Here is a 67,107-nt window from a genome sequence, read left to right as displayed (position 1 = left end):
AGTGGGGTGACAGACCAAATGAACTGACTGCTCTACAAACTAAGGATAATCGAACGTGGAGAGTGGGTTGAAAAGAATCAAAGGGATTGATTCCTCACAATCCAAACCCACAAATAAAAAAATGCAATAAAAAGCCTGTGGGTGTTAGGGAGCAGCAGAGAGTTTGTAACCTCAAGAGCAGCTGAGTGCAGAGTTCAGCAGCGCTTTGCCTAGCTCTGATGTGGAGCAGAGGAGACATCGGAGTAAGTGTCCTCTTCTCCAAGATGTCTCTCTTTGGAGTTAAGGTCTTATCTTTCAGAGGGTTAAGAACAAAAACACCCCTGCAGTTGCAGTAATCCTTATCTGCAACCTACTAGATAAAGGTTATAAACAGCTTGCTTCTATTTCAGTTAGGCACTCTTACGCCGCAGACCCCTTTGGGTATGCTTTGAAAGGGGCGTGGAGTATGTTGGTTATTTATTGCATGGATCTTTTTACATCAAAACTCAACCCAGATTCTGATAACAAGTTAGCTGTAAGGTCACAGCAGTACACGCTTGCTAACACCCTACTAAGATGAAAGGGCAGAAGGTGGGCAGGCAGGGTGAGGTCAGAGCTTGCTGTCAGTAGGAGTGCTGCAGGTGACGTGGGCTGGGACAAGACACAGCACTGACTGACAACAGGGATTATTTCCATGATCACATAGTGGGGGACGGGGTACTCTGCCCTAAACCCAACTGAGAATTTCCCTTGCCCTTTAATACTAGAGAGCGGGAGTTTGAGACACATGCAGCTTTGGCCTAACTGCTCCACTGAAGCCAGTGCCTCCCACTAGCATCACCTGGAGCAGTCAGGGTCTCTGCACATGGAAGTTTCCCAGAATAGCTACATCTGTTTAAGACCCTGTAGACATTCTGTTCCTAGAATAACAGTGCCTTGTTCTCATTTCTATATTTAATCCACTTCGATGTGGATTAATCTTTAAACTAAATTAGAAAAGGGTTCTCTTACTCAGCAGTAAATGTCCACACAGGAGTTAATCCGTGAACAGCTATTTCAATAACTTTCCCACTGTAGACAAGCCTGAAGGCCAACACCAAGCTCTTGGGTGATCCCAGAGGTAAGTCCAGGCAATGCTGTTTCAATTCCTGCCCGGTGCTGACGGGCACGCTCAGTGTCTGAGGTCTGTGCACCTTCCTGCCGCTACAAGTCTTTGAGGCAATGCATCAGAACAGTTAGCCTAAAAGCAGTCCCATGACAGCTGCCTCTGAGGAGAACATGCTGCCCTAACAGACACTGCAGAATGCATTCTTTAGAGGTGTTATAGACTGTGCCAATCTGGAGCGTGGAGGTTAGAGACATGCTGCCACTACATACAATTGTTAGGAGCCGTTATTCTGCATGCACTGGGATTTTCACAGACTAGTTTTAATGGCCAAATTAAAGCTGTATAGTTTGCTTTGCTGCTAAGAAGTTGACTATTTAACTCTGCCCTCAAGAGAAATACTTTCAAGTTGCAAAGACATAAAAAAAAACAACTACCCAACAAGTTTTATAACAGAGCTGATGCTAATAGAGGGAAGTTGCTACTGACCTGTTATCACAAGTTTTCAGACATTTCTCTCATCGGGTTTGCAAGTGGGACCTACTAAACCACAATGCCAGGTGTGGAACACTGAAATCCCTACCAAGAGAGTATCTCATGGATGCAGCAATGGGTGCAGGAAGAGCTCACTAACTAGAGCACATTTTTATTTCTTGTCAGAATGGCAGGGTGGCAAAAAGGGATTTGGCTACACTTGCCTTCTGAACAAACACACTTCACTCCCTCAAAGGGCCAGCCTTATATGTGTTTCCATGGTGACAAATGGATGTCAAGCGCAGTATTATTTTTCCTGTGCAGGATCAAGTAGTGATGCTAGGCGAAGAGTGAGGAGGGGCCTTTGCTCTTTACTCAGAATATCAAATCTCTTTTGTGCAGTGGAGGGGAACAGGACAAGGCAGATTTGACTAGAATGTGATGAGCCAGATCCTATGTCTGGCTGACACGCCGATGCTGGAGCCAGCCGAGGACGGAAATATCTTCTAGCGTAATTAATGCAGCCTAAGGACTACTTGAAACTATGCTGACTACAGCAGTTCTCCTGAGACTGCTCTTTGGGCCAAGAATGGTTGGAGTGTACCATGCTTTAGGGTGGCCCACTCCTGCACTTGTTTGCCCCAGGAGAAGGGGGCAGGTAGCATGAAACCCGTTATGCCAGCTTGACATCAGGGAAATCCCTGGCTGCCCTCTGTCCCCTTTGCTCTGCTGGACAGACACAGATGGGACAGAGCTATGGACCAGGATCTGGCTGGATATTCTCATGCTTTAATGTCATCCAGCTCACCTGACACCAGGTGCTGGACTGGGGGGACAGTCCAGCATGCATAATACTCCTGACACCCCAGCCCAGTCCTTATCAAAATTAACATTCCCTCACCTTCCCCATGAAGCACACGGACACCTACACACACTCCTGCTCAGAACTAAGCACCACTGAGTATAAAAGTCATTTGCAAGCCCCCACTGCACAAGAGAGTCTGAGCGAGACTAGCGAGGGGCGCCAGGCCAGAGGTGCTCAAGCAGCAGCATGCACTGGGCACCATGTATGAGGTGCGGTGTTAGGGCCCAGTGCAACTGTTTTATTGATAAGGCACCATTTCAAGAGACTCAGACTAAACTCCCTCTGTGTTGGCTAAGCACTTGCCACCCTAACCTCACTGAATCCCCCATCCCAGCTCCCTTACAGATGGACTTTTAGGCCTAATCAAAACAGCAATGAGAATTTTTTGTTTAAAAGGCTTTTTGCTTCGACTCCCCCATACACCATCTACAGTCTGAATGGCAGCTCCTTTTCACATCTAGGTGGATGGGCACAACAGGCAGCCTTAGAGCTGCGGCTGATCTGACCCTGGGACACCCGAGGACTAGTACACATTCAAGGTCTCTAGAGGGAAACTTAGAGGGACCCAAACATTCAGATGCCTAACTCCTCATCAGGGAGAGCCGTACCACTTTGAGAGCTTACCCCCAGTGTGAGGGGGCCCACATGGACCAATGGCCTGACCTGGCACTGCAATCCCTATGAGAGAAACGCACCATCAGTACCATGCAGGTAAACAGCCACAACACATTTTAATGCAAAGACATGCAGGAGTCCAGCAATGATTAATGCAAACACCCTACAGGAGGTAACTTGTAGAGCATTCGATTCAGACCGCTTGAACTCTGCTAGCTCCTTGGCACCAGCGCATGGAGTTAGTTTTTGAGAGTCTCTGGTATCAAGGGTTAACAGCATTCTGTCCAATTACCTTGGTCGGGATGATTTCAGGACAGCAGCCAGATATGTGAAGGACAGTTCTGCAGGAAGGTTAGGCTGCGAGTGCTTAGCCAACACAGAGGGAGTTTATCTGAGTCTCTTAACCAGCACCTCACATTTCTAAAGGAAACAGATAAGCATTCAATAGCAGCTTCTTCTTCTCTGGTCTTCAGTTACCAGCTCCTGCAATTAGATTACAAAGCAAGACATTGTAGATAATCAATAGCAGCAGCTCTAACATCATCCCCAGTTGTAAGCATCAGACAAGCTGCTTCGACTCAATGTAGGTGCACAAGCTACCACCACTCCCATCCCCCCCCGCCAAGTCAATCACTGTGTTGAAACTTTGAGACACTTGGACTGTTCTTCCACACTCGTGCTCAGACCCAGGCAGTTTGCGGTCTCACCAGGGCAACGAAGCAGCACTCCTCGTGCTGCCACCACAAGAGCACAAGCAACACCTGTACTAGCACAGAGGAGCTAGTGTTTTGCCCTTGGTCAGCATACTAGGGAGCAGGGGATGGGGCTGGAGGCCTGGGGCTCTTTTATATACACAGAGAAGGAGGGAATTTATTCTCCACTTTAGACAAACTGTTCTGTTTACAAGCAACATGCAGGAAAAGCTTCCTTAACTGGGGGAAGCAGACGTCTCACTGCTCTATACAAAGTCCCAATGTATGGTGGTGCTGCTGTTATTCCCGCCCCTCTGGCTGTGCTCATGCAAGGGCAGGACTAGTGCCCAACCTGAGTGAGCTCAGCATTAGTTCCTTCCCCAAAATAGACCCAGCCTGTCTGGCTGGAGCTCCAACACCTTCAGTGGAATCAAAACCAAGCAACCGTCCTTACTGCTGTGACTTTACCCAGCAGAACAAGGCTGATCCCATGCATCAGCCCGTAGTGCAATGATTCATTACGAAAGATCAAATATGAAGCACAGGTACATTCTATAGGTCTCTGGGAAGCCCTGCTAGACTGGATCCTCACCACACCTTGGCTAGAAAGCTGGCTAAAGCTTTCTATGACCAGCTGCTCTATTTGGGCATGTTAAGGGTGGTTACCGCACACTTGGAATAAGTCCTTCTGCTTTAACTCACCCTCAACCAATCCAATGTACACAGACACCTCTGAATTCATCTCCAGTGTGTGTTTATCAATGCTGTGACCTTCAGGGATTGAGCTAAGCCATTCCCTTCCTCTCAAGTATCCTTCTCAGAAAACCTCATCTCACAAGATTAATGTACTAGAAAATCTAATCAGATACAGGTGCACACACTCCCATGGTGGCCTGCCCATACAGTGACAAGACCAATTGCAGGTTTTGTCTGTGAAATGTTCCAGTACCTGTCCAATGATTCCAGGTGGAGAGTCCACATGTAGCAGGATACCTACTTTCCAGCATCTGGAAATGGTCTATTATTCCATAAAACAGCCAGCCAGCCCATAATGATGACTGTAGCAAAAGCTGATGAGCCATTGTTTTTCCAAGTACCAATTTCCCATCCATGCACCTCTGCATTAAAAAAAAAGTAGAGGACTGCCAACAATGCATCCTCTACTCCCTAGACACATGCACCAAACAGGTTTTATTGTGAAATTGGTACAATATCCTGGGCTGGCTGGCTGGCTTTTTAAATGTGGGAGGTGATTAAGCATCTGGTTATACCCTACAGGTTTGGTTAAAAAGGAGTCCAAAAGAGGAGTGTTTTGAAGGCAAAACGCAAACTTCACAGCTGCTCTAAGTACATCCACTTAATGGGGCATTTTTAAAGTATAGTACTGGCTTGAAAAATCGAGGATATTAGACAGTTCCCTTTACTCTGACCTGCTACTTAGGTGCATTTGTTTGTTATCTTTCTGCTTACTTTACTGACCAAACTACTTCTGTTAGCGCTGCAAAGCCAGCACAGCTGAGAGTGAGAGCTGGCTTGTGTACAGCCAGATTAGTCAAACTGAGTTCCAGGTGCAGAATTTCTAATTCTTGGCAATGCACAAGCCAGCGTGACTTTCAGATTCTTACTTGGATTCTAAGCTCTTTGGGGAAGGGACTGTCTTTTTGTTCTGTTTGTACAGCCCTTAGCACCATGAGATCCTGGTTGTAACAACAATATAAATAATATCACCATGAATTTGCAGGCCTAACAGCTGGGGAAACCACATTTCTTGGAAATTAATCACATCTCTCTCAGCTCCCCTCCCCCATAGCATAGTGTATTATGATTTTCAGATTTTTCTTAAATGAGAGTATTACAACCAGACTGTTAGATATTATGCTTTTGAAACGTATTCATCACTCAACACTTCAGAGTTACAGTTTGACCTGCTAGCTCAAAATACAGTGATAAAAATAAAGGGTGCGAAAACTACAGAAATAAGCTTCACACCAAGCCCCATTTATGTGGAGTGTATTTTGCACTGCAAATAACTGCGCCCACGATACTGCATCCTCAGTTCATTCATGCTTTTGCCTGGCAATTTAAAGCTGGAATCAAGTAACGGTGTACTTCAATGGGGATCTCCTGCAAAGTGGAGGCCTGCTTTTTTAAAACTGGCAAATTCCTACTCAAAGCGCTTTAAACCCTAATAATGCTATTTTGTGCTTCTCCATCACCTTTCATCTGAGGATGCTTCATAAGTTACATGTTGATCTTCTGAGATAGCTAGTAATACTTAGCTTGCAGGGTGAGTATTACTGTCCCTCCAGTCTATAGATGGGGAAACTGAGGCACAGAGAGCTTAAGTAACTTGCCCAAGATCAAGGAGACAGTCTCTGTAGCTGGTGGGGCTCACACTGGGAACAGATGCCCACATCACAGAAACTCTGTCAGATACTCAGAAGTAAAAGACCACAACCCCCCCCCCCCCAACGTTTAAACTAATGGCCACTTGAAAGAGAGCAAGATATTGCAAGAGAATTCCTTTGAAGCCTCAGGCATCCCCAGAACAGGACAGCTTTATGGCCAGGATGTCACAGCTACAGTTTGACAAGGGGACCAAGACAAACGCTCAGTGGGTCACACTTCCTTCCAGTTAGTGCTTGCTGCTGTCTAAGGGGTAAAAAGATTTTCAAGTAAGTACGGTGCGAGTACATGAAACTCCCTCCATAAGATCCAAATGGCATGGAATACAATGAGGCGGTTTAATAATAGTTACCCTGAACTCCATGCTTTGGGGATCGGGCTATTAGGACACTGGGCAACTGAATCAGTTTTTAAAAGAACAAAACCTTGAGAAGAGTCATATGTGGCAGAGTTCATAAGAACATAAGAGCTGCCATATTAGGTCAGATCACGTTCCATCTCGCCCAGCATCCTGTCTCCATTGGTGGCCCCTACCAGAGCTTCAAGGGGAATAAACAGAGCAGAGCAATTATGGAGTGATCCACACCTCTCTTCCACGCCCAGCTTCTAGCAGTCACGGGTTTAGAGTCACCTAAAGCAAGGGGGTAACATCTTGGCTAATAGCTATTGATGGATCTATCCTCCATGAACGTATCCAATTCTTGCTTAAACCCAGTTACACTTTTGGTCACCACAACACCGCAAGTCAATGAGTTCCACAGGTTAGTTGTGCACTGTGTGACAAAGTACCTCCTGTTTGTATGAAACCTGCTGCCTATTAGTTTTATCAGGTGACCCCCTGGTTTTTGTATAATGTGAAACGGGAAATAATGCTTCTCTATTCACTTTTTCTACAACAGTCATGATTTTATAGGCCTCTATCGTTAACACCTTAGTCTTCTTTTTAGTCTATCCTTGTATGGAAGCCATTCCTGAACCTTGATCATTTTTTCTTCTCTTTTCTGAACCTTTCCAGTTCCCACAACCTGACATCAGTTTCAGAGACCCCCATCCCCTCCACTGGCATGATGTGTAGCTGACAGGAAAGCAGGACAGCCATGCAGCAAAGGGCTGAGCTGGGGCATTCACAGTAGGGCATGGAGCTGAAGCCCAGGGTCAGACTCTGGGAGGGGTAACAGCCATTTCAGCACATCAGGATGGACTCAGATGACTGAGAAAATGCCAAGTCTTGAGCCCACACTCCCAGCAATGACAAGAGACTCATCCATAGACACTGCTGTGCACAGACCCAGGCTTGTATATAGGGGAAATTTTCCAACATTTACTCCAGGAGGAATTTTAAGCCACAACACAATGCAAAAATTCATTTCCTCCCCCTCACACCCCGCCCCCCCGGCCAGCAGAATTAGCCAGCAGCTCTGCAGCACCGTCAGTAGCAGATGTGGGACCAACCGGAGCCTGGCTCTCCAACTTGCAAATACATGACACTGCCAGGGGGACGGGGAGCTGGACTGTTCCACACAGGTGCAGTTCCCAGCATGTCCTGAAGGAAGGAAATGGCATGCAGGAAACTCTGTACAAGCCTGGGACCCAGCATCAGGCTGCTTCTCCCTCTCAGTGGCAAAGCCAGGTTCTAACATCAGGGGGAGCTAACACATTAAAAAAGGCACCACCCAACATATCAAATTACTAATTACATACTTTTAAATTCGTCAGACATATTTATTTTGTACTTAAAATAAAAACACAAGAATGATCCAGGCAACAGAAGTGTTTGCACAGATTATACTTAGATATACTTTAGATTCTAGAAAGTAAATGACAATACAGTAGTTTATAATTGGCCGGTATTTTTTTAAACCTGTGATATTTTTTCCAGTTACTAATTTCATTTTAAAAATCAATGAAATGCACTTTATTTATAATAGATTGTAATACTAAAGTCACCAAAAAGGCATGACAAATACAAGAATGAGAATTGGTGAGCAAAGATCTCATAGCTCTTCGGGGTTTACAAAGCAGTAATTTCCCCTAAAGCAGCTTCACTCATGGGGGGGGGGGAGGTTAAACAAAAGACATCTTTACGACACAGGTTGGCAGTCTAACATTTTTGAAACACCGAGTACTGAAAGTTAGGGTTTTTAACCAATTTAAGCTGTGTGTACACACACACACACACAAAACAAAAAAAACCTTCTTCCTGCTTTCCTATCACCCAGTTCTGTTACTACAGGAATGAAATCTAGACATCCCATAAAATAGCTAGTTCCACATTGTTCTTCAAACCTCAGATCAGTGAAATGCAGCTTTGCATTTGAGATACTATATGACTTGAGTACATTTTGCACTGCCTGCAGCTACACTGACATCAGGAGAGAAGAGGACATGACTGTCCCTAGCATATATGATTTTAAAAAAAAAAAGGTGAGACACACCCACTATCAATGCAACAAGAAGGGAGATCAGTAGCTAGGGCCAAGAGATAAGATGCAATGAAACCCTCCTGTACCCACAACCCATATCTGAAAAGCATCAGTCGCTCTGCAGATCAAAGAAAGAAAGAACGAGCAGCCAGTATTTAGCCAGACAGGATCCTTATTGACCTATATAGGAGAAGTGCACTCAAGTAAACTGTAGCAGTTTCCCAACAGAGTTTTCTTATAGACTTATTTTTAAGCAAAAATTAAGATTAGGAGTCTGATTTAAATTATGTAAATTTTCAGTTTGAGTTAACCGTGGAACTATTGCAGCTACTTTTATTTTACTCCTGCCTTCATAAAAAGCTACAGAGTTATAAAAGATAATTACAAAGACTAAAGTACATGCTTTAATATAATTAGGACCGGGCCACCCAAGATGAAAACTATACCATGGAAGAGTCCTACAACCAGGTATTTGAGGCCAATCCTCTTATCAATGGAATCCTCAACCAAACTGTGAGGAAGGAGATGTGTACACCCTCTAACTTTTGACAATAATTCAAGGTCAGCCAGCCACCAAGAAGAGCACCATTCATATTCTGGTTTTGGATAAAACACCTGATCTTGCCTACATCATAGAAACCTTCCTCCCTCCAAGCCTATAGCAATAAAGTAACCATTAAACAAGTTCTGAGTCAATCGTCTTTCTTCCCAATTTAGTTTTAACAAAAAAAGCTGCAATGTAAGTAGCTATGGGAGATAACAGTGCAACTACTAGGTATCGGTGGGGGAAGTGTGCTAGTTATGTCCTGGATACACTGGTCTGTTAAGTGTTATTGCTTTTAATATGCTAATGCAAACACTGTAATAGAGTATTAGTGTCCCAATGTACTGTAGCTTGTTTTAACTTACCGTAATACTAGAAGAGGTGCATGTGAAGCTCTCTAAAAGTTGACACTACAGCAGTGATAGTCCCAAGCCAGCATGCATAGGGCTAGGGGTGGGGAAGGGGAGTGCATCTAGGTATAAGTAACATCTCACACCAAACAGGAACTTCTCCACAGTTCATTGCAATTTGGAAGTGTGATTATTATACCTTGTCTTACAAACACCAAACACCATTACATATGCACAAGGTCAATAATTCCCCCCTCTCTCCCCATATACAGAGTTGTGCTTCTGGATATAGTATCTGTCTGAGATTAATATTGAGCTCCCAGCTCTTCAGGAAGCAATGAAGAGTCAGCAGCCAAGCCACAGGCTGAAACCTATTGCAAACAGTATGAGTGACGCATGAGGCATTCTGAAGCAAGAGGAGATTACTGGAAAACTTTAAATAAGACACAGAAATAATACAGTTTTCCTAGGTTTTGTTTGTTGGATTTATTGTATGATGTATAGTAAGTGTTTAATATAAAAATCAGGTAGTAGGGTTTAGAATGTTACAACAAGAGATTATGCTATTACCATTATCCAGTCAACTTGCACACTACTATTTTGAATTGGTGATAATTTACAGAGAGAGAGAAAGAAGAAAGAGGGGAGGGGGTTAAGCACGGGAAGGGGGGCAATAACCCAATGTCTTTCCTTTGCCTCCTGGTCCTGCCATTCCTCAGCCCTCCGCGGGGGAGAGCCCGACATCATCCTCGCCTCCCTGCTCCGCTGGACCAACTTCAGCGCACAGAGACAGCAGTGGCCGGCGTCCCCGTGCACCCCCTGGAGCAGAGCGGCGTCTCGACTGCAGCAGAGTCATTCCCCGGGCTGCCGCTGCTTGCAGAGAAAAGATGCCACTGAAGACAGACCACGAGAAACACCCCCGCCCGCCTTTTTCTTTCCTTCTCCACCTCCTCCGTTGGCACCAGCTGGGCTTCAGAGCTACCTTACCCACCGTGTGGCCGCCTCGCTCTGCATGGGGCTGCCAGGGGCCAACGGGGCTGCTGCTTCTCAGCCCCCTCCCACCGTGCTGCCGCCCCTTCCCCTCCCAGCAGAGCTCACCCCTGCCTGGGCGGCATGCGCCAAGCGGGGCTCAGCTTAGCGAGCCGGGCAGCTGCGAGTGGGCAGGCAGGAGCCTCCTCCTCCTCATCCCTGGGGAGCCAGGCAACCAGCCGCTGCCGCCGGCAGCCTCGGCTGGGGATGCAGGAAGGCAGTGCAGAGCTGAGAGCCAGCCGGCGGCCGCACGCACAACCCGGCTCCAGAGTCCAGTGCTGGCTGGAAAGGCGCCACTTTGGAAAATGTACTGGGGAGCGGCCGCTCCTGCTCCCCCAGCCATGCTCTGGCTGGTAGGGGTGCAGGTGTCTGGGCTAGGGGTGTCCCACAGCTGGATGCTGGGGTGTGGGTGTCAGACTGGAAGAGCAGAGATTTCTCCCAAGATGTGTCCAGCTGACATGTGTGACACACTCAGACAGGTGCCCAACAAAAGCGTAACAGAGAAATAGGAACTGGGCTGTTGGAGGAGGAGTTTCTTTGACTCTCTACTCCTGGGGGAATATTTTTGCTGGCTGACAGGTATTTTGAATTAAATTACCAGAATAACTGAAACTGGTGTGATTATATTGTGTTATTTCGATAAATAAAATATGCAGATTTTAAAAATATCGTGGGCAGAATGTTAAATTTTTTAGCGCAGAATTTCCTCAGGAGTACACATTACTACACCACTATGTGGGTGGTTTCCTATGTGAACACTTATTTCAAATAACAAAGGCCTTTTCAGTTTAGGTTACATCCCCTTGGAAGTAATACTGGTAGGTCTCCTTGGATAGACACACCCTAGCTATGAGATTTCAATCAGGTTTTGCAAAAACCAAACCAAACGCTACAGCTGCTACACACATGTACAGCTTCCACTGACTCCCGTAGCAGCTACACCTGAAGAACAACAACTGTGTTGCGCTCCACTGTGCCAAACTCAGACCTGTTTGTAAGCCTCGACTTTTGTTCAACCAATAGCAGTGAATAATAATCTGACATTTGGATGTCAGATGCCATAGTAATGGGGGCAGTACATGGAGCCAGACCACCTTTGCCACAATGCCGCCTACAGTGAAATAAAACCTGACACAGAGGATACTCCACCCACCACAGAAACGCACCTGCTTCTAGAGAGGACTGTGTTACAGAGCTCTCCATCTCCACTTGCTGATGGTGGGAATAAAAGCATTTCAGTTTATGTAGGAGAATGCTGACACACGGAATACAAATACAGAGAAAAGTTATCCCGTTCCACTTTGAGCTAACATGTAGGCCCCAGCTTAAAGAACGGGAAGACCACCTGCCTTTGCACTTACTGCTTTTCCAGGATAGGCTATATGGCAAGGACCTGGGTGCTCTCATGCCTGGCATTAGGTTATTCTTTGGTTCCATCACTATGCTGGACCCAGGGCTGAAAGAGATCAAATAAGAATTATCCTACACGTGTACTTCTTCTAGCAAAGTATCTTACTATAAATATTTGAGTTTTTTCTAACATTGAAGAAGACAGAGTATGTTACTTTAAACAAACCTTCATGCAATCATAGAATCATAGAATTCAAGATCAGAAGGGACCATTATGATCATCTAGTCTGACCTCCTGCAAGATGCAGGCCACATAAGCCGATCCACCCACTCCTTTAGCAAGCGACCCCTGCCCCATGCTTCGGAGGAAGGCGAAAAACCTCCAGGGCCACTGCCAATCTTCCCTGGAGGAAAATTCCTTCCCGACCCCAAATATGGCGGTCAGCTGAACCTCGAGCATGCGGACAAGACTCTCCAGAACAGTTACTTCTCCTCGCAAAGGCTAGACAAAAGTGTAGAATACGTTGATGCCATTTACTTTTTGACTAAAATCCCCAATTAATCAGTTATCCAAACAAGAAATAAATAAACCAAAGACAGCAAGAAAAATCAGAGTTAAAGATCGATTATAAATATTGCACTGCCCTCAACTGTAAATGGCATCTCAGCACACATGCCCTAGTTGTCTCTATATACGCAGACTTCATGCAGATGTCCAACAGTGAATGCCAGTGAAAATGAGGTAGGATCTGAGGCTAAAACAGGGGAAAAAAAAGTTTAAAATGACTTAGACAAGTTGAATGTCTTCAAGTCGGGACGGCCTGATGAAATACATCCTAAAATACACAAGGTGCTGACTGAGGAGATATCTGAGCCATACGCAATTATCTTTGAAAAGTCATGGAAGACAGGAGAGATTCCTGAGGACTGGAAAAGGGGCAAATATAGTGCCAATCTAGAAAAAAGGGAATAAGGACAATCTGGGGAATTACAGACCAGTCATCTTAACATCAGTACCTGGAAAGATAATGGAGAAAACAATTACAATCCAATTGCAGAATCCTAGAAAATAAGGCAATAAGTAACAGTCAGCATGGATTTGCCAAGAACAAATCATGTCGAACCAACCTAATAGCTTTCTTTGACAGGATAACAAGCCTTGTGGATGGGGGAGGGGAGTGGTAGATGTGGTGCATCTTAAATTTAATAAGGCTTTTGATCCTGACTTGCAGGGAAATACAACCTAGATTGAGCTACTATAAGGTAGGTGAATAACTGGTTGGAAAACCGTTCACACAGAGTAGGTGGTTCACAGTCAAGCTGGAAGGGCATATTGAGTGGGGTCCCACAGGCATCAGTTCTGGGTCCAGTTCTGTTCAATATCTTCATCAGTGATTTAGATAATGGCATAGAGCACATTTATAAAGTTTGCAGATGATACCAAGCTGCAAGGGGTTGAAAGTGCCTTGGAGGATAGGATTAAAATTCAAAGTTACCTGGACAAACTGGAGAAATGGTCTGAAGTAAATAGGATGTGCGACACTACACTCCATATTCATCATAGTAATATTATTAGGATATGATCATGGCATAATTATGAAGCATTTTGTACAAGATGGGTCATGTAAGGAGTCAGTGGGAAAATTATGATTTGCTGAATACAAGTATCCTATTTGTAGGCATGTATCGTTTTTGTATCTGAAGTTATGAATATTGACTAGGTATCTATATTTCAGATGGGCTTACTCTAGAAAACACCCACAGCCAGCCTTTCAGATACAACAATGAAAAAGCCAAAGGCGGCTACTGGCTCATCAACAAAGACAACGGGTTGTGGAATAGCTTAGCCTTCCTGGAAGGCCAGTCTGTAAGTTATGGCTGCTACGATTCTGCAAGGGCATGTGACCAGATCACATGTCTCTGGACTCCATTTTGGGCACCTGAATTTTTTCACAAACTGGTCTGGAAACCAAGTTTGAAACAGAGTTCCTGCCATATGAAAAAGCTATACAAGGCAGAGAGCGACATCATCAGTTGTTCTTCACTCCCCTACAACTCAAGAACAGACAGAAGCTCTGAAAGAAAAAGTCTTGGAACGGGGTACTAGATCCCAAGCTGCAAAACAAATGCAGCTTGTCCCTTAAGAATCTGCAAGCCTGCTTATATTGTCAGCCAGGGTGAGAATTTGCTAATTCATATCCAATCTTTCTAGAATTTTAGGCTTAGTTTGCGATTCTGTTTATTTACTAGGTAATCCGCTTTGGTCTGTGTTCTATCACTTATAATCACAAAGCAAAAAATGAGTTTATTAACTACAGAAGATAGATTTTATCTAAACCGGTGTGCCTGCTTAACACAAGTATGCATGGTCCTCTCCACATTGAGGGAGTGGCAAACTGGGTAATAAATTCATACTGGTCGATGTTTTGATCAGAGCAGGATGGTACAACTCTGGGGTCCCAGGCCGGGGGTTATTTTGGCTGTAGCCTCTCTATTGTTGGTTCATGCAGTGGCTGTCCAAAGCCTGCATGAACCTGCAGCTGGGTGTGTCCCTGCCTGTGTGAATGCTGGTGGGAGCGGTCTATAGCCTGTCACAGCAGCACAGTGCTAAGAGGGAGCCCAGGCTGGTGAGTCACAGGGCTCAGTGAAACCCCAGTTCCAGGTGGCACCCCAGGGGGAACCAATCACAGGATGAAATTCAATAAGGACAAATCCAGAGTACAGGTCTGTTGCATCTTACGTGCATTTAACATGCGCGAATTCAACTTTACGCGGCTGGCAAAAAAAAAAAAAAGAGAAAAATAATTTAAATACTGTTCCTGTAGTGCAGGCGATTCCGCCTGCCATTCAACTCAATGTAATTTTGACTATACGTGGTTTTCACTTTACGCGCTGACCGCGGAACGTAACCCCAGCGTAAGATGACACAGACCTGTACTCCACTATCAGTTGCACACATACAAAGTGGGAAATGACTGCCCAGGATGGAGCACTGAAGAACAAGATCTGGGGGTCATAGTGGATCACAAGCTAAATATGACTCAACATCATTTTGAGATACATTAGCAGGAGTGTTGTAAGCAAGATCCGAGAAGTAATTCTTCAGTTGACATTTAATCAGCATGGAGTAGAGCAGGGGTATTGTGCCCAATTCTGGGGGCCACATTTCAGGAAAGATGTGGAAAAATTGAAAAAAGTCCAGAGAAGAGCAACAAACATGATTCAAGGTCTAGAAAACATGACCTATGAGGGAAGATTGAAAAAAAATGGGCTTGTTTAGTCTGGAGAAGAGAAGACTGAGAAGGGATGTGATAACAGTTTTCAAGTAGATAAAAGGTTGTTACGAGGAAAAAGGAGAAGAATTCTTCTCTTTAACCTCTGAGAATAGGACAAGAAACAATGGGCTTAAATTTCAGCATGGTTTAGGCTGGACATCAGGAAAAACTGCCTGTCAGGGTGGTTAAGCACTGGAATAAATTGCCTAGGAAGGTTGTGGAATCTCCATCACTGGAGATTTTTAAGAGTGTGTTAGACAGCTGTGAGGGATGGTCTGGATCAGTGATTTTCAAACTTTTTTTCTGGTGACCTAGTTGATCCAAGAGAGCTGGGGATAAGGGGTCTGGGAGGGGCTCAGGCTGGGGCAGAGTGTTGGGATTTGGGGGTAAGGGCTGTGGGGTAGGGCCAGGAATGAGGGATTCAGGTGTGGGAGGGGCTCTGGGCTGGGGCAAGGGGTTGGGGTGCAGAAGGGGGTCAAGGCTCTGGGCTGGGGCCAGGATATGGGGTTTGGGGTGCAAGAGGAGCTCTGGGTTTGGGGGGGCTCAGGGCTGGGGCAGGGGCATGGGGTTACCTCAGACAGCTCCCGGTCAGTGGCGCAGCAGGGGTGAAGAAGGCGGCTTCCTGCCTGTCCTGGCACCACGGACCACACTGCGCCCCGGAAGCAGCCAGCAGCAGGTCCAGCTCCTAGGCAGAGGCGTGCAAGCGACTCCGTGCGGCTGTCGCCCACAGGCACTGCCCCCCACCAGCTCCCAGTGCAGAGCCGGTGCTCGGGGCAGGGGCAGCACATGGAGCCCCGTGGCTCCCCCCCAACCCTGCCACCTAGGAGACGGACCTGCTGCTGGCCGCTTCGAGGGCGCAGCATGGTGTTGGAACAGGTAGGGATTAGCCTGCTTTAGCTGGGCAGCACCACCGACAGGACTTTTAACAGCCCAGTCAGCAGTGCTGACCAGAGCCACCGCAACCCAGTGCCTTCTGTTCCGTGACCCACTTCTGGGCCACAACCCACGGTTTGAAAAGCACTTGTCTAGATAATACTTAGTCCTGCCCCGGGTGCAGGGGCCTGGACTAGATGACCTCTCGAGGTTCCTTTCAGTCCTTCAATTCTGTGTCACTGTTACAGGCTGTAGAAGGCTGTACACTGATGACCTTTGATTAGACAGGTAAGGCATAGTACAATGATTTGGCTGTTCAGGGGTGAGACAGATAATGACCAGACACGTTATGCTTTATTTTCCAAACCTGCACTGTGATTACACTTCAAAAATAAAATTATTTCTGACTCAGGGCTCTAACTGCCTGCAAAATCTCCTGGCTGTTAAAAGTTACTTGTAACAGGTCATGAGAGATTAGATAAGTGTCAGAAGTTTAAGCCTAAATTGCCTAAGAGCTGACATCAGTCTGCATTTCTATCATGCCCAGCATAACAGTTTAGTGTTTAATAACCCCCCAATAAATATATAACCAGTGGGGATTGAATCCAGGACCATCAGCACTAATAGTACTACAGTAGAACTAGAGGAGTAACCATTATCTGGTAGCAATAGTATGTTCTTATACTCTCCTATGGATCTGCAACTAAAAGGAGACAGGAAACACTGACCAAGAGGCATAGGAATGTTGATTCATGCCAGTGGGAACTCCCACACCATCACCCCAAAAATAGGATTCATAAAGTAAATTGCATCTGCCCATCAACACAGCAGCATGAGTTAAAAGTAGTTTGAAAGCACATCTTCTATGAAAAGCACTGTCACAAGAAATACACCTTTGTTACCTGTTGTTTATGCCACTATTGAACGTGCCCCAAACGAACACAGAATCTGATTGCTCCTGTAGCTCTGCCAAAGGAAACAGACATCATTGTGGCTCAGTACTGAGTAACTTCTGCAAGCGTCATAGCAACACAAAATGAGAAATATGGCAGAGACGCTGCTAGGTTTACAAAATGGAATGAGAACTGAGCTAAGACTTGGCATAAGTGACAGCAAAGCAGGCATTTAATTGAGAAATATAAAGCGTAAAGATCATCATCAATTTCCATTTTCATCGAAGCACAGATGGTGCAACAGACTACATGGAAAACAACAGATGTTTTGTAGAGAATAGCAGGCATGTGGTAGATCCTGTGAAGCAGAAGAACTTAATTTGTTCAGGGACAGTATAACTGGGTGTCCCAACACATGATCTGTGCAGAAGGATCTATGGGACCTCTCTCTTAGCCCATGTAACTTCTTTGGGGGCAAGAAGAAGGGAATAGCAGGGGCTGACAGCCACCTTGTGTCGTCAACCGCCTCACCTTTATCCCAGTCTTCGTCACATGGAGACGGCTGCCACATGCTGACAGTGTTCATCTCTCTGTGGCAGTTATTCGACTGACTCACTTAAAGCAAAGAAAATTCTGAGTGAGAAAATCTTTTTGGATAAAATACAATCTTATTTTAGGGACATTAATCGTTTTTTGACCTAGCTGCAGAACAGCTCTAGGCTTTGGAGAGGAGCAGCATACGCTGGAAGCTGATCAGTACTCCCCTAGTCTTAGCAGCAAAAAACTCTTTAGGCCAGGGATGGGCACCCTGAAGGTAGCAAAGGGACACAAAATCCATGAGACCCCTTTGGTGGGCCATACCTTAAGAGGCTATACATTGCCCAACTCTGAAAGTTTGCTACAACACAGAATGTTTGGCAGGCCAAATCAAATGATCTGGCAGGGTGCTTGCAGCCCCCCATTTGCCAATCCCTGTTTTAAGCCTCTTCTAAAGCTAAACAATTCTGCACACATTTTTCAGCAATGGTGCAGCTGCTCCAACATACGCATTGGGAGAGGGTTCAGGTGTGTCTATTGTCATGTCACAAAAATCTGCTCAAGGTTTTTTCACTACTATCATGCTCCAAGCCCTGTCTACATGAACATGCACATCATTGCTAGCTTCAGTACAACTCTACTTTTGCCAGAGAACAGGTACGTTTTCCAGTGTAGTGACAACCACATAGACATCAGTGGGGGGAGACATTGGAACACGACCCACATAACCAAGTGATTTAGGTGCTGGGGTGACAGACCTGGACAGTGAACTCCTCATCAGAGCCGACAGCATGGGCAGTGGTAGGAAAGCTTCCCATAGTCCTCCCCAACTTGCTCCACTCTGAACTGGAAAACCCACCTTCAATTGGGAAAGTTATTCAGCCTTCCTGGCCCAGTCACAGAAGTGAGGATTGTTATGATCTGGACACTTGTCCATTAAGAACTGGACTGAGACCAATTTATTTCACACATGCCACTAGACAGGCTATGAAGATTTTTGGTCACTATCAGGTCAGATCTGCAATGTAGACCCACCTCTCTCATGACCACTATCTTTCCCGCCTAAGCGGTCCAGATTACCAGCTAGATCTCATTTCAGCACACACAGTTTAGGCACAATGTACAGTTCCCATTTTAACGCTAAAATCTCTGGCAGATAATGTAATGCAAGCCAGTTGCCTCTCAGATGCTTAGGAGAATTTGCATGGACACAGAATGAATGAAACTCAAGTCTCCCAGGGCTCCTGCTGCTTCTGTATCACATAGCACTACAGGTAAAGGGTTGCTTATGGAATAATAGAGTATTAAAACAATCTTTAACAGCAAAAATTAAGTTAGAACGCTGTTAGCCCAAGAGTTCCAGAAGTGACTTTACAGAGCCAAAGGAGTCTAATATTTTCTCACCAATGTCTTGCTCAATGCAGCTTTTGTCATCACAGCTTGATATATGATGTCTGATCTCAGCTCTGGGAACCTGATGGCGGGCATTAAAGGGGCATGTGGCTAGCTGCTGTGCAATATCAGGTGGTTCTAGAGAAACAGAAAAAGTACGTGCTATCTCACTGAATTCATCCTAGCCCTTGTATTTTCTAGTCACTAGTGAAGGGTTTGTGCAATCTGCATCCTGAAATAGGTTGAAAACATTTAAACAAGGAAAGCCAAAACTTAGCTCAGGTCCTGAGCACAAATGCAGTGTAGAAACAGTGAAGCATATGCATCCTTTATGATACATGCTATGTTTGTTCATTTTTATATGTAAACACCACCCTGATTTTCTCTTATTGAAGATCAGCCCCAGAACAAACACAGTGAAACCGTTGCAGTGTCATCACTGGCATGGTTCGATGCACAGATGAAATTGCCCTAAAAAGCCTACACGGGGAGTAAGTGCCTTGAAACCCTAAATAATTCAGCCACTTTATTTTTAAATTAAGTAAGCAACAAACTAGAGAACAAGTTCCTGCCTGCACTAGAGCTTAAATCTTTGCAGTAAATTTAACTCTCCTGAAACAGGAGGGAAGTTACTCAATGTTCCAGCTGAGGCCACATCTATATTGGGGGCATTCTGACAGTAGAGGTAAACTAGTGTGGACACAGAAGAGAACTACTATCCCCCACTGAATGAAGAGCCTCTACCCTTAGAAAAGAGCAAGGCAACAAAGAGGAAGAACACACACTGCTCAGGCCTGCTCTGCACAGTTTTTATATTACTATAGCTATGCTGGCTAAGGGTGTAATTCCTAACCAATACAGTTATACAGTACATCATCTTAACATGTGGATGCAGTTATACCTGTATAAGTGTGCTCCTATCAGTACAACTAATATACACTAGCACTGGAGAGGTTAAAACAAGCTACTGACTGAGAGGACAAAAGAAAGGAGCAGCTTCTCCTGTTAAATATATAGCATTCTAGCCCAGAATAGAAGACTGAAAAGAGATAAAAAGTTTCAGACCGGTGTACATTGAATAGAATAATTAGCAATATAAAAAAAAAGATGGTTTACTTTGCAATCAGAGCAGTGCAGCTGCTAAAGAATTAGCTGCAACATCAGATCATTTTTGCTTTGGCCAGCCAGAAGGCATCCATATAACACTGGCTGCATCTGCTCCATCCCCTGAAGTGGGAAGCAAATACCTGGGTCCCATGAGTGAACTGCTGGAAGAGAATACGATCCCCATCACTAACCTAGGTATTCTGAAGAACCTATATGACCTTTCTTCAGGGCAAATGCACTGATCTGAAGTGCATTACTAAATATGAACTGGATGCTTTTACTAAGTGGTAAATGGATAACAGAGATATAAATATGAAATAAAGATGGCTTCTTCCAGTCTAATAGCAAGTGAATGCATCCTTCTAGCAAAAGGCAACAAAGCATACTGAGCTCACCATGCATTAACATTTACAAAAATATGATTTCCCAAGTGCATTAGAGACCTTACACCCTGTCCTACCTTCCTGCACTTTATAAGATGATAGGGAAACCGACAGGCTCGGATTTGATGATAGCGATCATATGGACATTGTATTAACTTCTCTGGATCCAAAGCATCAACTGGAAGAGAAGGAATAAAAAGACAAGAAAACATTCTGCCAAACAAGATCTAAGAACATCATCAACACAATTAACAAGTGTGGAAACATACTAGGCACTGGAGCTTTCCTCTAATGGGGTTAAGCCATGAATTTTTAATAGCCTAGACAAAAATTTAAAATTGCTACGTTGGAACTCATTGTGTACACCCAACCAAATGGACTTTTGGTGAATGGAATATTAAATTAAAAATGAGGAAAGTGTAGTCAGTAGTGCAGAGTGGCCAGTACATATCAATGAGTACACTTATGCAGAACAGTGAGCTGGAAATACACACATTACTATAAAACCCCTTGAAGCTACCAAATTAGCTAGCTGTATAGCAGTGACATGCTAAGGGTCAGCAGAAGCATGGCATTCTGAAGTAAATCCTTTTGCATTTATCTTCAATGCTCAAAGGCCATCTCTGCTGGAGTAAGAAAAAAAAATCAAACTAAAACAAACATGGCTGGAGTTAAGGCTGCAATTTGCACTACAGAGCACTTGGCCCTATAAAGTGCAGAGGTTGGCAGGTGCTTAAGAGCCCAACACCCACTGAATATAGCGAGGGCCTAAGTCACAGGCACTTTTTGAAAATGTTCCCTCCTAGTCCACACTAGGACTCAGAGAGGCAGAGTCACCTTAATCACTTAAAAGTTACATAGAAGGGACAAGGTAGGTGAGGACCAACTTCCAATAGTGAGAGACAAGCTTTCAAGCATACACAGATCTTCAGGATTCAGTTTGTGTTCGTGCAGCAGCTTTCCTGCCACTACAAATGTGTCTCCCCTCACACCTTCCATGCTATTTACCCACATTTGTATCAGTGTACAGAGGGCATGCACACAAAGGAACAAGGGACAACAGACTGTGGGATGTTCTCTAGAGAGCTGGAAGTAAGGGGAAGGGCCAGATTGATTACATAAATCAGTGTTTTTAAATTTTTTTGATACCAGGGACCAGCTTGCAGCCTTTCTAAACAGTGTCAGAGAGACCAGAGGGACAGGCCACTGAGAAAGACTGACACAGGTCACTAGGACAAATGGCTACTTCTGACAAAGTGTGAATTGTCAATGTTTGTATGAATACTGTGTGCACCTCAGTTTCCCCTATGTGTTGCACAAGTATCTAGGCGGTGGGATAAAGGTGTGAGAGCTTTGCAGATACCCCAAGAGGGAAGGTACAAGTGCCATCTAGCTACCTGGGCTCAGCCAATGGTTGGACATTCTGTATCCTGAGGCCCATTCTCTGCAAGAGCCAGTCGGAGGAATTAGAGAACAAAGAGGTGGAGGCCAGGTGACCAGTTTGCCTGGGCAACAGCATACAGGATGGAGGAGGGGCAACTGGGTGTGACTGAGAGTGAGCTGCTGAAAGCTGGTCAGTCTCCTGGTTTGGGACTGAGTGGGAGAACCCAGGGCTCTGGGTCTCCTTAAGATGGACTTTGCTTTAACTTCCTGCTTTCTGTGCTAACAAGATTCTGCTCTATGTTGTTTCAGACGACTAATAAACCCTTCTGTTTTACACCGTTGGGAGTGCCTGGCCCCTTAGGGGGGCATGCAAGGTTTCCCCAGGTGTTCTATTCAGGTGGACTCGCTGCAGGCAGCTTATGGTGTGAAACAGGGATGCTGAACGCTCAGAGGTCAGACCCAGGAGGAGCTGAAGCCCAGGCGGTTTGTCTTAGTGAGTGTGCGCCCCGAGGGGTGGTCACACTACAAGAGGGTCCTGTCCGAGGGCTAGTCTACACTACTGCGCTGCTCTAGTGAGTCTGGTGAAAACGCACTATGCTGACTGGAGAGCCCTCTCCCATCAGCATAATTACTCCACCTCAGCAAGAGACGGAAGCTATGACAGCAGGAGAGTGTCCCCCACTGACTTAGGGCTGGTGTGGACAGCTCAGGTGATGCGTTGATCAGGGGGGTGGCTTTTTCACATCTGTGACTGACATAAATTATATCGACTTAAGAGGTAGTGTAGACAAGCCCTGAACTTCATCCAATGGTTCCAGAGCACCAAGCCTGTGTACCCATGAATTACTCTGTGTGTGTGTGTGGGGGGGGAGGGCGAGGAGAGTCATCCCCAATGCATCAAACCAGCACCATATGCCAGGCTAGGCCTCTGAAGAGGGCAGCTCCCTTACCCGACCATGATACTAACTAGGACTGTATATTAATCACAATTAACTCATGTGATTAAATAAAATCACAATTAAAAAATTAATCACGATTACTCACAGTTTTAATCATTGCACTGTTACACAACAGTATGCCAACTGAAGTATAAAATATTTTTGGATGTTTTCTACATTTTCAAATATATTGATTTCAATTATGACACAGAATACAAAAGATACAGTGCTGACTCTTGTTTTTATTACAAATATTTGCACTGTAAAAATGATAAATAGTATTTTTCAATTCACCTCATACAAGTAGTGTGGTACAATCTCTTTATTTGTGAAAATGCAACTTACAAATGTAGATGTGTTACATAACTGCACTCAAAAACAAAACAAAACTTTAGAGCCCACAAGTCCACTGAGTCCTACTTCTTGTTCAGCCAATCGCTAAGAAAAACAAGTTTGTTTACATTTATGGGAGATACTGCTGCTCATTTCTCATTTACAATGTCACCTGAAACTCAGAACAGGAGTTTGTATGGCACATTTGTAGCCAGCACCGCAAGGTATTTACATGCCAGATATGCTAAACATTCATATGCCCCTTCATGCTTCAGCCACATTTCAGAGGTCATGCTTCCATGCTGACGACACTTGTTAAAAAAACAACACATTAAATAATTTGAGACTGAATTCTTTGGGGGAGAATTGTAGGTTTCCTTCTCTGTTTTACCCACATTTTGCCATATATTTCACGTTCTAGCAGTCTCAGATGATGACCCAACACATGTTGTTCATTTTAAGGACAATTTTTAACTGCAGATTTGACAAAATGCAAAGAATGTACAAATGTGAGATTTCTAAAGATAGCTACAGCACTCAACCCAAGATTTAAGAATCTGAAGTGCCTTTGAAAATCTGAGAGGGATGAGGTGTGGAGCATGTTTTCAGAAGTCTTAAAAGAACAATACTCCAATGTGTAAACTACAGAACCCAAACCACCAAAAAAGAAATTCAACCTTCTGCTGGTGGCATCTGACTCAGATTATGAAAGTAACATGCGTTGGGCCACACTGCTTTAGATCGTTATTGAGCAGAACTTGTCGTCAGCATGGACACATGTCCTCTGGAATGGTGCTTGAAGGGACATATGAATCTTTAGCGCAGGGGTCAGAACCTTTCAGAAGTGGTGTGCCGAGTCTTCATTTATTCACTCTAATTTAAGGTTTTGCATGCCAGTAATACATTTTAATGTTTTTAGAAGGTCTCTTTCTATAAGTCTATAATATAGAACTAAACTATTGTTGTATGTAAAGTAAATGATGTTTTTAAAATGTTTAAGAAGCTTCATTTAAAATTAAATTAAAATGCAGAGCCTCCCAGACCAGTGGCCAAGACCCAGGCCGTGTGAGTGCCACTGAAAATCAGCTCACGTGCCACCTTCGGCACACGTACCATAGGTTGCCTATCCCTGCTTTAGCGCATCTGGCACTTAAGTATCTTGCGACGCTGGCTACAACAGTGCCATGTGAACGCCTGTTCTCATTCCAGGTGAGATTGTAAACAAGAAGTGGGCAGCATTATCTCCTGCAAATGTAAACAAACTTGTTTATCTTAGCAATTGGCTGAACAAGTAGTAAGACTGACTGTACGTGTAGGCTCTAAAGTTTTACATTGTTTTAGGAGGCAATTTTTTTGGTCCATAATTCTACATTTGTAAGTTCAACTTTCATGATAAAGAGATTGCATTATATTATTTATATTACATGAACTGAAAAATACTATTTTTTTACAGTACAAACACTTGTAATAAAAAATAAATATAAGTGAGCACTGTACACTTTGTATTCTTTGTTGTAATTGAAATCAATGTATTTGAAAATGTAGAAAACATCCACATATATTTAAATAAATAGTATTCTCTTACTGTTTAATCGTGTGATTAACCTGTTTAATTGTTTGACAGCCCTAGAACTAACAGGATATTAACCTTGGTAAGGCAACTGGTAATAAAGTAAATTATGAAATGTGGCATGGATAGGGCCTTAATAAGAAGTCACTTTACTGGGATGATCCCCAGGAAACTGATTTAGGCCCTGTCTGCACCAGACATGACTGTAGTTTTGTAACCAGTTTGTACCCAACACAGCAAATCTGCTAGTTGGATCGCCCATTTCTCCAGACCGCTGACATGCTGCAGCTGGGGGACATAGTCCACTAGGGTCAGTGTGGGAACCTACACACACAGTGGAGGACTGTAAAATGACAACTTCCTGGAGGCCTTCATGCCTTGAACATTACTGATAAGAACGCTGTGGCTTAGCCAGATTGCATATGCTAAATAAATAAAGTGAACCCCACACAGCTGAGTTACACCCCCACTCCAGCCTTCCCAGCTCACAAAGGTTGGGGCATGGTGTTGCATGTCTGCACCCAATATGCTGCCTAGAAGAGTTTGTCTCAGTACACCCAGTCACCCACCCAGGAACTACATATCACCCAAGCAGTCTCACACCCACCTTGCAAAACCTAGGTATGGTTTCTTGCTGTGATATTGACCCACATCATTGTTTATTGCCTCTAAAGTTTGTGTGGTTTTGAACTGCAAGAAGACCACAAATTCTTTCATTCTGGGACCCAAAATCAGGTGCAGTGAACCACTGCTCTAATACACAGATGCATATATCCACCAAACTTAATGCCTAGAGGGGAAAGTTACTTCCCTAGAAGCCACTCCCTCCTTTTAATCAAGTTTAAGATACTTTAATACTTTCAAAGATCTAAGCTGTCTCTCACTGTATCTTTGCAGGAACCATGAATAGAATCAGAATTGTAGGACTGGAAGGGACCTCCAGAGGTCATCTAGTCCAGACCCCTGCATGAATGTTACAAGCCAGCAAAGAAATACTTACCATAGTTGTCTTCTAAATCCATTTTAATGATGCTGAAAGAACGCTGACTTAAGTTTCGCTGGAGGACCCTTTGAGCCAGTCTCTGAGTGTCACTCTCCTCCTTAAAATATTTACCCTATAGACCAAAAATGAAGAGATTCACAGATTGCTAAGGCCAGAAGAGACAATTATGATCATCTAAGAGGTTTCAACCTGTGATCCACAGACCCATGGGGTCCACAGACTATATCTAGGATTTCCAAAGGGGTCCTGCACCTCCATTCGAAATTTTTTAAGAGTCCACAAATGAAAAAAAGTTGAAAACTACTGATTTAGGCTGACCTGCATAACACAAGGCATAGGACTGCCCTGACTTAATTCCCATTTGACCTAGTGCAGATCCTTTAGAAAGACATCCAATCTTGATTTCAAAAGTTTGATGGAGAGTCTACCACAACAGCTGGTAATTTTTCCAATGGTTAATTACCCTCATTGTTAAAAATAAGCCTTATTTCCACTCTAAATTTTTCTAGCTTCAACTTGCAAGCACTGGAAATAACTTGAAAGTTATTTCAATTTATTCATCACAGCTACTAAGGGTCAATGATCAACTGCATGACAGCAGCCAGTAGACTTTATATCTATGCTATGTATGCTTAGGACACAAGCTTATAAGGTGGCCCACGTATAACGTAGGGCACCTGGAACCTCATATTCTTCTGCCACACACAGAAAGGTTTCCTCCAAGATGCTAAAATCCAAAGATTTATCTGAAACATCCTTCTTGCCCAATAAATTTAAAAGGGTTAAAAGAACCAGTTCCCAAGAAAAGTTAAGCCATGTATTTTGAGAGCTCAATTATCTCTTATACACAATTTAGTGCTCCATCCTGAGCCACTCCACCTGCCTGACAGGTCAACACTTTTACACCTAGGCTTTGGCTACACTTACACTTCAAAGCGCTGCCACGGCTGAACTAGAAATGAGCTCCGTTTCACATGTGTGGGTGGTGATCAGGGACAGTCTCAATTTTTGGGTCTTTTTCTTATATAGGCTCCTATTACCCCTCACCCCCGTCCCGATTTTTCACACTTGCTGTCTGGTCACTCTAGGGTGTGCACATGTGTGGGTCCCAGCTGCTCCCTGCCCCCCCCCTCATTAAAGCAGGTGTGCAGGGTTACTGCCCTGGGAACTGCAGGGCACCAGTGGATGTGGGGCTGGCTGCAGATAGGGGCGTGGGGCAGGGCTAGCTGGAGGCAGGGAGTGACACGGGCTGGCTGTGGGCAGGTGATGCAGACGGGCGGGCTGCGGGCGGCTGTGGGCAGGGGGCGGCTGCGGGCGGCTGTGGGCAGGGGGTGGCTGCGGGCGGCTGTGGGCAGGGGGTGGCTGCGGGCGGCTGTGGGCAGGGGGTGGCTGCGGGCGGCTGTGGGCAGAGGGTGGCTGTGGGCAGAGGATGGCTGCGGGTGGCAGGGGGCAGGGGCTGGCTGGGGCAGGGGGCTGGCTGGGGGCAGGGGCTGGCTGGGGGCAGGGGTGGCTGGGGGCAGGGGTGGGGCAGAGAAGGGGAGGGGCTGGCTGTGGGCAGGGGCTGGCTGGGGCGGCTGGGGGCAGGGGTGGCTGGGGGCAGCTGGGGCAGGGAAGGCGGGGAGGGGCGGGGGCTGGCTGGGGGGGGGGCAGGGGCTGGCTGGGGGCAGGGAAGGCGGGGGAGGGGGGCAGACACTCACACGGGGGGAGGGGCTGGGAGCAGCAGGAGGCAGCCGGGGACTCACCAGGCAGCAGCAGGAGCCCCAGGGCCAGAGCTCCAAAGAGCAGGAGCAGCAACAGGGCCAGGAGGCAGCTCACATGGCTCTCGCAGCACAGCGCAGCGCCCCCCGGCGGCCGGGTGGAGGAATTACAGGCTCCCCAGGCAGAGCCCATCAAAGCTTCCCTCGCAGGGAAGCTAGTTAACAAGCGGTTCTAAAACTGCTTCTAAATTTAACAACGGGTTCGCGCGAACCGGTGCGAACCGGCTCCAGCTCACCCCTGCTGATGACCCATTCCAGCTGGGGATGTTCTCCAGAGACTTGATTTGAACCTGCAGTTTATTCCATCACTGCTACAATCCTGAACTAAGAACTTTGCCATTACTGTATCTAATTGATTCCATTTAACCAATTCTAGCTCTCATCTCTACCTTTTTCCCTTTATGAATAAACCTTTAGATTTTAGGTTCTAAAGGATTGGCAACAGCGTGATTTGTGGGTAAGATCTGATGTGTACATTGACCTGGGTCTGGGGCTTGATTCTTTGGAATCAAGAGAACCTTTTTCTTTTATTGGGGCGTTGGTTTTCATAACCATTCATCCCCAGGACGAGTGGCACTGGTGGGGATACTGGGAGACTGGAGTGTCTAAGGAAATTGCTTGTGTGACTTGTGATTAGCCAGTGGGGTGAAACCGAAGTCCTTTTTGTCTGGCTGGTTTGATTTGCCTTAGAGGTGGAAAAACCCCAGCCTTGGGCTGTGACTGCCCTGTTTGAGCAATTGGTCCTGAATTGGCTCTCTCAGTTGGGTCCCGCCAGAACTGCATCGTCACAGATCCTTCTATGGAACGAAGCCTCAAAATCGCACGTAGTATTACAGATGATTTGAGACCGTACTAAGAAATGTTTGAGGAGCTCAAGAGACAAGAGCTACACTTGCCAATCACCATGTTTTTAAAGAAAAAATAACCAGCAGCAGCAGAGCCTACACAATCAACTTCTCGAGCTGAACCAGAGCCAACCACTTAGTCTACGGCTCGCTCTCCATCACTCAAGCCTGGTCCATCGTCTCCTGAATCGACATCAAGCCCTGATGACTCAATTATAGTGTTGTCAGGGGAAGAGGAAGACTAATCATTGGAGTTTGTACAGTACAAGACTAGCAAGACTATCCAGGATGACTGGTGACTGTTCAGGTTTACAGTACTGTACTGTTTTCATTTTTTATTCTTCTGTTATGTTATTAAAAATATAGTAAAATTGTGCATTTGTAGTCTCTTTTATACTGTACATTGGTGTATACAATACATAGTACTGTACAGGGTTGTATACACAAAACTGTACTTTATGGGTGATTTAAGGGATTTTCAAGGGTCATTTTGACTATAGGAGATTTTCGCTTTACATGCTGACTGCGGAACGTAACCCCAGCGTAAGATGCGACAGACCAGTACAGTCTTCATTGCAGCTCATATGGTAGCGTTTCCATGAGCCCCACCTCCTTTGGTGCACAGGATGGATGGGGCTGATAGAAAGGGCAGCTAGTCAGTGTTCCCTTTTATCTGCATTGGTCAGTGGGTGGCGCTTGTTGTATTCATTTAGATGGAAGATCAGGCCCAGAGAGTCAGAGGTGTTAACGAGACCCTGCAGCTGTCCAACGTTAAACACTCGGATACAAAGTCGGGAGACTGGTATACAGAGACCTCAAGCTGCTTAGTCCCATGGCAAACATCCCTTTAAAAATCTTGGTAACTTTCTACTGAAGATCCAGAAGAAGAAAGAAAAACAGTGACAGCATTGGAGGTGTAAAACACTAAGGAAGGCTTTTATCTTAACAACATTGTTGTTGTTGTTCCCTTTCCCTTGACCAGCAGAGCAGCTTTGCAAAGAAAACCCTCTGACAGTCTCTCAAATTAGTGGGTCTCAGCTTGTGGTCAGCGGACCCTTGGGGGTCTGCAGACTATGGCAAACGGGTCCAAAAAATAAGGCAACTTACAGCACTGCAGCTGGACGGTAGAGCTACTCCTCTGCAGCGCATGTGGCAAAGCTGCTCTATGCCAATGGGAGAGCTCTCCGGTCGGCGTGAAAAAGCCACTCCAGTGAGCGGCAGGAGCTATGTCAGTGGGAGAAGCTCTCCTGCCAATGATGCACTTATGCCAGCGTAACATATGTCACTCGGGGAAGGGGCATGAGCAACAGACATTTTGACGACATAAGTGGTAATGCAGGCATGGCCCATCCCTTTAGTAGTGTGTCAGAAGAGACACCTTTAAATTGGGGCATGAAGGAGACAGGGAAGAGGACAGATACCCAAACATATTCTTCAAATTGATTTTGAACGCAGTAGATACTGGCAACACTACAGTGCTTCTAGATTCTGAAATGCAAACATGAAATCCTCGTCACCAGCTCTTACTCCAGATTACCAAGGCACTGTGCAAGTTGTGGGCTGTGCTTATTAGTATTTTAAAATTAGGAGTGTAACTTTTAAATAAAGACACATTTCCTATAAATGAGAGAAAGTTATCACGTGACTAATCCAAATAATTTTGCTTTATACATCAGTAGGTGAGAGTTTGAGAATACAGCATGTTTGAAAGAGCGATGGCTTCCGCTGGTTTGCATTTCTTCTTGTAACTCATGAGGACACAGTCCAGACTATAAACAGAAAAATAAGGATTGGAAAAGCGACAGTCCTCTACTCTGCCATCAAAGAGGCATAAAACAATCGTGCAACTTAAAGACTTGAGCTATGGAACACTCAAAGTATTCAACAAAAGGAAATTCTAAATCATTTCCTGTGTTTGTTTTACCATAGTTTCATTCTTGCACAGGACTGGCTTTTAGAATTCATGTACTAGGTATTTCTCACCTATGGTCACAACTCTGTTTGTAGCATCACAGTTAGCTGCTGTAGATTGTGTTGACCCCTCTATGACCCCACTGCTGCTGCTTCTGGCCGCCCTGCCGCAGTCTCTGGGTGTCTCGAGCCGATTCGCCCAACCCCGGCTGTGGTGCTAGTGGGCAGTTGCCCTGCAGCACCTGCAGGCGGCGCCGTGTGCCCCACAGAGTGGCCCCCAGCCCGAGTGTCCCCTGCTCGGACCCTGCCCGGCCCACCCACAAGGTGTGGGACCTGCTCCCTTGTGGCGCGAACCGCAGCAGCCGCAGGGCACCCCTGCGCACAATGTGCTGCTGCTGCCATGGCTGGCTCTAGGATTTTGCCACCCCAAACAAAACAAAAAAAAGATGGCTGGAATGCCGCCCCTGAAAATGTGCTGCCCCAAGCACGTGCTTGGTTTGCTGGTGCCTAGAGCCGTCCCTGTCTCTTATGCAATCCCTATCTTGTTGTTGTGTAGGTACAGAAGAAGGTAATGGCAACACTGAAGGGCATGGGGGGGGGGTCTTGGTAGCTGCCCTTTGTTTAGTTAGGCAGGATGGAACATGTGATTCAAGGCACGAACGGTGTTCCATAGTGATCCCATTGTGTTAAAAATGGTCTAGATTGTGAAGAGACTCATAGGTATTTGTGTTCCATTTTTATCAATACTTAATCGAGAATCCCTTCAAGAATCCCCCTGGAGTGCTGCGCTCCTGTTCGATTGAAAACTCACTTTGCTTTTAGATCCGCTAATCCCAAAAGAATAGTACAATTCTACTCAGGGCCACTGCTCAACTGAACACACAGAACTTAAAAAGAGAGAGTGTGTGTGAAAACAGGAATAAATGTATCATCAAAGAACAGCGATTCAAGCAGGGCCGGCTTTAGGAAGTGCGGGGCCCAATTCGAACATTTTCGACGGGGCCCCGGCAGGGATGACTAAAAAAAAAAAAACCATGTAAAAAAAAGCCTTTCATTTCTTAGCAACCGGTTCCCTGTAAAAAGTTCTGCTTTAAGGGATGTGCCACAGTATGTATTTTTTGTACCAATAGGGTTACCATACGTCCGTATTTTTAAAAATTCCTCCTGGATGGCGATTTAAGAACCAAAAAGCTGGACATGTCTGGGAAAATACGGATGTACGTTAACCCTACCTAAAGTTCTTTTTTAAAAAGATGGGCCTGAACTAGAAATGAGCTCTGTTTCACATGTGTGGGTCCCTGCCACTCCCTGGGGGTGTGCTAGGGTGACCAGATGTCCAGATTTTATAGGGACAGTCCCGATTTGGGGGTCTTTTTCTTATATAGGATCCTACTACCCCCCACCTCTGTTCCAATTTTTCACACTTGCTGTCTGGTCACCCTAGGGTGTGCACATGTGTGGGTCCCAGCTGTTCCCTGCCCCTCTCATTGAAGCAGGTGTGCAGGGTTACTGCCCTGGGAACTGCAGGGCACCAGTGGACATGGGGCTGGCTGGAGGCAGGGCAGGGACTGACTGGAGGTAGGGTCTGGCTGCAAGCAGGGCAAGGGGTGTGGGGCTGGCTGGAGACAGGGGGATGTGGGGTGGGCTGGCTGGCTTCAGGCAGGGCCGCAGGGGGGTGCAGCAAGGGTTGGCAGGCCTGGAGACAGAGGAGTGCGGGACTGGCTGGCTTCAGGCGTGCGTGCAGCAGGGGTTGTCTGGAGACAGGGCAGGGGGTGCGGGGCTGGTGCGGGCAGGGGCTGGGTGCAGACAGGGAGTGTGGGTACAGGGGGTACAGCCCACCCTGTACGGTAAGTGCCTCCTCCTCCTCCCTCCCCCATCAGGGTAGCAGCAGCAGCCCGGGGCTCGGGGGATATTTAAAGGGCCTGTGGCTCCCCTGCTTCCACCGCCCCAGCCCTTTAAATAGCCATGGGAGCCCTGGGGAAGCGGCAGGGCTCCAGGGGCTATTTAAAGGACCAGGGCAGCAGAGGCAGCTGGAGCCCCCCGCTACCCCAGGACTCTGGGGGTTATTTAAAGGGCCTGGGGCTCCCCTGCTTCTACCACCCTGGCCCTTTAAATAGCCACGGGAGCCCTGGGGAAGTGGCGGGGTTCCAGGGGCTATTTAAAGGGCCAGGGCAGTAGAAGCAAGGGGAGCCCTGGACTTTTTAAATAGCCCCCAGGGCTCCAGCAGTGGGGCTCTGGTGGCAATTTAAAGGGCCTGAGGCTCCAGTCCCTGCTGGGAGCCCCAGGCCCTTTAAATTGCCCCCTGGGGAAGCTGGGCCACCCCGGTACAGCGCACTGGCAGGGCTTGGGTGCAGGGCCCTCTTAGGCGCGGGTCCCGATTTGGGGGAATTGGTTGAATTGGCCTAAAGCCGGCCCTGGATTCAAGTGAGAGAGAGTGAGAATTTTGGAAACAGTTACATATTAAACAAAATCATAACATGCTTTCTAGACACTAAACATGACCAACAAGACGTTATCCTGTCTCCACAAGATCGCTTACCACATTCTTTCACCAGTATTTTCAATCCTTTGGCTGAGAATCAGGGGCGTAGCCACAGATGGGCCTGGGTGGGTTGCGGCCGACTTACTTAGCAGCCAGGCCCATCCAAATCTGAGCAAAGATGTTGTGCTGCCACAACAGCCTGGGGCTTCACTCAGGCACCTGAAATCCAGGACGGAGCTATGCACCTGTCCTTCAGAAGGCTACTCTCCAGCAGCTCTGCCTTGCCATTTTCTGAGCTGCGGGACAGAGGGTTCCTGCTGCCCTGACCTCTTGGGGCAGACCGGCCACAGGAGCACATGCCAGCACGCAGCAGTAACACACAATGAAGCAATGAAGGACAGCACCACAAAGACGCATTAGTGCCCTAGCTGTTCTGCCATCCCACCCCGCTTCCACCTGGCCATACCATCAGGTCACTAACGCAAGGGGAGGATTGAAATTGGAAAGGAGGTGACGGGAACCACACCCCACGCACAGGGCTTGGGCCTTCCCCCACGCAGAATACAGCATGGGCTGTTTGTGCACCAGGAAATCACCCCCATGCGCAGTGAGGGGCGGATGCCGTGTCTCCCCCTCTGCTGGAGGGGGAATGGTCGGGCCTCCACCTGCAGCTGCTCTGAAGGGAAGTGTGTGCACAAGGCTTGTGTTGTGCAAACCTTGCCCCGTGTAAACACACTCAGAGTCAACCTATGATCCAGCTCTTGTAAAATGCAGCCAGTTAACACCACAGTGACCATGGGGGTAAAGCTGTGGCTTCCTTTTAAGGGTCTACTATTGCCCAAGATCTAAGTCAAGCTGAGGCAGTGTTTGCGTGATGTGCTAATTTCTGAGCTCCCTGATGCCTGCACAGTGTTTGTCATGGCTTCGCCACACATAATGTTGTTCTGTTATTGATCTTAATTTGTTCTGTGGCATTTAATAGTTTATGGTGTTACGTGTCACATCCATGAACACTCTTCCTATCACTGGTCCATCTGTAGTGGACCTATATGTGGATGCCTTGCCCTGATGTTAACAGCTGCAATGAACAAGCATTATTACAATTACCCCTGCTCCTACACAATGCTGCATTCTTAAAAGGCCGAAGTTTATGGAGCCAGGTGCAGATAGTGAGGGGTGCATAACAGCAGCACAGAGACAGGCAAATTCTCTGTGCTGACCATGCCCTTAGCTTCTTACAGAGTGGCCTCCTGTTTATGTACTAAAAATGGAGTAGGCCTCAATTGTGTGCCACTATATACTTTCCATCTTGTACAAGTCCCCAGTTTACACAATGGTATGGAACAGGGGCTTAGTGACATCAGACCCTGAATCAGGAGAAAGTTCCTAAATATGTAGCATTCTATTAGTTAATGTTGGTACCTGGTCAAAGGGAGTTTTTTGCTTTATTATCCTCTTGTCTGTTTATTGTGCTGTTACTATGTCTTAATTAATGACAGTTAAGGACTATTTTGTTCTATGTCTGTACAGGTCCTAGCGCAATGGGATCCTGGTCTGTGACTGGGACTATGAGGCAGTGCTGCAATACAAATAATCACATGCTGATCTACAGAAATACTTTTTTTACCGTAGCCATTCCCTCTGGCTTAAGAGATTAGTCACTGAAAATGGAAGTATGTGAACTTGACATCTGCAGTTTAACTCAGTCCCTTCATCTCCTGCAGTGAGTGTGCTTTCTGCTCAATACACACTTAATGGTCCACATGATAGGGTTATGAAGATGGGTCTATGGGAGGGTTTGACTTCCTCTACCATGGGCTGCTATTGCAGGAAGGAGGTTTGCTTGGAAGAGATGAGGTCCATCTGACCAAGAAGGAGAAGAATATCTTCATGTGCTGACTCACCAACCTTATGAGAAGAGCTTAAAACTAAGTTCAGAGGGGGCGGGTGAAAAAAGCCACCAGGTAAAAAAAGGTGACCTTAATAGAGGACTAGATGTTTGGGGAAAAGCAGATGTGGAAAATTGTAGTAGAATTATAGGAGTAACAAAAGGGAAATCCATGGGGGGGTATCTGCTTAACATCTTAGATGTCTATACACAAATGGAAGGAGTAATAATAATGAGGAATAAACAGTAAAATCTGGGAGTTTTAGTACATAAGTCATAATTGAGCTTAACTGGCATCACAGGTACTTGATGGGCTAAATCTTAGGACTTGGTATAGAGGGCTATAGCTTGGTCAGGAAGGACAAGCAGGAAAAAAAAAAAGAGAGGACATATTGCATTGTACACTTGTTCTGAGGTCCAGAAGGAGGTGAGAAGCAGACCAGTTGAAAGTCTCTGAGTAAAGATAAAAGAAGGAAAAAACAGGGGTGATGTCCTGGTAAGGGTCTATTACAGACCACCCAATCAGGAAGAGGAGGGAGATGAGGCATTTCTAGAACAAAAACCAGAAATATTCAAAACACAAATCCTGATGATAATAATGGGGGATTTTACCTACCTAGACAGCTGTTAAGAAAGAAATATGGCAAAAAACAAAATTATCCAGTAAGTTCCTGGAATGTACTGGGGACAATGCTTTGTTTCAGAAAATGGAGGAAGTAACCTGAAGGACAGCCATTTTAGACTTTATTTTGACCAACAGGGAGGAGCTGGTTGTGAAGGTGGAAGGTGATTTGGGTGAAAGTGATTATGAATGATAGATTTCATGATTCTAAGGAAAGGAAGGAGTGAGAATGACAGAGGAAGGACTACAAAAAGCTCACTTCAATATACTCAAAGAATTGGTAGGTAGCCACCCATAAGGAAAATATCTAAGGCATAAAGGAGTTCAGGAAAGCTGGCAATTTCTCATGGAGACAATATTAAAGGCACAACTGCCAATACAAAGGAAAGATAGGAAGAATAGTAAGTTTTTTAATGACCTGAAAATCAAAAAGAAATCCTACTCAATGTGGAAACATGGACGAATTACTAAGGAGGAGTACAAAAGAATAGCATATACATGTAAGGATAAAATCAGAAAGGGTAAGGCACAAAATCAGTTATACATAGAAAGGGACAAATGTAATTGGAATTCTTTTCCCATATTTTTTACTGCAAAGAGTGTCATCACTCTGAATGCTTTAAAGGCAACATAACTTCCAAAATCAAGAGTTGGCTCTACATATGGCCCTACATATGACACCACACTGTGTTAAACACAGTAAAAATTAATGTAGTTGATTTGTCTGGCAGGACATGGAAATTAAGTATAAATTTCAATTCATTGTAAAAGAATATAAAAATCAATATTTGTAATACAGTTCAATAAGGTTTCATCAGGCTTTTTGATCAACCAAATTAAAAAGCAAAGGAAACCAACCAACCACACTCAAGGGTCACTGTGCATTCTCCAAGGCAGTTTCTTCTCTTTCTTTGTTTGGTGCTTTTATTTTATATAAATTCAACCAGGAGCAGATTTTCAGGTAAAACCAATACTGGAAAGTGTGGTAAACTGAGAGAGGGACCGAACCAAAATTCAAAATGATGTTGAGAGAATGAGAAATTCTACACTGGAGCAAATATAGCCACCTGTTGAACTGCTTACATGTATGGGCCCAGATATTGAAATGTATTTAGGTTCCTAAAAGCTACTGATTTCAGTGTGAGTTAGGAGCCTAAATACCTTTGAGACTCTTGTCCATGTAATTACAGTACATACCTGGTCAGCAGCAGATTGTGAGGTATGCTGCAGTCACACTGATGTCATAATAGTGCTTGCATAATCTGAATCTAATCCTGGCCATGACAGACTGAGAGGCCAGCTGCCTGACAGTACAGGAGCCCTTTAGAGAAAGGACTGTAGGAAGTGGTGAAAAAAGACTAAAACATGAATAATCTTGTGAGTGAACTGGAGGTAACAGAGAGAGGTAAGGGTCAGCATTGTATTTTCTAGATCCAGTCTATATTCACACACACATTCAGAAAGCATAGGCATACAGATAGATAAGTTGTAATGTTCTCCATTTGTATGACCAGAACCTCAGCTGCTGTAAATCAGTGTTGCTCTGTTGTCTTCCTTGTAGCTGTGTTGATTTACACCAGTTGAGGACTTGGCCTACAGCCTTTGGACCTGGAAACTTTCCTGAGAATCTCGGTTTCTATTGAATGTTATGGGGGAGGTCTGACTAAGCAAAACTCTTAAAGCATGTGCTTAACTTTAGGTCTCTTTGTTGGCTTAGAGTTAAGCATGTGATTAGATGCTGAATCAGGGTGTAGGTGCCTTAATATGGATTTAGGAGCTTAAGTTTAGGCACCTGGTTTTGAAAATTTGGGCCATAAATAATTATTCTGTATGCTATCAAACCTCATCAATTGATAGTAAAGAGGGAAAGGAAGATTATTTTACATGGGGATCTACTTGAAAGGAGCAAATTTTCTTCATTATGATTCCCCTCAAACACACTGGGTCCTTCAGCACACAAACCTGATCATCAGGAGGAAGGAAGAGGATTTACATGATTCCCAGGTCTTCTTCTCCTCACAGTGTTTGGGCACCTGCAGAATCTTTACTGGATAGTGAATTAAAGAGGCCAGCACTAATTCTACTATTAATGGTAACCAGCCGAATCCTTTTATTGAATTTCAGGTGTTTATAATGAGGTTATTTCGCTCCTGGCGCATATAGCTGACCAAGATAAGAACAGAATTGCCCTCAGGATTGCCTCTATAGCAAAGACCAAGCTGGTTAGTGTTGTGAGAGTTCTACTGGAGAAACTGCAACAGGATGAGGTAGAGCAATTTCATGAAATTAAATCTGCTTTCCATGTGTCCACACCAAATTCTGCCTGACTTCCTGGGGAATGCTATTATTACAGATCAGGCTGATATAATGCTCTATAAAAAGAGCATTGTCCGTTTACACACAGTGGAGTACATGGGTTGTATATAGTAAAAGTACACTATAGGACCTTCAGTAATCTCTTCTAATAATACTTTACCCTTCTTTAGCATCTTCATCCAAAAATCTCAAAGCACTTACCTAATACTAATGAATTAAGACTCTCAGCACCCTTGTGAGAATGGTAAGCATGATCCCCATTTACAGATGATTTGTGTCACAGGGAATTAAGTTACTTGCTCAACACCACTTAGCAAGTTAGTAAAAGAATGTGAATAATACCCAAGTGAACTGACTCTCTGCTCTTATTCCTAGCCAACACTCATGTCATCATAAGAAAGGTCATTGAGATTATAGCACTGAAGGGACCTTATCTATATATTTTCGGGGGGGGGGGTTCTGCAACAAAAAAATAAAAATGATGCGCACAGTATTTTAACATTTCTGCAAATATACAATATAATTGCACCAGTTCAAATTATTTATTTCAAAATCCCTGGCAGCAAGTATGTCTGTATCAATACCGACAACAAAAAGGATTGAGGAAATGTTTTTTGACAAATAGATTCCTTACTATGCATATTAATACAGAACTCTGAGTAACAATTCATTTCAACTCACTACAGAGCCATATTTCTTGCACCCCTCAGCTGCAGTGCAAAGGCTTGGTGGAGTCAGGGGTAATGGAGGAGCTGAGGGAGAGGGAGGTAAATTGCTGGGAAGGAGCCTGGGTGTGAACTTGGAGGGTTGCTGGGTATGGATGGGAAAGGTATGGAACAGTTTTTTTGGGAGGGGTGGGGAGGAATTGTTAGGGAGCTCCCCCCATGCAGACCCTGGCTGACTCCTAACCTCTCCCATTCAGTAAGGCATCTGCCCCTGTCTCCATGTGTTCCGGCACCCTCATGGGACCTTGCACCCCTTGTCCACATGTGTTCCTCCACCCTGACTCAGACCCCCACTCCCCCCATCCCAATGTGGCTCTGTGCCCCACCCAACCACCCCCTGTCCCTGTGTAGCTCTGCACCTCCTCCCACATCACTATGTGGCTCTGAACCTCCCTCCCCCCTGTAACCCTCGGTCTCCACTCCTATTCAGCCCCTGCCCCAGTCTGTTCTCCCCCACTAGTCCTTATGAGCAGAACCCAACTGCTTGTCTTGGCCTCCTAGTACTTTAATTATTTGAATTACTTGATTAATTATGAATCTTTTGGTTTTAAAGAATAAAATTGTTGCCTAATCCAGAGCTACTTGTATTACATAGTGCTTATGTATTCATAAATTATCAGTGACAGTTTTCAATTAAACAAATCCTCCTGACATTTAAAAATGAATGGAAGGAGCTTCTCCCCAGTGGAGCTGTGTGTTCTGGTTGCAGTTTGCAGAAGCCTCCTTTTCAAGCAGCACCCCTGGAATGTTTAGCCAGTCGAGAGATCTGATTGGCTCTGAACATTCCAAAGGGCTTTATGACCTTGGCATGCAGGTTACCTAGATTTAGAGACTCCCAGGAGACAGAGATGGAAAAGACCTATTGGATCATCCAGTCCATTTCCCTGCTAACGCAGGAGCACTCCCAGCGGCCATTTTCAACTGGTTTGGCTAAACTAATTTTAAAAGCCCCTAATGACTGAACTTCCACTATTTTCCTAGGAAGACTATATCCTAACCTTATAGACCTGTCTCACAGGTGAGACATTTTTCCTGTTGTTAAAGTCTAAACTGTATGTCTTTTTTTTAGTTTAATCCCATTACTCCTACTTTTACCTAAATGTATTATACTAAAAAATTCCTCTCCCTCCTTGATGTTCACACGCTTCACATAGTTGTCTGGTATTATCATGTCTCCCTCATAGCCATCCTTTGGCCGCATCTGCCGTAGACAGTTCTTTCAGTCTGTCTTCAGAAGTAGAGGTCTGCTCGGGCCCAGTTTTGAAGCCCAACCTGAACTGGCTCCAAGCCCACTCACCTCACCTTGAGAGGGTTGAATCATTTTCCATCTTGGTCCCAGCCCTTCCCCCCAAACTGGATATTGCCACTGCATCCTGCTCGTGGAGCTGGCTCAGCAGCAACAATGTGCAGCGATGGCTTCATCCTCTGACATTGCCCCCTGTTGTGCCGATCCCATGGGCTATAGGAGGAGAGCCGAGCTGACCTGAGCCCAAGAGAGTCAGTTGTTTTCTCATCCAACCTGAGCCTGATGCCTGTAGTCAGGTCCCATAGGATTTGGGTCAGGTTGCAGGGCTCTATTCAGAAGTCAATTCTGCCACCCCCTGCATTCTTTTTTGCTCTCCCATGAATTACTTCCAGTTTGTTGATCTCTCTGGGAATGTGGTGCTAGAAAATGCAATAATCCAGATGCAGTCACACCTTAGATGAACAGAGAGGAACTGTCATCTTCCTGCTTTGTGCCATGATCCCTGTGTGGAAAAGACCCAACCCACATGGCTCTTTGTGGTAGCCATCACCCCTTGCATATACACATTGACTTGGTTTTTCACTGTCACCCCCAGGGCACTTGTTGCTTCCCACTTTTCTCCCTCCCATTATGTCAGTTACTTCTACCTCCTTTCCAGATGTGCTAGTTTGCAGGTTTCTGAAAGGAATCTTGTTCTCTGCTCAAGTTTTTAATTTTTCTGTGTCCTCTTTATTTTTTTTCTGTCCCAGCTGTTACTGAACTCCCCCATATTTAGTATCATCTGTGAATTTCTACACTGATGGGCCTCATAAAAGACACCTTCAACTGTGCGACTATCAGTGTAGATCTAACTGCTGAGCTAATTTCCCCTAGCAGCTGTTGAGGACTTACTGCGGGAGTTGGGTATTTTGTAATTACACATTTACCAATTCTGTCTGGAGTGGCTAGAGCAAGGGCAAGGGGCTCCTTTTTATTGTTTCATTTCAATAAATGAAACTCGAGAAGGGGGCAGTGAAGGAGGCTTCTTCTGGCTTTTTTCTCTGCAGGAAGATTAAAATATGTCAATTGTTTGGCCGCTTCTGAAGTGCTGCTAATGCGGTGATTGTGGAGGGCATGGCATGTTTGACACCAGTTAAGCCAAGGGATTAGTTGTGTGAGCATGCTGGCTGAGGAGTCAGTGTGGCCTAGTGGATAGGACTCTGGATAATGACTCAGGAGACATGGATTCTCTTCCTGGCCACGGACCGGCTCTGTTCTGATAAGACTTGGGCTAATCATTTCATGTTTGGATTGGAAGCTCTTTAGGGCAGGGGCTTATTCGTCAAATTACTGTGTGGTCATCAAGAAAATTGTTTGTTCTCTTTTCTGGTTTGTCCCCAGCAAAACAGAGTAGCCATCTACTATATCCTGGAGTGTGTGTTACAGCAGGACACCGGGGGCCTAGAGATGAGGCTAGTGAACAAAATTATAAGCCTAGCCTCAGAGCAGATGAGAGAGACTCTGGTAAGTTAGTTCTCCTGAGCTACTAATCAAAGGATCCAAAGCTTTAACTAATAAAAACTCTTCTTTTTTTGGGGGGGGCGGTAAACTATATACTGAAATGAAAATGTATTCTTCTGTTAGAGGCCCACACCTTCCTCCAGACCAAAGCCCAGGTCCTAGACAGCACTTGTGCACATGCATAAGATGGGAAAACTCACATGTGAAAGTTACACATGTGCTTAAGTGCTTTGCAGGATCAGAACCTGAGACACATGATCTCAGACACAGAGACAGGCCTGTGGTTTCTTAATGAGCACGTCTTTCCCAAAGTCTACTAGGGATTTCATTTTTGATACTGATGTTATGTGGGAGGCGCTCTGATACTATAGCGATAAGTGGCAGTATAAAGCCCTAAGACAGACAGAATCTGAGCTATCTCCAAAAGCAGCAGCATTGGATTTAGAATCTAGTTTGGCAGCAGGAAAACCCATGGAAAAATCCTCTCTTGTTCCAAAGGAAGTCAGCCTCCTTTTGGGGGACAGTTTATTCCAGGAAGGCTCTCTGAATATCTTTGAAGCTGCCCAGTCTGTGTCTAACTACCTCCTCAGGGAAGGGCAGGGCAAAATATCACGTGACTCTGGTGATCAGTCATCCACCACAAGGAGCTACTAGTGAATAGTCTAACTAAGCAGCTTGCAAGCAACTCAAAGGCTGAAAATTGTTTAGCCAAACGACTCAATGAATATTTATGACTAATGACTGTATCTGCAGAAAGTTGGGCGAGTTCATTCGGAACTTATGCACAGAAATAAGAACTTGACTCATATAAACAACTCTGGCTAGTGCAACCGGCTTCAGTTACTTCAGTCTTTCTCTTTTTGTGGTCTTTTTTTTCTTAGGAAGCAACAAATGAGGTAAAAGTGGCAGCTAGCAACACGTTAGTGACTCTGGCAAGCTGCTATTTTGATGATGTCATGTATGAGCTGCACTGTCACCTGAAACCACCGAAGCTGCCTGAAGAGTTTATTTTAGTTACACTGGGCAACCTGTCATCAGCCTATGGTATGGTAACTTCCATCTTTTGTTTCAAAGTTATTATCTTTCATTTAAGGACAGGGGATTACTCTCTCTACCTAAAAATGTTGCAGCTAAACTGAGCTCTGCTTGAGTGTGTGCGTGCGTGCGTGTGTGGAGAGACACAGGATTAACTGCTATTGCTAGTTCTGGCTTCCAGATCATGAGCTATGCAGACAGCGGTGCAAGCTCTAACTTCTGCCCCTGACTGAAGTTCCTTAAGGATGGGAATGAGTGGAAGATCAGGTCCAGTGGAGCTCTGCTCCACCCCACTTCCCATCCCGCCCCAATGCTCTCTCCCCTTACCCAGGTCCAGTGGAGCTCTTCTCCACCCCACTTCCCATCCCGCCCCAATGCTCTCTCCCCTTACCCTGGGAGTGAGTTAGGCATCGGGCAGAGCTGTGCACTGGTGCCGGATTCCTCTCTTCAGGGAGAATCCCCCACTGGCTTTCAATGGCTCCTTTAAAGCCAGTCTGCTCTGCTTACACAGCACAAACTGGCCTAGGAGCCCATAGCATCCTGCCCCACAATGTTTCCAAGTGTGTTCTAAGAAGGCGGGGAGCAGCCAATTATCTGTCTTCCTTCTCTTCTGGCCTTTCTCTGCAGCACTTGACTGTATCCCTTTTGTGGAAATGACCCTGAGCACCATGTTCTCCATGCTGGAGTTAGTCAATGACAGCAGGATGAGACAAGCATTTTGCGGTGGTAAGTGCCAGAACTTACGGCAGTGCCCCAAATGGATACTTAGGGGGTTTTGGTACAGATTGGAGTGACTGACCAAGTTTGCAAACACACCCTGAACTGTGCTCCCTGCCCTGGATTGCACCAGGTGCTGCGTTTCTTGGCTCCCGCGGCACTCAGTGAAGTTGAGAGTGCTCCTCACTTTGCAGGAGGAGCTGAGCATTTGTAAGTTCAAGCCCTTTATGACTCATGGATATAATTTAAAATAAACAGACACAAAGGCTGAAGCTGTCCATCTGCCAGCAGTCTCCTGGGGGAGGAGGTGAAGGGAGCAGATTTCAATACTGTACATTTAAAAATCCCATTTCCCACTCCTTCACCCATTCTCTCCTCTTAGTTTCTTTATCATCATTTCCTTTCACACTCTTTCTCTGTAATCTCTTCCTCTCTACTTCTCTCTTCCTTTGCTTTTCAGGTGATGCTCAGTAAGGGGTTAATCCTGTGCCTTTGAGGTAAATGGGAATTTTGCCATCGACTTCATAGACAACAGGATTGGGCCCTAATTCTTCTTAGCAAGGACACTAGATTCACCTACTTTTAGGGCAAAGTGCTCCCCACTACCTTCAAATCCCAGTAAAGCCAATGGCAGTTAGGGGCACCGAACATCTTTCAGACAAACTGTAACTCAGGTTAAATCATACAGTGTTAGAGTTAAATAAACAATAACTGCAGAGGGCACGAATCGTTCAGAGGAGAGCTTGCTGAAATATTTTGATTTTTAATTATATTTTCCATAATTTTTTCCTCAAATTTGAGGAAAAACAAACGTGAAAAATGTCAATGACAAGTCTGATCAGGAAGTGTGCATCCAGTGTTTCTGAGTATCTAAAGAGGTGGCTGAATTTTTTTTGATTTTTGAAAAATATAAATGATTTTTAAACTTTGCAATTTAGAAAGAAAAAAACACTATCAGTAAAGATTTGTAATTTAATTTAAACTGCTTTTTCAAGCAGCTCTAATTAAGAGGTAACAAGGAAGGGAGAAAAAATTGTCTTCAGATGCTGGTAATTGAAAAAAGATTGAGAGATCTGCAAATTAAAAAGCCTTTTGAGAAACAAGACATGGAATGGGGGGAAGAGAAATAGCTCAAAACTGATGCTGGATTTCAGCGTCTAGTCCTGAACTAAGCAGTAGCTGCCACGGAATTGTAGTAAACTTTAGGCCTGGGTGTCTTCACCGATAAAGCAACTTCTCCTCCTTACTAATGTGTCCTTTTCACATTGCCTGTCTTCTCTCCGTCCATGCAGTTCTGGAACAATGGTCAAGGGCAGTACGTCTCTTTTTGGCTAGCTGGGAAAAGTACCCATTCCCCAAAGTGGGCGAATTGCGGCTCTGCAATCATTTTCTTCCCGTCTACTCTCATGTGACCAGCAACTGGCTGACCTGTGAGGAGCTGGAGGTGAGAATTGCTGGTTCTCTAAAACTTTAGCAGAAATTGTAATGTTAAATTCTATGAGTCTGACACTCATTGTGATGATGGCATTTAATGGTAGGTCCTTTTGGATGGAACAGAGTGTCATGTAAAATATCTAAAACCCTAACATTTATAATGTCACCACATCATGGAAATTCTGTCTGTACGCAGTGTACATGGATTCTAGTTTTATGCACCTAACGTTCAGATAAACACGGGATAGTGGCCTAAATTAATTCCTCCATTCAGCCCCAGTGGAGTTCCAGCAGGGATGAGTTGGCCTAGAATGCATACTAATCTGGGGAATATTTTACCTGGTATAGCTGTGAGGTGCATTAGGATATAATCCTGAAACCAACCCGGCGAGTCCTGGTTCTTTACCAGGAAATATTGAGATAGACACAATCTTACAGTGGAACAAGGGAAGGTGCAGTCATTGGAAGTAGAAAAGGTGTGCCCATTGAATGATATTGAATGAATTCGTAGGAACATAAATTCTGTGTCTCATCTATGCAGCTCAAGCAGGCTGTCATCAAAGCCCTTGGTCCCATGATGAGTCTCCTGCTACACAAAGAGGAGTATCAAGGTCAGATATTTGAACAGATGTCATGGCTTCTTGAGCAATATAAGGAGAGCACTGATGTTTTTCACGTCACCAAGGTGAGGTACCACTCCTTAAGGTAACTGTCTATGTGTCTGCATGTATGAACTGCACGAGGAATTTGCTGCCAGTGGGGTTTCCTGGTTTAGACAGTGACTTGTTAGAAAATAAATATCCACACGAGTTCTGGGTTTATACACATGGTGACCCAGGCAACAAGATTTGTAGGTAAATGCCTCTTATGAAAAGCATCCTCTGTTTCCTGGGGAGGATGATAAGGAGATAAAAAATAAAACACCTGCCCCCCTCCCCAACAAGATCCTCCCTCCTTCTGATTTCCCAGTACATCCTGTCAACTCTGCATCTCTCTTTTAGTTCACAAGCTCCTCAGAGCAGGGGCTGCCATATGTTGTCTCTGGTCAGTACCAAGCCAATTGTCAATGGTTGAAAATTAATACTAAGGAGGCTTGAGAGTCATTGCTTTGGATTATGGAACTAGATGAATCTAAAAGCATTGCCTGTCTATTTCATCTCCCGTTCTATGCAGTGCTGTTGTAGCCATGTTGGTTCCAAGATATTAGAGCGCCAAGGTGGGTGAGATAATCTAATTAAAGATATTGTCTCACTCCCCTTGTCTCTCTATTTCATCTGCCCTGAGTACCACATGAGCAAGAAGTAAGGGGCCATATTCTGTCTTCAGTGGGGCTACAGAGTTGTAAATGAACTCACGAGACAGCTGTAACTTCTTGGTAGTGATATTTACTCACCATCTCTGTTGGTTGAAGCTTTCTGGTACAGAGTATGTGGTCACTTTTGGGGTTGAAATACCCATGATTTGGAGGGAACCAACGCATCATGGACTTGTTTGATAGCATCAGGGCACTACAGAACTGCTTCAATATAGTAAAATCTGTAGATGGCATCAGAGACATTGTGGAAGCTTGAAGCAGCAAAGGAGAAAAGTGTTTAGATGCAGGAAGGAATTCGATTTTCACCTTTTTTATCAATAACCTGGCAGAGGACATAAAATCTTCCTTGCTAAATTTGGCAGATGAGATAAAAATTGGGAAGTGGTAAAAAATGGAGAGGACAGATTCAGAGAGATCTAGATCACTTGGTAAACTGGGAGCAAACAAAGATGCATTTAAATATGGCTGAATGTAAATGTGAGCATCTAGGCCCAAAGAATTTAGGCCATACATATCTGATGGGGGATGCTGTCTGGGAAGCAGTGACTCTGAAAAAGATTATGGGGATCATGATGAATAATCAGCTGAACGCGAACTCATGCTGTGGCAAAAAAGCTGAAAAGCATAAAAAGGGGAATCTCGAGGAGGAGTACAGTGGTTATTTTACCTCTAAATCTGGCACTTGTGTGACTTCCATTGGAATACGGTGTCCAGTTCTCGTGCCCACAACTCAAAAAGGGTGTTGATAAATTGGAGAGGAGATTGAGAGAAGAGCCCCCGTGATTAAAGGATTAGAAAACATGCCTTACAGTGGTAGAATCAAGGAACTCAATCTATTTAGTTTAACAAACAGAAAGTAAAAGGGTGCATGACTGGGTTTACCTACCCCACATTGGTTCAACATGGGTTAATTATACTTTATGGGTTAAGGAGGCCATGGCCCCTCATCTCTGCTGGGCATGCTTCAGCTGGAACCAGGATATAAAAGAGAGCCACTCAGCTCAGTCTGGTTGCCGAAGAGAGCAGAGGTGCATTCAGGAGCGGCGCCAGGGTTTTTGGCGCCCTAGGCGCAGGGCCAGCTCTACCCATTTTGCCGCCGGTCCCGTGGCTCCGGTGGACCTGCCACAGGTGTGCCTGTGGATGCTCCACCGGAGCCATGGGACCAGCGGACCCTCCCCAGGCACACCTGTGGGAGGTCCACCAGAGCCGCCTGCCGCCTCCCGGCAAAATGCCGCCCCTCAAATCCTGGCGCCCTAGGCGACTGCCTAGCTCGCCTAAATGGAAGCGCCGGCCCTGGGTGCATTGCAGTCTCTGCAGAGAGACTGCCAGTGCTCCAGAATTCAGAGGCCAGCCAGACTGCGGCTGCAACTGACCCCCAGCCGCCCAATGCCAGAGATGGAGAGACCACAGAATCCCTGAGTGTGAAGTAGCCTAGGTAGAATAAGCACTGATCCAGTTGAGGCCCTGGGCTTTGACTTGGCATGTTTTGGAAGGATTCCCACTGATTTGGTGGCAGATACCACTGCAGCAAGACACGGCCCTGGGCTGGGACCTGTGAAATATGTAGGACCCAATGCAGAAGGGCTGGCCACTAGGCAACACTTCCCTGCAGCAAAAGGAGGTTCTAATGACTCTGGCTACTCGGCCGCACTGCCATACCTAGAAGGGGAGCCCTACAGACTCAGGCTGTTTGGCCGTGGACCCTCACTGAAGGGCTGCTGCGCTGATCCCAACCATTAGGCTATGCTGCCGTAGGAGTCAGGACTGCTGCAGTGACTAGGCAGCTGGGCCGCCCGAGATCTACTTCATTTCCTCCACAACCTGGTACCACTCTGACGGGGTGGACCTATCCTGTGACAGGGTGACTTCATGACAGTCTATAATATCCTACATGAGGTCCTCATGTTTTATAACGGACTCTTCAGTCTAGCAGAGAAAGGTGTAACTTGATCCAATGGCTAGAAACTGAAGCAAGACACATTCAGACTGGAAATGCGGTGTCCATTTTTAATGGTGAGATAATTAACCATTAGAACCATTTACCAAGGGCCGAGGCAGATTCTCCCTCACTGACAGTTTTTATATCGAGAATAGATTGGGTATTTACATCTAACAGAGTTATCTAGGTTCCTCAACCCTCTGATGAGTCATTGAAAATTCTGAAAACACCATTTTTCAGTGAAATGTTCTTGTACAAGGAAGCACATCTCTTTGTTTTCAATAGATTGGGATGTTTTTCTAAAAGCTCAGCTCTGGGAATTATTCTGGGCAAGGTCTGTGGCCTGTGTTATACCGGAGGTCAGACTAGATGATGGCAATAATTCCGGCCTTGGAATCTACGAATCCCCTGAATCTGCTTCAGTCACTACATATTGCTCCTGTGTGTGCCACCATCTGACTTTCATCCTCTCTTGCAGAGTCTGAGCCAGCTCTTGGAGGTCTCGGGTGAATATAAGATCCCTCTCCCTAAGAGGAAGTTTCAAGCCATCTGCAGTGCTCTGCACAACCAGGTGAGGGTGGTTTGCTTGGATCCCTTGAGCTTAGGCACAGCAGATCTGCTGTGCAGATTAACAATCCAAATCTATGGAATGATAGTGCAGAGCCTGGGGACCGCCTCATGCCTTACTGATTTCTGCAGGGTCAAGAGCAAGCAGGTAGTGGTCTCATTTTCTTAGCTAATATCCAGATCAGTTTGTAAAGCAATTTCACCATAAGCCGATTATCGGGGGAGTCAGAGTTGCACAGTAAACACTGTGGCTGTGTCTTGATTCGATGAGCTCTGCTGCTCAAAACACTTCAGCTTCTCTCATCTAATGTATTGGGCATTGTGTTTGATTCTTGCTGTGCATTCAGTACCATCCACCTGGGGTTCAGACCTCTAGTTGGACAAGTAGGAAGTGGAAGCTTAGAAATTAATTGAACATTTTCTTTTCAATTGCTTCTGATTAGTTTTTCTTTGACCATTTCCCTTCTTCCCACAGCTCTGTTCTCAAGCTAAGCCGCTCAGCATGGAAAATCACACAGAGCTGGTCTATTGTATAGTTCAGCTAGGTAAGGGAAAGAGAGACTGAGTTACACAGTAGTTTCCTTGTAACTTCCTTACCTTTGTAAGGTCTGGTAAGAATAAGAGTTCTGTTGTCAGTGAGGACGTGATTTCTTGCCTTGCAGCCCGTTCTTCTCCTGATGATCTGATAGCCTTTCTGCACTCGCAGCTGGAGATTGAGAATGAGGCTGTTTGTGTGGCATCTCTGAATCTGCTCAGAGCTATTGTTAGTGCTGACTGTAAGTAACACAGGAGCAACTGTGCCAGCTGCCCTCTTGGCCGACATGCTGAGGGTTGAGTTGGGGACGTCCAGGGCAGGGCCGGCTTCAGGAAGTGCAGGGCCTGATTTGTGGGGCTTGTACTCACCGGGCGGTGCCCTGAGACTTCGGCTGCACTTCAGCGGCGGGTCCCTCACTTGCTCCGAGTCTTCGGTGGAACTTCAGCAGCGGGTCCTTCACGTGCTGCCGAAGACCCGGAGCGAGTGAAGGATTCACCGCCAAAGTGCCGCCGAACACCCAAAGCGAGTGAAGGACCTGCCGTCAAAGTGCCGCCGAAGACCCAGAGCACCACCGAGTGAGTAAAAATTAAAAAGGCCACTGAGCGCGGGGTCCTGTTATGTGCGAGGCCCTCTCAGGCACGGAGAATCGGCCTAAAGCCAGCCCTGATCCAGAGCTAAAAGCATGAGCTACTATAGATTGAGTTAAAGAACCAAGGCTTTGTAGGCACAGCAGAGCTGTAACAGACTCATCGCCTCTGCAAATGGGGCACAGAATCTCTATAACACACAGTCACCAGTGGTCTGGATATCCACTAAAGGATCAAATGCTGCCCTAAGTTACCCCCCTATGGCCACATAGAAATCAACAGGTTCAACTAAGTGCTGAATGTAGCCCAAGATATTTTTCAACTTCAGATACAGAAGTTGCCTTGGGGCTAATGCACATTAACAATAATCAAAAATAAAATAATACCCCTGACTCGATAATCGTCAGTATTAGACACTATAGACTAGACTCTGAGTTCTGTTATACTGTGTTAAACACAGATTGACCTCAATCTAATTCTTTTATACTATTTCCATCATGGCAGTATGATGGCACTATTTATAGAAATGGAATTACTTTAGATTTACACTACTGTAACTGAGGCCAGAGTCTGGTCCTATGTTTTCCCCATTGATTCTGTGTATGAGAGAAGCTTGGGACTATTCTTAAATAGGGCCTTTTGAAATCCAGGATTCATTCCAATGTGGAAAGTGAGTGTGTGGAACAAAGAAGTACTGTACATCTCTCCTTATCTTTCAGTGCCCGAGACAAGACTGAAAAAGTTTCTGATTGTGAAGGCAGTGAAATCTACTTTCAGTGATCAGAATGCTACGGTAAGATTGTGTGTGGAGCAGTGAAATATTTCAATTTTTTTCAATGATATGGGATGAATGGACATCTGGGTGGAGCTTTCATTCAGATCCAGAGGAGAGACTGCAGACTAGAGAAGGCATGTCATTCTCCTGACTGTGTTAAATGGATCCATGTTTATAAGCCAAGGAGATCAAATCAAAAGCATAAGGACTCTCATATCGTATCTCCTATTTCAGGCAGAAGGGATAACAATAACTCATGTGTGTCATCTCTACCCTTGCAGGTGAGGAAGGCAGTTCTTCATTTCATCAGGACGCTGCTCAGCTCAGAAAGTGTGGAGAACTGTGCAGCATGGGATATGGTAGCACATGTTTTCAGGGAGTTCAGTGTGTCCATCAGCAAACTGGTAAGGAGAGTTCTTAACACTTAGGACTCGGTCCTACCATTCTTGCATGCTGACTGCTCCCCTTGCCTTCAGTGGGAGTTTTGACTTAAGGACAGCTGGACTGAATGATTAGAGCCAGAATCTGATCAGTTATATTAGTGTAAAGTCAAGGTAACTCCACTGACTTTAGTGGCGTTACTCTGGATTTATACTAGTGTAACAGATCAGACTCTCACACTGGGTATTTACATCTAACAGAGTTATCTAGGTTCCTCAACCCTCTGATGAGTCATTGAAAATTCTGAAAACACCATTTTTCAGTGAAATGTTCTTGTACAAGGAAGCACATCTCTTTGTTTTCAATAGACTCTCCAGAGAACATAATGACGCCCAATTCTGTGGCTGTTGAAGCAAACATAAACTATCAGCAAAACACCGAGGTTATGCAGGCTGCATCACAGACTGTCAAGAGCCTGGGAAAGCTTGCTGCATATTTCCCTCACTACATGCTCTAATCTACATGTACTAGATTTAAAATATCTTCAATCCGTATTTCTGTCCATGGACACAGCCAGGGGCTCCAGACACTTTGTGCTCCATGAGTGGATCCATGATCTGTATTAACATAAACAGTCCAACTTTACAGTAAGTTGTTGAAGATCTTAGCTCTGCCTGGCCTCTTTTCTACAAAGTTGGAGCTTGTGGCAATACTCTCCAAGGGCCCCTCTCTCTCTCTCACACACACACCCACCCACCCCTTAAGGAAGGCTGCTTTTTCTTCTCGAGCCAGTTTTGCTCTCCTTTACATTGAAATCAGTAGAGTCAATCAATATTTAGTCCGGTGTAAGTAAGAGCAGAATTAGGCCAGTTGATAGAATCACACTCACTACATACGAAATGACCAAGCTGGTTGGGGCATCAGAAAAAACAGAGTGGATCCCCCATATTGATTTCCACAGGGCGGAGTCTGAATGTTTTTCCTCAGAGATAAAAAGATGAAACAGTTTTTTCAAATTTAAAGAAAATTAACCCTGTTGGGGAAACTCTTTTGTGTTCAGTGAATCATTCCCTTCACTTTAGGGTTTTCCTAAGCCTGGGATCTGACCCACCAGTTAGGTGTTTCCATTATTCTCTTCCCTTCCAGTGCAATATAAAAGCAGGCGTAGGTCAATGTTCAAGATGGCTTTGTAAGAGAAGGACACTGATTCTCTAGCCAGTGTCTTGCTACTAGCTAATAAGTTCTATAGAGCTGTCTCACAGCAGGGTACCACACTTCTCACCCAGGCTATTCCGGAAGAAAACACTATCCAAACCCTGTGCACTGACATCCTGCAATGTCTGGACACCTCAGTCACTGGAATGACCCAAGTAAGTGACCTGTTGCTACTGCTTCTTGAAATAGGGACGTTCTTCCTTACCTTCCTTGTACCTCCCCACAAGGAAGCTTTTGCACAGTCAGCATAATGGAGGAACAGCATGTCAAATTCATGTCAGGGATGTGACCCCTTCATCACGGAGTAAGTGGTTCACATTAGAGAAAAGATTGAAAGCAACTGAACTGGAAGGAATCATGTTGCAGAGATCTTCTCTTCATTCTTTCCACTGTCTGAGTGCAACTGCCCCTTAGGTCCCCCATGAATACTTCTGACATTTAGATTTGGTGATCCTGGATTTGAACAGATGCTGGGGCTGGGACTGTGCCTTCTATAGGTCTGTAAAGTTCTGGGTGAGTTGATGGTGCCATCTAAATAGCTCCATAATGCTCTAATGCAGGGAAAGAGGATTCATCTCTGGGTGAGAGCCAAATTGCTCACCAAAGAAGGCAGAGTATTTAAAAGACAGAGTGAGGGGGCCCCGGACAGGTGGAGTGAGATGATGGGGAGAGAGAGAGATGAGGTGATAGGTAAGGGACAGGTCAGTGATGAATAAAAGGAGAAGCTACATGAGAGGGAGGGATTCCGACAGCAGGATACTGGAGGTGGGGGAATGGAAATAGCTGCGTACTGAACAGTCTCGCTCTTCTCTGCAGGTGTTATGGCCAAGGCTTCTGGAATATGTGGTGCCAGCTCAGTACACTGGTACTTTGAAGCCTCTCTGCAGATGCCTTAGGGAGCTGGCTGAGAAAAAGCAGCAGGAAGGAGAAGAAGCTGCTTGCCTCGACTACGGTGGATCAGGTTTATAACAGAAACTCTTTCATTTATTCTCCCCAGGCACACTATGCAATGAACAGGTTCAGTCTGCTCCAGTTTTCTCCTCTGCAATGAGAAGGCTAAAATGAGGGATGGTCTTGTGATTACAACATGGCCATGGGAGGGAGCTAGGAAATGTGGGTTCCTGTTCCCAGCTTGCCACAAAAATTCTGACATGACCTTGGGGAAATCACCTGATCTTTCTCTCAGCTTCCCCACTTGTGAAATGAAGGAGTAATTAATGCCAACCTCATAGAGGTGCTGTGAGGCGGAATTCATTCATGTCTGTAAAGCATTTTGAGAAGCTCAGACTGAAAGCACTATGGAAATGCAAATTATGATCAGCTGCATTCAACATTGGTGGACACGTTGGAAATGGCTAGGTGAATAACATAAGCAGGACTTTCTGAAAGTCTGACAGAATTCATGATATTCTCTTTCTTTCCCTAGTGAATTTCCCTACACCCCAGGGGCTGCTGGCACGACTCCTGGTGAGTAGACCATGAGACTAGGTTTTCTGCAGAATGTGAAGTGGGACAGTTAACTATAAAAATGGGTTTTCTAGCTAGATGCTTGTAGACAGGCTGAGGAATGTGTATGATTGGATCTCTCTGCTCTGCCCTCTCCTGAGACACATTGTTCTGCATCCTCGTACTAGCTAGAATGCTTTCTTCTTCAGGAAGGCACTGCAGTAACAATGACTCTATTGTATGGTCTCCACAATGAGAGAGTCTGAACTATTCCCTCCTTCGGGAACAAACTGGTATTGTGCTGACCAAACTGAGCCTGTTCTTTCTCTCTCACTGACAGGTAGTAGCCTCATCCCCTTATGCAGGAGAAGGACACGGATGTGCTGCCTTGCAGTTATTACAAGCCCTGCACCAAAATATCCATGCAGCAGTGGGTGAGATGTGGGTAGTAAAGATCCCATCTCTGCTGCAGTACATTGAAGGTAAAGTGCTAGTTAGGAGGAGTGCGGTCCATGGAGCATAGAAGGGAAGCCAGAAAATGCAGCTTCGTATCGACACGTGTTGTGCCATTCCTGTTGCAGTATGTGGGAACAGTGGGGAATTGAAATTGGGCTTCTAGGCCCTCACTTTTCCTTCATCTGGATAACTGTGAACCACTGGGGTAAATCTAGAGTTAAACCACTGAAGCCAATTCAATCCGGGCAGAATCAGGCCAGGAAGGTTTCAGCTGAATGGAAATTTTACAGCAGTTCCCCCCACACCTTTGCTAGGTTAATGTTTGGGAAGGTGAATTATGCGTGAAGCTGGAGGTTAGTGAAATATTTTGGGGTTCCATATATAGTCTGATTTTGCAAACTGAAGGTTTCTGAAAATTAAACCCCATGTTTACTTTCAAGGGTGATTCAATTAAAAAACCCAGAGTTTTTCTTTCTGTAAGGAAACCTGAGCCATAAAAGCTAGGTTGGCCAAGTGAGTGCCCATGTAGACTCTAGGTATTGTGGGCCTAATAATGTCTTTCAGCAATTTTACGGTGGTATGAATCTATTGACCTCCTCAGTCAGTGTAGGCTGCGTCTACACTATGGGGTTATGCCAGCAGAGCGCCAATGACGTGGCTGTGCCATTGTAGTCTCTGTGAAGTATGACAGACCCTATGTGGAGCACAAACCGGATATGTTTCTGGTGAAGGTCGCACCCCACAATGTTCAAGTGGGTTTGATAGTCAAAAAAAGATTTTAAAAATGAGCTGTATCTTCCCTAGTGGTTGTTGCTGTACAGATTCCCCAGTACTGCCTTGTGCCAACATTAAAGAAGGGTAGGTTAGAGCTGGACATTCAAAAACAGGGCCAGATTCTCAGCTGATGTAAATCAGTATCATTCCATTGACTTCAGTGAAGCTCCACCGATTTACATCAAGTTAGGATCAAGTCCAGAATCTCTTATTATGCAGGAAAAGTTTGTATTCCCATTAAACCCAGTCTTCTGATGTGTTGAACAGTTTTCTGAGATGCTCAGTACCCTCAGCTCCCATTAAAGTCAAAAGGAATTGGGAGTGCTCAGCATCTCACTCCTGGTGGGTTGACTGACCCTGAATAAAAATGCCAGCAGGGTACATAACATGATACTTTCTGTTGGTCCAGCAAAGTATGTTGGCGTAGGTCCCATTTAGCCTTGAAAGCACAGGTATGTTACAGTTTGGCAGAGCAGGGGTTTTCGAAGGACTGATTGCAAAGGAGATTCCTGGGACGACAACTCTTGCTAACTGAGCTGACATTATTGTTTTGCCTCCTGCTTCATAGGAAACACGGAGAATTCCCTGGACCATGCGCGGTGGGAGCACATGCTGCTTCAGGTACAAGATGGCTTTCAGCTGTATTGTCACAGCCCTCCCTCCCCCCTCCAAATGTATCAGCTGGGGAAAATATTAATGATAAACTATTCATTATAAGCAGAGCTGGTCAAACCATTTCATTTTGCTCAGTGAAAACTGGCCTTTTTATTTTCATGGGACATTATCAATTTTTTGTTTTTTTACACAAAACAAAACAACCCAACCCAGCCGGAAAATGTTCAGTTTTTTTAAAGTGAAGTTGATTTAGGGTATTTTTTTTCATTTGCTATCCTGTTTGTCTCCTGCCCCCTGCTCCCCCCTCCCCCCGCCCTGGCTTTTTCAGTCACAAAGTGGAAGAGGGGAGGAAAGGCCTGGGGACGAGGGATAAAGGGAAGGAAAGGGGGAAAACAAAGAACTGAATAATGGTCATTTTTGATTTTGAAAAGCAAAATATTTTTGTTTCTTTCACTTTTCATGTGTGTGTTGAAAAATCAAGAAAACAAAAAAATCCCACTTGTTTTGTGAAATGGACTTACCATTGTTCAACCTGCTCTAGTTATAAATAACTCTGTGTTACCACTGGGAACAACACAAAACGTAACCAGAAAACCAGCATGCTCATGGTGCTAATGCACCACTGGGGGACATCGAAAGGATTCTTTTTGCCACTCAAAAGAAAATTTGCTATGAGAAACCCCAAAAGGAAGAGACAAGACAGGGTTTGGTGACTGTATCTCAGGGAGAAGCCTTTCTGCTCAGAAAGAGCTCTTTGCAGCCTCGTGTAAATCCAGACAAGGAACATTTTGATGGCGAGTGCTGAAAATGAAAGGAATGGACCTAGTGAGAAATACGCCCCAGAAGGTTTGCAGTTCCATTTGGGGTTGGATTACACTCTAGAGTTCCCCATTGCAGATCCAGCCTCCTTTCAAATTCTTTCAGCTAAAAAATCAAATAAGATTGGGTTTTCTTGTGAGGTTTCTGAGATTTCCTGGCTGCTGTTCAAAATTTGGGCCTGAAACAGCAAATGCTGAGTTACTAACCTCTGGCCGACTTCAATGGGAGTTGAGGGTGTGACTCCTGGTCCTTTGGGTGCCCAGTGAGTTAAGCCACAGAATTGGGGAGGGATAGCTCAGTGGTTTAAGCATTGACCTACTAAACCCAGGGTTGTGAGTTCAATCCTTGAGGGAGGCCACTTAGGGAGTTGGGGCAAAAATTGGTCCTGCTAGTGAAGGCAGGGGGCTGGACTCAATGACCTTTCAAGGTCCCTTCCAGTTCTAGGAGATTGGTATATCTCCAATTATTACCTATTTATTACCTTTTATTCCCAGGATTCCCTGGATCTGATCTCTATATAATCAAAGGGTGTCATGTAAAGCCTTTACTGGATACCTGTGCCACATGGCTCATCATATTCATTGCACAGTGACTGGATGGATAATATATAAGGTGTTATGGTTCCATACTGAAATTGATGCTTTTAAGGTCTATGAGTTAGGGGGCTGGTCACCAGAAAGTGATAAACAAGTTTCTTTCAGGCAGGAGACGCTTATCTGCCTGTGAGTAATTATTCACAGTGGATGCTAATCAATAGAGGAAAATTCTAATCAAGTGATTGTGAAGTCTCCAGAGGAGATTTGATACAAGAAAAACAAGCAAACAGTAGGGGGTACCCTGTTTTCAAATGAAGACAATGGATGCGTGGAACTATATCTGGAGGTCCAGAGGTACCCGGCACCAGGAATCCTTCACCTATTGGACGAACTGCCAGCTGGCTTGTCTTATGAATGGAGGATCACCTGTTGGTCTGGGTGTTTCATGCGGGAGAGAGATTTGGGGAGCTATCCTTTGTGAGACAGGGAATGTTTGGTTATCTAAGTTCAAGCTCTAGAAGTGTTTTAGGATTTTATTTTTACATAACCATTTGTTTACATTTATTTTACTTGCTGCTTCTCAACTCTCTGATCTTTGTCACTTGAACGCTGCTTGTTTTCACTATAAATGTATCTAAGTGTGTTAAATGGAGCGGTGACGCTGAGGTGAAACTGGTAAGGTGGTGTGTAGCAAACTTATGAATTCTGTGAGTGTCCAGTGGAACAGGGGCTGGATGTTGTGGGACCACAGAGAGGGCTCGGCGGTTGGACTGTACCAATTGCTTATCTGGAGGAGGATAGTGGAACCTGAATGGGGTGAGAAGAGGGTGCTTGTATTTCCTGTGGCTGGTAGAGCACAGAGAAGTCTTCCTCATGCTAAGGGCAGGTGGTAGTGAGGTACCTCACAACCCTGGGGACCCTTGGGAGGTGGCATAAAGGGTTCATAGCACTTGAGAGAAAGTTCCTGGTCCTTCATAGTCCAGGGCCCTTTGTTCAAAGTTTACTAGGCCCATCCTCCATCCACTATAAAATCACTCCTCAATGGTCAGATTTCTTGGCTCCATCTCATTCTCCAATTCACTGTTCATCTGGGTTTGGGGACTGAGAGGAATCATCAGACAAAGGTTAAAGAACAACAGCAGAGGAAGTCTGGGTTGTCGATGTTTATAGTTCTCAATAGGGAAGTAACCTTCCCATGACACCTGAATATTGGAAAGTTTACAAGAGAGAACAAGGAAGAAAAAAAACACCGAACAAATAAACAAACCCCACAACAACCCCCAAATTCTTGCAATTAACCATCTGCTATAACTCTTCTTTTACACTCAGTTCCTAAGAACATCTCTGGCGATGATAGACGACAGTGCCTGGAGCAGCCAGATAAGCCTTGAGTTGAACCAGCAGATGGCCAGCTATACCAGCCCCTCCCATGAGAAGGTTTGTTCTCTGTTAAGGCTTAGTTTCTAGTTAATTTCCTTGAAATTCTGATTGGGGGGCTGCATAAGGCTTCTCTCAAGGCTTCATTACCTTATATTTTATTCTGCATATAAAATTTGTTTTTACTTGTTCCCTGCTCTCTTGCCCCCCTGCCCTTCCAATATTTGCTTGGACAGGCTGCTTGTCTGTGCTGCATTGTTGGTTCTCTGGCTGGGCTAGATGATGGGATGTTTCTGCAGTATGGGTGCTTGGACTTGGCTATCTTGTTCTTTCCTGAGTGTTGCTGAGCTGGGTCTGTACTGACTGGCACGTTCTGTTACTGGTATCTCAGTGCCGGTCTCTTTCTTTCAGAGTTTCCTGTATAAGGCGCTAGGAACGTCCTTAGCAGTTTGTCAGGACCTGGTCCACGTTAAATCGCAGCTTCATAAATTTTTGACAGCAACAGATTATATGGAAGCCCCTGAGAGACAGGTGAGGACTCTGTCCTTCTCTCCACTTTACCAAGTAATCCCTGAATGCTCCCTGTGGGGCTCAGCGCTGAGCTGGCCTGGGACAGATGCCATTTCGCTTCATATCCTCTTCATTGCTGTTCCACTCAGCCCCCGCTGCCCATGGGTCTGACGCCTGACTGGCGCTTTATACCGCTTCAGCTGAAAGGAAGGGACTCGTGGGTTAGATCCTAACCAGTATTTTTCTTGGGTGACAGGGAGTCATTTCCATCTTCACATTCTCTGCTGAGAGCCACTTGGACCTCACCCTGAACGCACTTCAGGAGTTTGGGGCTGCAATGAACAAGGTTACGATTCCTGGGTTCATCAGCCGCCTGAAGGTAAAGGAGCCAGGGGCTTCTCTCCAACTTCCTCTCCCTCTAAAGCAGGGGCAGCAGCCCCGGGGTAGTGTCAGTTCTGCTCAGCTCGCATTGTCCCCCAGCGTGTGCGTTCTACGTGACGCCTGCAGTTAAGCAGAGAGGAGCACAGTCTGGAGCTGCGGTTCTCTCAAATGATTTTTATCATCTGATGTCTCATGGCTTGAGCGCCTCCCATGCACAATGTGTGGGAACTACCTCAGTGGCTTGCATGGAAAAGCATTTAAGGTATTTTTAGCGTTTTTTTTTTAATCCAAGTTAGTGGCTGGAAATGAGGAGGTGTTGCAAGCAACATGTGGCCAACCAACCTGCTTTAGGTAGACCACCAGTGGTCTATGGATGACAATTATGGAACCTGTGATTTAGAGCAGTGGTTCTCAACCTGTCCAGATTAGTGTACTGCTTTCAGGAGTCTGATTTGTCCCCAAATTTCACCTCACTTAAAAACTACTTGCTTACAAAATCAGGCATAAAATTATTAAAGTGTCATAGCACATTATTACTGAAAATTGCTTATTTTCTCATTTTTACCATATAATTATAAAATAAATCAACTGGAATATAAATATTGTACTTGCATTCTTTGTAGTCTGCTGTAAAACTGGGCAAATAGCTAGATGAGTTGATAAACCCCCTGGAAGACCTCTGCAGACCCTCAGGGGTACACAAGTAGCCCTGGTTGAAAACCACTGATCTAGAGGCTAGAGCAGGAGACTAGGCCTCTGGGCTTCCACTGCTGGCTCTGCCACTTACTCACTGTGCAGCCTTAGGCAAGATATTTAGCGCCTGATCTTGTACCTACCAGTGTCAATGACTAAGCTCCTGTGTACTTCACTGCTGTAGGTTCAGCATTTTAGGTTCTCTGTGTCAGAGTTACCTAGTGGGAATGATGGAGATACTAATATCTCCACACCTCACAGTTATTATATTGCTTAAATACTTTTTGCAAGTGGTTTGAGATCTTTGGCTGAAAAGAGCTTTGCAAGTGCAAGCTGCTATTGCTGCTGTGAGGAATTCCTCGGTCAGCAGCAGGTGAGAATTCCAAAGCAAAAGGAATCAGAAGAACTTTCTGATTGTCTAGGACCACCACCATGGGAGAAGAGGCAAGACTCGCAGCACCCTGATGCTGGCCTACAGCAGCGTGGCTGTCCATGCTCCAAAAGACCAGCTTCTCTCCCGAGTAGAGGCAGACATCGCAGGGAACATCCTTCTCCATTACAGAGCCAGTGGTCAGGTAAGAGCTTTTGCGTGATAAGTGTCACATAACTCAAATTTAAAACTGTAATGGACGGAGTGTGAGCTGTCACATGTTGTATCATTTTTGTTGCTCTTCTTTGTATTTTCTCTAGTTTTTCTATATTCTTCTAAATTCTGTCGACCCCAGCTACACAGTAATTCAGACGCAGTGACACTCAGGCAATTCAGAGTACCACTCCCCTCATATGGACATGTATCTAGCTCTATTTTTTACTACCCAAGAGAGTCTAGTGCTAGCCTGTATTTAGTTAATTTACTGTCACGCTGTTTCTTGGACTCACTACTTCCCTTACCTCTTATCTGTCGTCTTGTTTGTGTGTGTGCTGCGTTATTTCTGTTCCCCAGGTGCCTGACTGCTGGTCCTGACTCTCATCTCAGTCCAACCTTTCCACGTCACTTTGCCATTCAGTTCTGCCTTGTCTAACTGAGACTCTCACTTGGCATTGCCAAAAACAGTTGAACCAAACAGATCTTCCAGTAGTTCACAAATGCAGATATTACGGAGGATGGCCCCTGATATTGACCTCTGCAAAACATCCCCTCTGGATACCTTTCCTGCCTTTTAGAAGATTTAACAATAGTGATTTCTCTCTGCTCCATAGTCATCAGCCAGGACGTTTTGAGGTTGTGTGTTATGTGGGACTATCTACATTGCTAATAGCTGTTTTGCATTTTGTTTTTCAGGTGCTGGGCATCACTGTTGCGAACAAGGTACATTCTAAATAATCTGCTGTCAGCTTTTGCGTTTTCTATACACAAGTTGCTTGTTTAAATTGCACAGAGCTTGGTTTCCTTGCTACATCAAGCAGGAGTCCTGGCTGCTCTGGTGTAAGTGGACCTGGATTTATTTGATGAACCTGGGTTTTCTCTTCTTCTGAGGTGGGTGCAGAGCCAGAGTCCACTACCTTCTGGGGTCTGGGGATACCTCTCTCCTTCCCTGAGGCTAGATTTAATTCCTGATCTTTATCGTCTGGACTCTGGTTCTTCTCTCAGTTTCTCATCCACATCCTCTTCTTTCTCCTTCTGGATTATGTAGGACATGAACCTAAAATTAACCCTCATCCACAATGTCATGGAGATTAGCTGTGCCATCTTGGAGACCAGAGACTCCCTGGAGTTCGAATTCTCGTACAAACTGGAGTTCCTTGGCTACATGCTGGTGAGTGATTAGGAGCTTTGAGGACTGAAGTACAAGAGAGTTTGTTGTAATGTAATGAGACCGGTTTTCCAGGGAGATGATATTTTATCCATTGGCTGTGACTGTACTACTGCAGTCTCATGAGCTACCTGCACGGCACCCAGGATGCTGGGTCCCCTCTGAGCTTGGCAGGGATGCTGACATATTGTGGGCTGTAACTGGAAGGAATGGCTTGTGTCTTGTGAATTCTCTTTCTGTCCTCTGTATAGCCTGCAGATGGCCCTACGGTCCATTTCTGAGGCAGAGAGCCTGCTGGGCACGGCGTCTGTTTATTCCAGGTCTGGCATATAGCCCTGTTTCAGGGTGTGAGAGGAAGGCCTCTCTGCCTTTCAAATCCATTTCCCATTTTTGATGTCTCTATTCATGCATTTCAGGACTTCATTAAACAGGAACCACTGGAGTCTCTGGCATCTCCAGTTCGCTACCAGGCGATTCTTGCCATTGGACATCTGAGGTAGGCTATTTTCTGCCATATTTCCTGGCACTGTGATGCCTTCTTATTTGTAAATTCATGAGTGTCAGGTAGGGAGCAGTTTAATGCTTGCAGGGTTTGGCTCACCAGGGCCTCCCAGGGGGGCAAGTGCGGCAATTTGCCCCAGGCCCTGGGCCCCGCAGGGGCCCCCATGACAGTTTTTCAGGGCCCGTGGAGCGGGGTCCTTCACTCCGGAGGCCCTGGAAAACTCCCACGGGGCCCAGGCCCCCGGAGCTGCTTCTGCTCCGGGTCTTTGGCGGCAATTTGGCGAAGGGGGGTCCTTCCGCCCCGGGACCCACCGCTGAAGTACTGGGTCTTCGGCGGCAATTCCCCATCGCCAAAGACCCCAGACCCCCTGAATCCTCTGGGTGGCCCTGTGGCTCACATGCTGCTCAACAGCAGGACTTTAGTTCTTAAGGATTTGAATGTGTCCATTTGGGGGTTTGTGCTCGAAAGACACAAGATTGGAGGTTGTGGGGCATGCAGTACAATGGAGCAGAGTTCAGATGGGGAGGCAGGTGTCTGGCTAGCTGGCAGGGGGAAGGAAGCTTGTGGGTTTCTCTAAAAAGGGGACTTGACGTTTTAGCTTTACTTCTAGATGAGCCAGTACTTGAGAGGTGCAAAGTGAAGGGTTGTTCGCATTTGGGGTTCTAGATTGGGACAATCTCTAGTCATTGGACCTGTTTCTTTTACTTGAAGGTGGAACTGAGTCCAATGCATGACTTTTCTCTCTATCTTTCTTCTGCCAGCAAGCTCAAACCATCTCTGACCATGGAGGAAAACATTGAGCTCCTGGATCAGTGCTTCAAAAGTTTATTTCCCCTTCCTCCCTTGGAGATGACGAAAGAGGAAGGCGAGACAGCAGAGGATGCTCTGCATATACAAGTACGTGATGACAATTCTCCTCTGGCACCATCCACTGTATTTCTGCCCAGCAGGCACTGGGTGATGGCAGTCACACATGGCCTCCCTGGCAAGGTTATGGTTAGCTTTCCCCGGCCCACACACACAAATGATCTGTGCTGAGCCTCACTCCTTCTCTTCTGGTTTCAGTCACTCTACGTGAGGTCCTTTGAAGCTCTTGGCAAGCTAATGGAGACATTGCTGGAGGAAGCACCAACCGCAGACTGGTTCCAGGAAATGTTTGATGTGAGTAGACCATTGAACTGTGGTGGAGATTGTTTCTTGTGTTACAGCAGGGAAGAGACAGAGATTTAGGGGGTCAAGCTTCAGTTGTGGAGGAATTTTCCACAACGGAGTGAATTTTAGGGAGAAAGTACCAAATTCTTCCTGGGATAAGCGGGCATGTGCCCCATTGAAATCCACGGAAGCTGTGCCATTTTATGCCAGGGCTGGATTGGGACCAGGTTCTTACAGTGTCGTTGACACTACTTGGAGCGGCAAGAAAATCACCACTGCAGTAGCCAAATCCAAGAGAACCAGTTGAAACTGATCACTTCTTCTAAGAGGAATTCATGAATATTGAGTTAAGCCCTGTGTATGGAAACTCATTCAGAGCAGACTTCCTGTTCCTCAGACATGAACAGAATATCGTGAAGAGCTGAGGGGTGGGGAGTTTGATGCACCTTCAGTATAAAAGTGAAGTTAAAAAAGGAGCTCGGCTGGGGAGACTTCTCTGCTCTTATTCAAATTAATAAAAAGAAATGCTCCTCTCTGTCATTTTGCCACTCAGTGTGGGAGAAGTTGCCCAGGAAACAGACCACAGCAGCAGACATCAAACAGCATGCAATGTGCTAGACAGCTCCCATCAGACAGTCTACAGCAGACATCACATACACGGGCCCAGATTCATCTCTCATGTAACTCCTTTGGCTTCAATCGAGCTACAGTACACCAGAGGTGAATCTGGTCCCTGGGACTTGTATATCTAAGGGGCTCTTCCATTAGACATGTAATTCCTTTGCTACATGGAGGTCAGATGCTTTGGAGAGGGATTTTAGTGACAATTAAACCTGTTTAAGAGGAACTTTTAGGAGGGATTTTCTGGTACTAACTCTGTCCTTTCCCCTGCTCTACCAACAGCTCCTAAGGACATGGTTCAGTTCAGGGAAGGAGTGGGAGAGAGAAAGGGCCTTGCAGGCCAGCACCCAGCTGCTGACTGCCTATCTAGAGACAGTTCATAGCACAGTGAGTATAGCCGTACTCTTCCTTGAGCTGACTTCCCTGCTTACATCAGATCTGACACTCAACGCAAATGCATGAAAAACTCTTCCAGGACAGCAGCTGGGGGGATCTCAAGGTGACTAACATCCCTCTGCTTCCGTAAGAGAGAGGTTTACACAACATTGCTGTGACCACACTGCGGGCAGACTGCAAGAAGTAGAGGGAGACAACCCCCAAGCTGATGACTTATTCTATCATTAGATTCACCAAGTCAACTAGGGTGGAAGCTCTTTTGTGGTTAACAAGATGCCAAACACGGTCCCCTTTTGGCATTCCAGACCTTGGCTCCCATGTAAACATCCACGTCTTTGGAAGAGGGGGGAGGGATAACTGAGGGGTTTGAGCATTGGCCTGCTAAACGAAGATTGTAAATTCAATCCTTGAGGGTGCCATTTAGGGAACTGGGGTAAAAATCTGTCTGGGGATTGGTCCTGCTTTGAGCCAGGGGTTGGATTAGATGACCTCCTGAGGTCCTTTCCAACCCTGACATTCTATGTCTAAGATAGTGAGGGGTTCCTGGAAACCCGATTCACCATATGTGGGGTTCACTGATCATAAAGGACCAGTTGTTTATCCCTAGGTCAATGTGAATCTCAGGATTGCACAGAGCTTGGTTTCCTTGCTACATCAAGCAGGGGTCCTGGCTGCTCTGGTGTAAGTGGACCTGGATTTATTTGATGAACCTTGGTTTTCTCTTCTTCTGAGGTGGGTGCAGAGCCAGAGTCCACTACCTTCTGGGGTCTGGGGACACCTCTCTGCTTCCCTGAGGCTAGATTTAATTCCTGATCTTTATCGTCTGGACTCTGGTTCTTCTCTCAGTTTCTCATCCATATCCTCTTGTTTCTCCTTCTGGATTATTTAGGACATGAACCTAAAATTAACCTTCATCCACAATGTCATGGAGATTAGCCGTGCCATCTTGGAGACCAGAGACTCCCAGGAGTTCGGATTCTCGTACAAACTGGAGCTCCTTGGCTACATGCTGGTGAGTGATTAGGAGCTTTGAGGACTGAAGTACAAGAGAGTTTGTTGTAATGTAATGAGACCGGTTTTCCAGGGAGATGATATTTTATCCATTGGCTGTGACTGTACTACTGCAGTCTCATGAGCTACCTGCACGGCACCCATAATGCTGGGTCCTCTCTGAGCTTGGCAGGGATGCTGACATATTGTGGGCTGTAACTGGAAGGAATGGTTTGTGTCTTGTGAGTTCTCTTTCTGTCCTCTGTATAGCCTGCAGATGGCCCTACGGTCCATTTCTGAGGCAGAGAGCCTGCTGGGCACGGTGTCTGTTTATTCCAGGTCTGGCATATGGCCCTGTTTCAGGTTGTGAGAGGAAGGCCTCTCTGCCTTTCAAATCCATTTCCCATTTTTGATGTCTCTATTCATGCATTTCAGGACTTCATTAAACAGGAACCACTGGATTCTCTGGCACCTGCAGTTTGCTACCAGGCAATTCTTGCCATTGGACATCTGAGGTAGGCTATTTTCTGCCATATTTCCTGGCACTGTGATGCCTTCTTATTTGTTAATTCATGAGTGTCAGGTAGGGAGCAGTTTAATGCTTGCAGGGTTTGGCTCACCAGGGCCTCCCGGGTGGGCAAGTGCGGCAATTTGCCCCAGGCCCTGGGCCCCGCAGGGGCCCCATGACAGTTTTTCAGGGCCCGTGGAGCGGGGTCCTTCACTCCGGAGGCCCTGGAAAACTCCCACGGGGCCCAGGCCCCCGGAGCTTCTTCCGCTCTGGGTCTTTGGCGGCAATTTGGCGAAGGGGGGTCCTTCCGCCCCGGGACCCACTGCTGAAGTGCTGGGTCTTCGGCAGCAATTCCCCGTCGCCAAAAACCGCAGGCCCCCTGAATCCTCTGGGTGGCCCTGTGGCTCACATGCTGCTCAACACCAGGACTTTAGTTCTTAAGGATTTGAATGTGTCCATTTGGGGGTTTGTGCTCGAAAGACACAAGATTGGCGGTTGTGGGGCATGCAGTACAATGGAGCAGAGTTCAGATGGGGAGGCAGGTGTCTGGCTAGCTGGCAGGGGGAAGAAAGCTTGTGGGTTTCTCTAAAACGGGGACTTGACGTTTTAGCTTTACTTCTAGATGAGCCAGTACTTGAGAGGTGCAAAGTGAAGGGTTGTTCGCATTTGGGGTCCTAGATTGGGACAATCTCTAGTCATTGGACCTGTTTCTTTTACTTGAAGGTGGAACTGAGTCCAATGCATGACTTTTCTCTCTATCTTTCCTCTGCCAGCAAGCTCAAACCATCTCTGACCATGGAGGAAAACCGTGAGCTCCTGGATCAGTGCTTCAAAAGTTTATTTCCCCTTCCTCCCTTGGAGATGACGAAAGAGGAAGGCGAGACAGCAGAGGATGCTCTGCATATACAAGTACGTGATGACAATTCTCCTCTGGCACCATGCACTGTATTTCTGCCCAGCAGGCACTGGGTGATGGCAGTCACACATGGCCTCCCTGGCAAGGTTATGGTTAGCTTTCCCCGGCCCACACACACAAATGATCTGTGCTGAGCCTCACTCCTTCTCTTCTGGTTTCAGTCACTCTACGTGAGGTCCTTTGAAGCTCTTGGCAAGCTAATGGAGACATTGCTGGAGGAAGCACCAACCGCAGACTGGTTCCAGGAAATGTTTGATGTGAGTAGACCATTGAACCGTGGTGGAGATTGTTTCTTGTGTTACAGCAGGGAAGAGTCAGAGATTTAGGGGGTCAAGCTTCAGTTGTGGAGGAATTTTCCACAACGGAGTGAATTTTAGGGAGAAAGTACCAAATTCTTCCTGGGATAAGCGGGCATGTGCCCCATTGAAATCCACGGAAGCTGTGCCATTTTATGCCAGGGCTGGATTGGGACCAGGTTCTTACAGTGTCGTTGACACTACTTGGAGCGGCAAGAAAATCACCACTGCAGTAGCCAAATCCAAGAGAACCAGTTGAAACTGATCACTTCTTCTAAGAGGAATTCATGAATATTGAGTTAAGCCCTGTGCATGGAAACTCATTCAGAGCAGACTTCCTGTTCCTCAGACATGAACAGAATATCGTGAAGAGCTGAGGGGTGGGGAGTTTGATGCACCTTCAGTATAAAAGTGAAGTTAAAAAAGGAGCTCGGCTTGGGGGACTTCTCTGCTCTTATTCAAATTAATGAAAAGAAATGCTCCTCTCTGTCATTTTGCCACTCAATGTGGGAGAAGTTGCCCAGGAAACAGACCACAGCAGCAGACATCAAACAGCATGCAATGTGCTAGACAGCTCCCATCAGACAGTCTACAGCAGACATCACATACACGGGCCCAGATTCATCTCTCATGTAACTCCTTTGGCTTCAATTGAGCTACAGTACACCAGAGGTGAATCTGGTCCCTGGGACTTGTCTAATGGAAGAGCCCCTTAGATATAGGTGTAATTCCTTTGCTACATGGAGGTCAGATGCTTTGGAGAGGGATTTTAGTGACAATTAACCTGTTTAAGAGGAACTTTTAGGAGGGATTTTCTAGTACTAACTCTGTCCATTCCCCTGCTCTACCAACAGCTCCTAAGGACATGGTTCAGTTCAGGGAAGGAGTGGGAGAGAGAAAGGGCCTTGCAGGCCAGCACCCAGCTGCTGACTGCCTATCAAGAGACAGTTCATAGCACAGTGAGTATAGCCGTACTCTTCCTTGAGCTGACTTCCCTGCTTACATCAGATCTGACACTCAACGCAAATGCATGAAAAACTCTTCCAGGACAGCA

The 67,107-nt window shown here is 45.7% G+C and overlaps 1 protein-coding gene and 1 pseudogene across 1 annotated transcript; one reads left to right on the top strand and one right to left on the bottom strand.

The window, feature by feature from the left end:
• Positions 1-10,168: 10,168 nt before the first annotated feature.
• LOC120394727 lies at positions 10,169-25,858 on the bottom strand (annotated as a pseudogene).
• Positions 25,859-36,293: 10,435 nt separating this feature from the next.
• On the top strand, positions 36,294-57,759 carry LOC120394726 (maestro heat-like repeat-containing protein family member 2B). Its single transcript, XM_039518929.1, has 17 exons — positions 36,294-36,429; positions 37,149-37,291; positions 41,693-41,855; positions 42,474-42,572; positions 43,856-44,007; positions 44,539-44,682; positions 47,730-47,822; positions 48,294-48,363; positions 48,481-48,594; positions 49,660-49,733; positions 49,997-50,119; positions 52,128-52,272; positions 52,738-52,778; positions 53,098-53,239; positions 54,556-54,608; positions 57,287-57,329; positions 57,746-57,759. Exons 1-17 carry the CDS (start codon positions 36,390-36,392, stop codon positions 57,757-57,759), a joined length of 1,653 nt encoding a protein of 550 aa, XP_039374863.1. The 5' UTR covers positions 36,294-36,389.
• Positions 57,760-67,107: the final 9,348 nt, after the last annotated feature.

Source organism: Mauremys reevesii, unplaced genomic scaffold (genome assembly GCF_016161935.1).
Source record: "Mauremys reevesii isolate NIE-2019 unplaced genomic scaffold, ASM1616193v1 Contig76, whole genome shotgun sequence".
Lineage (NCBI taxonomy): Eukaryota > Metazoa > Chordata > Testudines > Geoemydidae > Mauremys > Mauremys reevesii.
Note: the sequence above shows the minus strand (reverse complement) of the source record. Positions and strands in the feature narration are given on the sequence as shown.

Bases quoted from the DNA above. Each gene is read 5' to 3' on its own strand.
- LOC120394726 (XM_039518929.1), top strand. From the start codon at position 36,390: ATGAATAATCTTGTGAGTGAACTGGAGGTAACAGAGAGAG. The intron at 37,292-41,692 runs GTAGAGCAATTT...TTTTTTTCTTAG, and splicing joins AGAAACTGCAACAGGATGAG to GAAGCAACAAATGAGGTAAA. The intron at 44,683-47,729 runs GTGAGGTACCAC...CCTCTCTTGCAG, and splicing joins ATGTTTTTCACGTCACCAAG to AGTCTGAGCCAGCTCTTGGA.